The sequence below is a fragment of the Telopea speciosissima genome, chromosome 4 (assembly GCF_018873765.1).
Source record: "Telopea speciosissima isolate NSW1024214 ecotype Mountain lineage chromosome 4, Tspe_v1, whole genome shotgun sequence".
In the NCBI taxonomy this organism is placed as follows: Eukaryota; Viridiplantae; Streptophyta; class Magnoliopsida; order Proteales; family Proteaceae; genus Telopea; species Telopea speciosissima.
Window position 1 is genome coordinate 42,878,752 of NC_057919.1, and position 72,089 is coordinate 42,950,840.

The 72,089-nt window shown below is 40.7% G+C and overlaps 1 protein-coding gene and 1 non-coding gene across 2 annotated transcripts; both read left to right on the top strand.

The window, feature by feature from the left end:
* Nucleotides 1-19,588: 19,588 nt before the first annotated feature.
* LOC122659316 (serine/threonine-protein kinase ZRK1-like) lies at nucleotides 19,589-20,957 on the top strand. Its single transcript, XM_043854444.1, has 5 exons — nucleotides 19,589-19,744; nucleotides 19,823-19,871; nucleotides 20,073-20,186; nucleotides 20,307-20,669; nucleotides 20,842-20,957. Exons 1-5 carry the CDS (start codon nucleotides 19,589-19,591, stop codon nucleotides 20,955-20,957), a joined length of 798 nt encoding a protein of 265 aa, XP_043710379.1.
* A 27,336-nt stretch (nucleotides 20,958-48,293) lies between these two features.
* LOC122660642 lies at nucleotides 48,294-48,400 on the top strand. The gene has a single exon (XR_006332749.1). It is a non-coding gene; the product is annotated as a small nucleolar RNA R71 (small nucleolar RNA).
* The last annotated feature ends 23,689 nt before the right edge of the window (nucleotides 48,401-72,089 follow it).

Consider the following 72,089-nt stretch of genomic DNA (forward strand, 5'->3'; position numbering starts at 1 on the left):
CTGGAGTTAAGAAGATCTAGGGTTTTAAGAGGATTCAAAGGGATCGATTGGGGGGAGGATTAGAGGGTTAGAAACAGAATTTGAAGATCAATCTTACAGCAGATTCCACTGGCAGCAAGCTTGAACAATGGAGAAGGATAGAACCACCTTCAAGTTGAGATCCTCCCGATTGTCTCGATGGCTCGATGCAAGGAGTCATAGGAGATCCACCTACCCTTTCCACCTTGATAGAACCACAAGGATGCAATACTCCAAGGAGCAGCAGCAGCAACAATGGCGGCAACACAAAATTCTATTTTTTGTATTAATCAACTCGGGGGGGGGGGACCTCCCACAATATTCTTTTATTTATAACTTGGCCATAGGCCAAATCCTAATACAATCTAATTACTTCCCTCACTTAAATCATGGAGGGGTAGGAATAAACAACTTAAAACTAATTAAAACACTTAAACTAAGAAGATTCCTTAGTAACCAATATGATATAAGACCCTATTAGCCAATAGGAACATTTCACTTAAATTGGACCAGTGGTTCAACCGGTTCAATTTAAAACACTAAAACTTGAAATATAAACTAAGTATTGGGCTAATCCTGTATGCAACCTATGTACCCCTAGTTTAGGCCCATTAAAGTGTCCTATTACATAGAAAACCCTTGGGATCAAAGGCTCAACCCAACCCTAGACTTATTTCTAAAGGATAAGCCCATTTCAATGATGAATCTGCATCAACTCTCCCCAGCTTGAAAAAAGTTCGTCCCTGAATTTTACAGTGATGAGGGGGATACATCATATGAGTAGCAACTTTAACCATTCCCAAACAAAATTCTGGTGATGCAGGAATATTAGAGATAAAGTCTTCAAGGCGTGGAGCTTTCTCTTCAAAGAACCATGGTGGCATAACAAACTCTATGTGTTCGATCTCTGAATCACCCTTGAATGCCCTATCCATAGAGTCTTCAGTGTTATTAACCATCTTAGACACCAGCTCCACCTCTTCATCTGCTACTGTATCAGCCTTATCTACATTGGTTTCTTTGACATAGACCACGACAGTAGGATCTTCTGGTGGTGCATCAGCCGTGGATGAAACTTCCAAGACAGTCGCAGCCACTTGCGTTTGAGTTGATATGTTCGGCGTTCCCTGTGGCTGTACCATCGATGTGGTCACCTTTGGTTGTAACCCTTTGAGTAAAACAATGGTATAGATGGTGTCGATCAAGTAAGATACACGTGTTGTTTTTAGGTTTAATCCAACCTTGTCACTTGTCCAACCAATCGCAACCTACTACAATAAAGCTCTTTGGAGATGGTACCGGCTGAGTCGGCTGACACCAAACACCATCATAGTATGAGGAACACTCAAATTCAACAAGGACTTGACCTGTAGGCATGATGCAAATCTCTCCTGTCTGAGACAACATATCCACCACGGATTGTGAAATAATGTTGTCACATCGCCTCTCATCAACTCATAATATGGCTGCGCTCATTGGGTAGACGAACTCAGGTCTTGAAAACGAAGGAAGTGGATCTTTCGAGGCTTGGTTGGAGCTTCCCTCCGCCATAGCTCTGATACCACTTAATGTATTTGTAGATAGGAGAAGGATCCTACCAGAGGCCAAGTAACAAAATCTAAAAGGGGCTGCTGGTTCAAATGGACAAGATTGGGGAATTAGGGCAGAATTAGGGTTAGGTTTAGGGTAATGAAGGTAAGCCATATATGGTTTTAATAGGTAGGACTAGGGGAAGCTATAAATATAGGTTTGAATGATGTTTAAAATAAAAAAAATTAAAATTCAGAAATTTAGGGTTAGGGTTTCGGGTTTTAGAAAATAGGGAAAATAGCTAAAACTAGGGTTTAAGATGGGAATCTAGACCAGGGCTTCTTGCCGAGTGCTATGGGCAATGGGAAGGAGGTTCGGCTGTAATATGGTGTAATTCTGATGGCTGGTTAGGCGATGGCTAGGTATATATTGAGCAGCTCAATGCTCCCGTCCACTTAGTTCGAGAGGTCGCGCAGGCCAAGATCGAACTCAGCTAGATGGACCCAATTATTGCGTATTTACGAGATGACGTCCTACCCGAAGACAAGGTCAAAGCCCGTAAGGTTCGAGGTCGAGCAGCACGGTACACGCTGATAGAGAACAAGTTGTACAAAAGGTCAATTTTGGGTCCGTTGCTGAAATGTCTGACACCCACACATGCTCTGAACGCCCTGGCCGAAGTGCATCAAGGCATATGTGGCAGTCATATGGGGGGAAGGCATCTGGCTTACAAAATACTGAGACCAGGGCTCTATTGGCCCAACATGCAAAAGGAGGCGATTCAGTACGTAAGAAGATGTGAGCCATGCCAAAAGTTCACGGATGTACCATGACAACCCACTACAGAACTAACTTCCATACTTAGTCCAATCCCCTTCGCCATGTGGGGGATGGATATATTAGGCAACTTCACCCCGGCATCAGGGGGAAGAAAATATCTCGTGGTCGCTGTAGATTACTTCACCAAATGGGTGGAGGCAGAGCCGTTAGCAAAGATTACACGGCAACAGATGGAGAAATTCTTCAAAGACAAGATCATCTACAGGTTTGGCCTACCTAAGATACTGGTAACCGATAATGGGAAACAATTTGACAACCAGCAGTTTGGAGCATTCTGTGCCCAGTACAGAGTGAAACACCGAACGACTTCAGTCGCGTATCCACAGGCAAATGGTCAAGCAGAAATCACCAACCATACCCTGCTCATAGGAGTAAAAAGAAGTCTAACAGGCAAAAGGAAGGTGGGTAGACAAGCTCCCCAGCACATTATGGTCATATCGAACCACCATTCGAACACCAACGGGGGAGAGCCGGTTTTGGGTTACCTATGGGACAAAGGCACTGGCCCCGGTTGAAGTTGTAGCGGGATCATTGAGAAGTCTAAACTTTAACGAAAGAACATACCAGGACGGGCTAAGAGCCAACCTGGAATTACTAGATGAAGTCAGGGAGGACGCGTTGATGAGGAACGTGGCTTACAAGTAGAGGAGCTACTACAATTCTAAGGTCAAAGCAAGGACGTTCAGAGCTGGTGACTTAGTATTGCAAAAAGTAAGCGCCTCCAAACCACAACAACAGGGCAAGTTGGACGCGAACTGGGAAGGACCATATGTGGTCTCCAAGCTAATAAGGCCAGGGACCTATTGCTTGAAGACCCCAGGGGGCAACAACATACCATGACCATGGAATTCAGAGAATCTGAAAATTTTTTACCAGTAAGTGGTCGTTGTAAACAACAATTGTCTTTGATTAATGAAATAGTGGTTCGTGCTCCAGATTCTATGCAAATTCTTTACAAAAGTCTGACTCTCTGAGTTAGCAAGAAAGACTACCCTCATAGGACAGCCCGAAAGTCTAGCTCGCTGAGTTAGTAAGAAAGACTGCCCTCATAGGACAGCATGAAAGTCTAGCTCACTGAGTTAGCAAGAAAGACTGCCCTCATTGGACAGCACAAAAGTCTAGCTCACTGAGTTACCAAGAAAGACTGATCTCATTGGTCAACATGAAAAGTCTAGCTCAAAGAGTTAGCATGAAAGACTGATCTCATGGGTCAGCAAGAAAGCCTAGCTCGTAGAGTTAACACAAAAGACTGATCTATTTGGTCCGCACGAAAGCCTAGCTTGCAAAATTAGCACGAAAGACTGACCTATTTTGTCAGCATGAAAGTCTAGCTCGCAGGGATAGCACCAAGGCCTAGGTCGTTATACGGGCACCAAAGAGCTAGCAATACAGAAGTCCTAACTCTCAAAGATAGCAGAAAAGTGCTTGCTAAACGATGGCTCACGCAAAGAAAGGAAAATGCAAGTAAAAAATAAAAGAATCCTTTATTGATATTTACAGAAGATACAAGTGCATCGTGATATACAGAGATCGCTATTGGCACAAATACAACAACCTGTAAGGAGAAAACGTGGCAAACTAATGCCCACCAGACACAGAAGTTCAAAGTAACCCGTTCAAGCGTACTCAAACAAAAGAAGGCTGATGAAGCACAAGCACCAGGGGCCGCCAAGTGTGAGACAAGAGTAGCATAACAACAGCATCGGATAGATCGATACTGAGCTCATCAAAAGCTTTTGTCGCTGGGCGACCCCGCGAATCAGGAGAAGAACGCCGGGTCAAATGGGATTCACCATGTAAATGCTCTGGGACCCAAGAAGCTCAGTCATCACCCCTCTATCTCCACCAGGAGTGAAGACCTTGAACTACAGGAGTGGACTACGGCCTTAGGTCCTCCGGCGCACTTGATGGTTCCACACCACAACCTGCCAGATATGTCAACAGTGAAAAGAAGCAGGGAGCAGTCTCCTCAACATTCTCTACCTCTTTGATGTAACCCCACCACTCCAACGAGATTGGTATGAAAGGAAACACAAAGAGGATGCCCCATGGCCAATCGATCGAAAGATAGGACATGTCGATCGAGGATTGAAGCTGTAAGGGCCAATGTCGATAGAAGATTGAAGCCAAAAACAAACACCAACGAAGGGATCAAGCTCCCAAAATTTGAAGCCGCTATATCTAAAAAGATGGCGAAGCCACGCAGGGGAAAAGAGAAGTAAACCCCAAAGGTGGAAAAGAAGCCGCAAGATAGGAGAAGAAGCCATGATTCTGTGGATGACGCCAAAGTCGAAGGACTCAGCCTCTATTTAAAGAGGAAGGACGATGGTTCAGAGACCCAAATCACTTAAGAGATGTATTAAGCTTTAAGCCACGTGGTTTAGTCCCATTGGCTCACGCTTCCTGTAGATGTTAGAAAAGATACTAGCACAGAGGAATCACGGTAGCCACATGTATGATGAGTCACGTCGTGGACCACGTGTCTAGATCCTGTTGGCCTCACATCTCTCCAAAAAGGTAAGGGTGGCGCAAATACAGGGGTAACGATTCGTTTGCCAGATCCACCGGGATACATGTCCAACCTTCACTGGCTTGAAGACTCTCCAAGAAACCCGAAGAGCGTCATTATCAAGAAAGCAGTTCAAAAGTTGGCTCTCATAAATGGAAAGAAAAATCAAAAGGTCAATTGAAAAGGAAAGTCAATAAAGGCTTACTTGGGAAACTTGCAGAGAATATTTGGGAAAGATTCAACGTCATAAAAACACTTACGTCATGAAAAAAGGTGAAGCGTCGCAAGGGAATCAATATCAAAGGGTTAGACAAGAGAACCTGGCCCAGAAAGGAGATAAAGGAGGTGCGACCTAAGGAAACAGCTAGCTCGCATAAGAAGGGCCAAGAAAAGAGAAAAATACGTGCTCCAACACTTAGAGAAGATACGTTTCATTGATGACAAGCTAAATATTTACATATCTCAAAAAAAAAAAAAAAAAAAAAAAAAAAGAGAGAAGAAAAGAGGGCAAAAAACATTGGGGTTGGCTAGTTTGGAAAGTCAGGAGCTGGAAGATTAGAAGCAGCGGCTGTACTCGTTGGAGATAGGTCGGTTGGAGGAGAGTTTGAAGTAGGGTCCACAGGGGCCAAGGTCATGTCCGCTGGAGGTGAAGCGGGATGAACGAGTTCGTCCATGGAAGGTGAGACGGCAATAGAAGGAGACATCGCAGCAGGAAGGTCGTCCAGGACAGTAGGATCCCCAACCGCCTCCGACACATTCGGGGTTGCCGAAACGGGAGGAATGTAATAGTCGAAGCCAGAGAAGTCATAGCCAGGGGTCGTCTCAAGAACGTGCTTCACGGTGTCATCCACTCCAGTCCTGTAGCCCTTCTGACTCACCTCCTTCATGCGATCTTTCAGCTCATCTAAACACTTAAAGGCTTCCAGGGCTACTCTAACGGCGTCTTCGATCACCCAGGGTTGCCGACCTTGAAATGCAACAAAATCTCCCTGAATGGTGGCAGTTTTCCTCCTCTCCAGCTCGGTCTCGTTGTTCGCCAGTCTCAGCTGTACCTCCAGCTCCTTGATACGCTTGGTAAATGACTTGACCGCATCCTCATGGCCCTTGGCCGCCTCAGTCATGGTAGAAATGGTGGTCCTAGTGACTGCCATCTGCTCTTCTGTGGCCACTCTCATCTTTTTCTCCTCCTCGTAAGAGGCGGACAGGCTTGTTACACGCCGCCGCAACTCGCTTGCTCCCCGAGTAACCTACAAAGAACAAGACGATATCAGAAGTGCCTTGAGCAAACTAAGGAAGGAATCATCTTGGCCCGAGTCTTACCCTGGCAAAATCCAGCATAAATGAATTGAGGAGTTCGTCATCAGGCCAAGCGCGAAAATCATCGACATCCCTGGGAGGCCCGTGATCCATCAACTCCCCGGCAATACGAGGAGAATAGAGGGAGGAATCACCCTCATAAACCTCCCACTAAAATTGGAGGCACTTCTTCCCCTTGGGAGGAGGCCGAACGCCCGTCTCAACCTTGCTAGATTTCCCCTTAGCAAGGTCCTGGGGAGCTATCCTTGAAGCTCTCGAGACCTGGACAGTCTCCTTCGGAGATCCAGCACTTCACGCAACTCTTTTCGAGGAAGGGTCAGAGCTTGCCACATCTTCGCCCGTCCTCTTCTTAAGCATCTTGGGCGGAAGAGTCTTACTGGACTTCTCTGCCCACTCCTTCCCCTTGGGGGAGGCGTCTCCGCGCAGCTCGTTGGCGTCAGGCTCGTAGTCCACTAAAAGAAAGGCAAATTCGAGTCAGGAACAGCTCGTGGCCGTTAAGGAAATAAGTTCTTTATGGTAGGGACTCACCCCGAGCTAAGCTCAGTCCATATTCAATCAGTAGACCCTCGTTTGCCAGACCGCGCACGTCGAAGGCTGTGCCCTTTACCGTAAGCTCGAGAGATCGCTGATCGTATGAGCTCAGCATGGGGACCTGGTTCACTGATCATAGTCGTACGGGTCTCCACTCTGCCCGGAAGGGATTGCCCTCGATACGTGCAAAGAAAAGGCGATCCTTCCACTTCTTCGCAGAATCGGGCATATGGGAAACAAACGCCTTAGGTCTATAGGACCCCGTTGTACTACGCAACGCCAGGTAGAACCACTCACCGCCGGTCGGCTTCAGGTGGTAGTAGTAAAGAAAAAGGGCCCAGGAAACCTCACAGCCAAGCTGGGCAAAGTACAGGTAGAAGCCAAGGAGGTGCTTCCAGGCATTCGCCATTAACCGGCCTGGAGAAATCTGAAAACGGTCTAACACTTCCAGAACAAAACGGTGGATAGGGAAGCGCAAGCCGCACTGAAAAGCGACCTCATACAGACATACAGTGTTCGGCCATGGGGTGTTCGCCCTCTCGGCTCTGGTAGGAACCCATGTCTCCACCGATGGGGGAAAGCTGTATTGGGTGTGAAGAGTAGCCAGAGAATCCGCGGTCATGGTACTCTCAAAGGCTACCACACTGGTAGGTCTCACCAGGGCCTCCTCCTCTTCATCAACACTAGAGGCACCAACGCCATAGGTAGTACGCTCTACTGGAATTTTGGCCGACACTGGCCCGCCGCTAGGCCTAGCAACGGAGCCCCGGGTCATACGCTGGGCCTGGGCTGCAAACCTCTTTGACCCAAAGAGTGCAGATCGCTCCTCTTGGGTCCCCTCAGAACTCACTTCAGGGGCAGAACCCCCACTCGATTCGGCAGCATTGCCAGAACCCCTGTCAAACTCCGATAAAGGAGAAGACATGGTTAAAGAATAACTTACTGATAAAGAGTGGTAGAGATCGAGAACGGAGGATGCAATAAGATCGGAGCACGTGACGAATGTTCGTGAAGAAGGAACTCCACCAGAAGAGCGTGAGGATCCTTGGACGCGATGATCGTCGAAATAAACGCAGCGGCGACAACAGGAAGCACCGAGAGTAAAAATCCCCAAAATGAATGAGAGACAGTAAAAGATTGCTGTAAAAAAGTGAAGTTCCGATTTATAAAGGAGAAGAAACGCTTCCCAATCTAATGGCTCAGGGACGCGACCCCTCGAATGGCTGAAGGTAGCCAACGTTTGGGATGGCTCGAGGTAATTAAAGCTCAATCCACGTGGCTGAAATGCAATTGGGGGCTTAGCGTGACGAGGATCAACCGATGGTAGGTCTAGCCCAGAGATCATAATGCCTACGGCCACGTGTCAGTACAAAGAAGGAACGTCAAGCATCGCCTCGAATCAAGACACCTCTAGGGTTTCAGACACGTGTCAAAAAGCCGCTGGAGTGACAAATCACACTCAGCCGCCTAATTGTCGAGACACGTACGCTAGGGTAATTGCCATAAAGCAAGATGAACCTGACCCCCCCGAACGTCCACGTTCAGGGGAGTGGGGGGCTAGTGTTGGGATATGGAAATGGTCTCTATAAGAACGAGCTATTATGGTGGTCAAGCTAGGTCAGGGCCTCGAGCTCGTCGAATCGTGAACATGCACCTCACCTCGCGCTGGGGGCACATAACTCGTCATCTTGGAATAACACTAAGAAAGAAGAGAATAACCCCTGCGGCTTATGTAAGGCACCATGAGTCTATCATGGACCAACAGGGTCTGAGACTTTTTCCCATGGCACGCTTAATTAGGCGCGTGGGAAGCTATGGATAAACGTTATCTCCAAATTACACTCTCCAACGGTCTCACTCCACTCCGGAATTCCAGCTTTCCAATTCAAGCATAACACAAACTCTCAACGACCTTAAATACGGGAGGTAGCACACGACTAATCTCATCTGAACACTCATTGAATTGACTATTGCTGAGAGATCTAACTTAGGCATCGGAGTGAGATCACCGGCGATGCTCGGTACCCTCTGCTAATCTCTGTCTTGCAGGAAGAACTCGCTCCAGCAGGATTTCTGACACAACAGAATGTATTAAGCTAAAATTTCATAACTGTACAAGTTACTTTTGTTCTTTGATGATTTGGGTGAACATTGCATTGACCTTGTTTGGCCAAGTTGGGTGGGCTAATGTTCAGTCTTAGTTTAAATTATAAAATTTTGCACATTAAACACGACCAGAGGTGTAAAACCCCATCAACGAGTACTTGGTGTTCCATAATTCTCTATTCACTAATATTGTCTTATAGTTAACTCATTTTGGGAGTGGATTGTCGATTCCCGTCATTTTATTTTTTTGTATGCATCTACTCCAGTTATTAAGCAAGAGGAATTGGGGCTCCGGCAAGGCTTGGCTGGAAACCTTTCTCAGTGCTTTGTTGCTTTGGCTTTTTCTGCCAGTCTCTGTGCACCCCAAACCTTCTAGACCTATCCAACTCATCGTCATGACTTAACTTTAGATTGTGGGAGCAACATATTTTCACCATGGAGTTAACTTGCAGGTGGCAGTGGCTTAAACAATGGAGCAATCTTTGATTATCAATGCAGATGGATTATTCAATGAACCAAGTAAGATTGGAGGAATAAATGGGTTTTAAGAACTTATTCAAATTCATACCCTTGGTAAGATGTTGTAGCAGGAGCATTAGTTCATTTGCAGCAGCAGAAGCCCATGCCTTGAAGGAATGATTGCAACTTAGGAGAAGCACTCTCTCTTGGAGTTGATTTGTAGTCTCTCCTCTTCTCTTTCTCCCTCCTCATCTATCCAATCTCATGTGCTCTTTTAGCTCTTTTAATTATTTATTCTCCAATCCTCTTTAATCAAGAGTTACATCGAGCATTTATAATATATGTGGCATACAAAATACAAAATACCATCATAAAAAAAAGGCAAAACATCATTAAAAGACTGATATGTGATTTGACATTAATTTGATATATCGATTACCCTAAATACCTTGCCCCTTATTGTATGGAGATCAAATTGAAGGTTTTGCTCAAAGTTCAAAACTGTGATGCTTGTTAGCTGACAGCTCCATGTAACCAGTGCATGGTTAGGCCTAGCATGACAATTTAATCAAACCAACCACCCCCCCCCCCCCAAAAAAAAGAAAAACAGCACACAAGTGATATTCGAATGGCCCTAATTGGTTCCACCTTTTTGGGTCAAGACTAGAACCGTCCCGATTAGTTTAACTGATCATTTCCAAACTGAAAACCACTAAGATGACTCCTAAAGCTGGCCAAAAAAAAAGTTATGTAATTATTGTTGGCCAGACAACGGTCTAGGGATCAAACCATGGTTCCCTAGGGAGACCAAGATATTTATCTTTAGGGTTTTGCACGCCCTGGGTTAGCCCATGGTGTCCCATGGGTGCCCCATTTTAATTTTAGGGTTTCCCATGGTCGCCCATGGGAACCCTGGTGCATCCCTATTAGGGTTTCTCCTTCCCTATTGCATTCCATAAAATTAATTATCACAATAGGGACGGAGAAATTCGTCTCTAGTCCATCACATGGCAAGAGGGATCCATCCCATACTCAAATGCGCAGCGGAAATTAATCAATTCGAGTTTCTTTCGCATCCCATAAATATTAATAATCAATGAACAAAAGGAATTAACAAAAAACTGCTAACCTGGTGAGCCTCAAGTGTTGCTCCTCCAATAGACAGTGGTTCTTCCTCCAATGAGCGCTCCAAGCAAACAGATCTGAACCTCCAATGGTGCTACCAAGGTTCTACACGTCAATCTTAGATGCCCTCAAACTCCTCAGCACAGATCTAGGGTTTCACAAACCCTAACTCTCAAACACAGGTGAGAGAAGCAAGAAGAAGAAGAGAGATCACAAGAGGGAGAGAGAGAAACCAAAAATGTAGGAGAGAGAGTGTCTGCTCCAAAAACATGGAGAGCTTCTCCCTTCTGCGTTTTATGGTCCCCTATTTATAATAATAGGGTTTAATTAAATCCTAGATAGATTTAATAGAGCCCTAGTGAGAGTCGACTCTCTCTCTCGCTGCGATTCTGTTTAAACTCAAAGTGCTACACAGGTGAAGAAGCAGAATCTAATAGGGAAAGTATTAATTAGATTCTTTATTTAATTATTAATGGATAATTACAATTAGCACCAAATCCATTAATTAAATAAAGAGCCAATTAAATTAACAAATTCCAAATAACTCCCTATTTGATAACAATTTATCATATACAACCCCCCCACTAAGCAACACCATCATTATGGAATCTAGGGCATGTACACATGTACTGCCAAACCCCAATCCATAGTACATGTCCATATAAGAGCATCTGTGCATCCGATCGGGTCTCGCAAAACTCGATAAAATACTTTATTTGAAATAACTATAAATAATGTATCATTTTATATAAAATAAATTTTGCAAAACCATTTCCAAAACGGTACTGGATCTAGATTCTGATCCGACCATGCACAGACAGTCTCTATCTTGGTGTTCCCCAATCGGGCAGTGGTGACCGTGTTGGATAACTCCTTCACTCACAAAGTGTTCATGCATTCCCAGAACACCGGCTTTGACTCGCTTGAGTCTCAGTCATTGATGAACCAAAGAATGCGATCACACTTTGCAGTGATAGGGTTCCCTCAGGTACAGGGTGTCGGTGACACATGTCTATCCCTTTCTACATCTGGCAGTAATACATGAGGGAATCGACAAAGTAGATTCTTCGCCAATGCACACATCAAACATGTGAGCACTCGCATTCGTACCCTGACATCACATGTCTAGGCATACCCAATGCGACGACCATATGATAAGGGTGCCCACCCCAAACCCTAGTCGTGACTACCATTTTAAGTATAACTTACAGACACATAATGCTCAAAAAGTTTATATCGCATGTGACAGTATTAAACTAAAATGTATAAATGTTTAATACAAAGGTGAACCGGGTTGAACCGGACCGAACTGGGTTTGATGGACGTATACTTGTCCAACAATCTCCCACTTGTACATCAAAGCCAATTCCCCATACATTTTAAACCCATGCACTCCATGTGTTTCTCAAACACTCCTGGTGACAAACCCTTTGTCATGCCATCAGACACATTTTCAGTTGTGTCCACTTTGGAGATACTCACGTCACCCTGCTGGATAATCTCTCTGATGAGGTGATACTTCCACTGCACGTGCTTGTTCCTCTGATGAGCCCTAGGCTCCTTAGCTTGTGCAATGGCCCCTCTGTTGTCACATAACAGGGGAATAGGGCCCTTGACAAGATCAGGGACTACCTCCAAATCTGATAGGAATTTCCTCAGCCAAACACCTTCTTTTGCTTCATCACAAGCTGCAAGGTATTCTACTTCGGTAGTAGAATCGGCTGTAGACTTTTGTTTCGCACTCCGCCACACAATGGCACCTCCACCCATTAGATATACCATCCCAGACGTGAATTTTCTGTCATCCTTGTCAGTTTGGAAATCCGAATCTGTGTATCTCAATACTGACAACTGATCAGATCCAAAAACCAAGAAATATTCCTTAGTCCTTCTTAGGTACTTGAGGATATTCTTGACAGCACTCCAATGCTCGCGTTCAGGGTTAGATTGATAACGACTTACCATGCCTACTGCATAGCAAATATCCTGCCTCGTACACAACATGGCGTACATAAGACTCCCTACTGCTGAGGCATAGGGAATCCTCTTCATCTCTTCAATGTTTGTCTGAGACTGAGGACATTGAGATCTGGAAAGACTGACTCCATGTCTGAAGGGAACACTTCCCCTCTTGGAGTTCTCCATACTAAATCTGGCCAAGACTTTGTCTATATAGGTAGCCTGTGACAAGCCTAGCATCCTTTTCTAGCGATCTCTTACGAGTTTGATCCCAAGGATATAGCTAGCTTCACCAAGGTCTTTCATCGAAAACGTTGTGGATAACCACTGTTTTACCGATGAAAGAAAACCTACATCATTACCAATCAGCAATATGTCATCTACGTATAAAATAAGAAAACATACTGCCCTCCCACTGATCTTCTTGTAAACGCATGGTTCATCTAAGTTTTGATCAAAACCAAACGATTTGATTGATTGATCAAACTTGATGTTCCAGCTCCTGGAAGCCTGCTTCAGCCCATAAATGGATCTCCAATTTGCACACCTTTCTTTCTTCCTCCAAGGAAGAGAACCCCTCTGGCTGTTCCATGTAGATTTCCTCTTGAAGGAACCCATTTAGAAATGCAGTCTACACATCCATCTACCAGATCTCATAATCAAAGTGTGCTGCGATAGCCAATAAAATCCTAATGGATTTTATCATCGCTACTGGTGAAAAGGTTTCCTTGTAGTCTATACCCTCTTTCTGGGTATAACTCTTTGCCACCAGTCTCGCTTTGAATCTCTCAACCTTTCCATCTGCCCCCTTCTTCCTCTTGAAGATCCATTTACATCCAATTGGCTTGACGCCAAGTGGTGGATAGACTAGAGTCCAGACCTTGTTGGAATGCATCGAATCGATTTCAGAGCACATTGCTTCCAGCTACCTAGTGGCATCAACATCCTTTAGAGCCTTAGAGTATGTCATTAGATCATCATCCGATTCAACCGATACCATGTGGAACTCTTCCACTGTTTCCTCTTCGGTTAGAAGAGTTAGCCTGGTGGGTGGTCTAATAGTCCTCCCACTGCGTCGAGGTTCCTCAGGTGTTGGTATTTCAGCGGGTATGTCAGTTGGTCTCACTTCTGGAAGTGACATTTTTGAGCCATCTGATAGCTCTTTTATGACTACTGGTTCGGACCTCTGGGTCATCATTTCTTCCTCCAAAAATGTGACATGTTTACTTACAATGACCTTTTGGTCAACTGGGTCATAGAAAATATAGCCTATCGTGCCTTTGGGGTAGCCTAAGAAATAGCATCTCGAAGTCCTGGATTCTAACTTGTCTGTCTATTACTTTCGCACATGTGCTATGCAACCCCATACCCTAAGGTGTTGAATACTAGGCTTTCGCCCTTTTCACAACTCAAAGGGTGTCTTGGCTACAGACTTATATGGAACCCTATTTAAGATATTTATCACCGTCTCCAAAGCGTACCCCCAGAAAGAAAGAGGCAGCTCACTATAAGTGAGCATCGTCTTGACCATATCCAATAGGGTCCGATTGTGTCGTTCAGATACACTATTTTTTTGTGGTGTACCTGGATTAGTTAGCTGACTAACTATCCCTTGGGATATGAGATGTTCTTTAAACTCATCCGATAGATACTCCCCTCCACGATCTGATCGTAAGGACTTGATGCGTTTATCGAGCTATCTTTCAACCTCGGCTTGGAATTCTTTGAATTTATCAAAGGCTTTTGATTTCCTACACATCAAGTATATGTAACCATATCTAGAGTAATCATCGGTGAACGTGATAAAGTACTCATACCCATATCTTGCTTGTATGTTTATGGGTCCACACACGTCAGTGTGTATCAACTCCAACAGATCTGTGGCTCTAGCACCTTTATTGCTAAATGGTTTCTTGGTCATTTTGCCCTGAAGGCATGACTCACAGGTGGGGAATGATTCCACCCTCAGACTCTCTAAGGGCCCATCCCTCACCAATCTATTGATTCGGTCCACATTAATGTGACCCAATCTTAGATGTCACAGATATGTTAAGTTCACTGGAGCTGCTTTCCATTTCAAATCAACATTTGTTCTAATAGGGCAATCTAGAAAATACAAACCACTTTGCATATATCCGGATGCCACAAAGGAATTATTAAAACGAATAATCAATTTAGAATTAAAGGAAAATCTATATCCGTCCAAAATAAGTTTTGAAACTGAAATTATCTTCCTCTTGAAAGAGGGTACATAATAGCAATCCTTTAAAACTAAACTAGCAGAACTAAAATTTAAAATAAAAGTTCCCATAGCCAACGCCATGGTCTCAGCTCCAGTGCCCATCTGAAGACGCACTTCATTTCTTTCCAGGTTCCTTGTCTCCTTGAACCGTTGTAAATCATTGCAAATGTGAACAGTGGATCCACTATCCACCAACCAAGAATTGGTCGGTTCAAAAGATAAATTAGACTCATAAAGAACGTGAACATCACATGTACCTTCTTTAGCAGCCTCTGTTTCATCCGACTTCTTGTCTTTCAAAGTTGCCAGGTAAGCACGACAGTTTCTTTTCCAGTGACCCTCCTTCTTGCAATAGAAGCACTTGCCTTTGCCTTTATTGTCAGACTTCCCACCCTTGGCTTTCAGGGTCTTACCCTTACTTCCCTTTTTCTTCTTCTTCCCATTTGAAGAAGGCTTTGCCTCAGTTGCATTGACCTCAGCCTTGTCCTTTTTCAAGGACGCTTCAGCCTCTACCAGTGCATTAGCAAGCTCGATGAGCTCCATCTCCTTCTCGGACATCTTGTAGGACATCCTAAAAGGTGTGTAGGCAGAAGTGAGTGATGCTAAGATCACATTAGTCTTGTATCGTAGGCTGAAATCAGTCCCCATGGAATCCAATTTTTCAAACAGATTGATCATTTTCATTACATGATCCATCACTGGAGTCCCCTGGGACATCTTGGAGTTATGGATTTGACTCACCGCATCAGAATGTGCGTGTGTCAACTGCCTGTTGAACAATTCAGCAAGCTTATCCATTTTACCCCCAGCAGTGCATATATCCTTGACTGAGTCTACAACTGACTTTTTCAACAACCCTAGGATATAGAGTGATGCCTTAGAATCCCTCATGAGGAACTCTTGCATCTCTTCATTTGCCTCAAAATCGTTCGGGTCTGGTTGAGGAGGAACTTGTTCATCTAGAACTGTGTACAGTCCTTCAGCAGTCAGGAGTAACTTAATGCTCTGATACAAATCGACATAGTTTGTACCATTAAGTTTGTACTCTCTAATGAGTGTTAACAGGTTGCAATTAACGGCAACCATCGTATATTAATCTACACATGCACAAGTAAATAACCACATGCTAATTAATGACCATTGAAAATAATAAATTGAGCACACACACATCAATGGTCTTTCATGATTTGGGTTTTCCTCATAACCCAAAAGATGAATTGGATACCTACAACCCTTGCATGCATAACTTACCCTGTCGGGAGTCATTATACACACCATGGTAGTGTGGACTAAGCTGTCCGCCTCATGGGTTTCCAATATTTTTGGCCACCTGGGTGGCATGTCCAGATCCTGTCGACTGACATACACTCAAGTCATGTACTTACCTATTGCATTAGTTAGAATCATGAAATCATGAAAGATGGCCCACTGTCATAGTGCCCTCTCACTATCCATACCCTAACGTATTTAGATAGAGGTAAATATAGATAAATGTGTGACAGAGGTCCTGGCAATGTCCTGTCAGCTTATGCGGGGTCATGTCACACACTTTTTACATTTATCTTCAATAGGAGGCCATGGACATGTCTACCGATTAAGACTAGTCCATATCATACATGTATTGTGAATAAAGAGGGATTAATTAATTCTCACATACATGGATAGATTTAAACAACATAATTAATCAACATTAATTAAAAGTGATTATGGGATGGCGGCATTTTTATCAGAAGCAATTAAAGAACCCTCCTAATAAAAATAAAACTAATAACTTTGGGTGCATTTTTCATGCCATGGATGCCACGCCTCGATCATCTCCTCCGCTCGATTACGTCTTCAAAGTAGGTGACTTGCATCTCCATAAGCTTTGAGCACCACATGTGGATCACCATCAACATGCCCTGGGAGTCCTAACTCCTCTAAACTTACAATGGAAACCTAGGAAAAATTCTATACACTTTCCTTTCCATAATAATAAAGAAACCCCGCATGGAGAAACCAACCCACCATTTGGGCTGCCCATGGGGTGGAGTACATTTGTTTATAAAAAAAGAAAGGGGGAGAGAGAGAAAGAAAGAGAAGCATCACATCCACCCATCACCCCATGTATCACATACATAAACAATCCATCCATTTATTAGAATGCCATTCCCATAATCACATCATAATATAATTTCATGCATGGGCATTAAAGCAAGTGAACCAAAAATTAAAACATGGATTCCTTCAATTATTGAACCACCACATCGCATGTGATAACATGTATCCAAGCCCATAAAATTAAAATCGCATTTTAATTGCAAGTGGGTAAAGAGGGAACCTCTTCACCCATCATCATCCTCCAAAAACAAAACAAAATAATAAAATTCTGTTTTGAAAAATAATTTCCTTTTTTTTTTTTTTTTAATTAAACTGGAGGGAAAACAAGGGGGGTGCATACAGCCCACTTGCGCAGGCTGCAGGCACTCCCTACGCAGCCCATAGGCACAGGGCCCACGGACAGCAACCTTGGCCTGCAGGCCGCAGGCCTGCTGCCCATAGGCTAAAGCCCACGAACAGCAGCCTGCAGGCCCGCAGCCCGCAAGCTTGCTACCCACAGGCAGTAGCCCGCAAGGGGATGCGCACAAGGGTAGGTTCATGGGGAAGGGCGTGCACGGAGGCTTGGCAGCGTGCGCTCCCCCCCCCCCACATATAGAACATGATTAAAAAATTTTAAAATAAAAATTAGTAATCACAACCTAATTGGATACATGCTTCAATAATTGGAATAAACAAAATAAACTAAATCCATCATCACATGGGTAGGTTGTTACACTAACAACATTGTAACTACCCATGTGCACATGGGAAGGTTGTTACAACAACCATATCCTAACCACCCTTGTGCCAACTTGCATCCCACTCATGATAATCATATTAACCATTAATTATCTAATATTCATGGGTGAGAAAGGTGGCTCTGATACCACACTGTTGGCCAAACAACGGTCCAGGGATGAAACCATGGTTCCTTAGGGAGACCAAGATATTTATCTTTAGGGTTTTGCACACCGTGGGTTAGCCCATGGTGTCCCATGGGTGCCCCATTTTAATTTTAGGGTTTCCCATGGTCGCCCATGGGAACCCTGGTGCATCCCTATTAGGGTTTCTCCTTCCCTATTGCATTCCATAAAATTAATTATCACAATAGGGACGGAGAAATTCGTCTCTAGTCCATCACATGGCAAGAGGGATCCATCCCATACTCGAATGCGCAGCGAAAATTAATCGATTCGAGTTTCTTTCGCATCCTATAAATATTAATAATCAATGAACAGAAGGAATTAACAAAGAACTGCTAACCTGGTGAGCCTCAAGTGTTGCTCCTCCTATAGACAGTGGTTCTTCCTCCAATGAGTGCTCCAAGCAAACAGATCTGAACCTCCAATGGTGCTACCAAGGTTCTACACGCCAATCCCAGATGCCCTCAAACTCCTCAAGCAGATCTAGGGTTTCACAAACCCTAACTCTCAAACACAGTGAGAGAAGCAAGAAGAAGAAGAGAGATCACAAGAGGGAGAGAGAGAAACCAAAAACGTAGGAGAGAGAGTGTCTGCTCCAAAAACGTGGAGAGCTTCTCCCTTCTGCGTTTTATGGTTCCCTATTTATAATAATAGGGTTTAATTAAATCCTAGATAGATTTAATAGAGCCCTAGTGAGAGTCTGACTCTCTCTCTCTCTGTCTGGCAGTTCTGTTTAAACTCAAAGTGCTACACAGGTGAAGAAGCAGAATCTAATAGGGAAAGTATTAATTAGATTCTTTATTTAATTATTAATAGATAATTACAATTAGCACCAAATCCATTAATTAAATAAAGATCCAATTAAATTAGCAAATTCCAAATAACTCCCTATATGATAACAATTTATCATATACAACCCCCCCCACTAAGCAACACCATCATTATGGAATCTAGGGCATGTACACATGTACTGCCAAACCCCAATCCATAGTACATGTCCATATAAGAGCGTCTGTGCATCCGATTGGGTCCCGCAAAACTCGATAAAATACTTTATTTGAAATAACTATAAATAATGTATCATTTTATATAAAATAAATTTTGCAAAACCATTTCCAAAACGGTACTGGATCCAGATTCTGATCCGACCATGCACAGACAGTCTCCATCCTGGTGTTCCCCAATCGGGCAGTGGTGACCGTGTTGGATAACTCCTTCACTCACAAAGTGTTCACGCATTCCCAGAACACCGGCTTTGACTCGCTTGAGTCTCAGTCATTGATGAACCAAAGAATGCGATCACACTTTGCAGTGACAGGGTTCCCTCAGTGAGAGGGTGTCGGTGACACATGTCTATCCCTTCCTACATCTGGCAGTAATACATGAGGGAATCGACAAAGTAGATTCTTCACCAATGCACACATCAAACATGTGAGCACTAGCATTCGTACCCTGACATCACATGTCTAGGCATACCTAATGCGACGACCATGTGATAAGGGTGCACAGCCCAAACCCTAGTCGTGACTACCATTTTAAGTATAACTTACGGACACATAATGCTCAAAAAGTTTATATCGCATGTGACAGTATTAAACTAAAATGTATAAATGTTCAATACAAAGGTGAACTGGGTTGAACCGAACCGAACTAGGTTGGATGGGCACACATTTGTCCAACAATTATAATACAGAACACATAGAATTAAGTAAAATATTCATTAGATGACCATTGAGACTATCTGTAATTTTGTACTAGCAGAATACCTAATTGGGGTATGCAATTTTTTATATTCAAGTGATAACTGAGAGTCCAAATTGTCACTAGATTTTTTCACGATCCTATCAAGCCATTTGACTTTTGAGATGTAGGGCTCTGAGGATTGTATTTTATATTCGTAGGCTGCCATTTTATTTATGGAAAAAGTCTGTGGTTGGAAGCAAACAGCACATGGAGTTGAAACTTTTTGTAGCTTTGCTTGTCAATTTTGTATTATTCGTGTCTTCGGGAGCTCTAGAAGTTGGAAGAAAAGCAGAAGAGGTGAAAAAACATGAATCTCCAATCCCTTCATTCCATGATCAAAGGTTCCTCTACCATACCCATAAGGTGAGTGGATATGTTTCTGTTTTGATGATCGGTTCTTTCTTTTTCTATTCTTTGTTCTATTCAATTTTAACATCATAGGTTAGTGTCTGTGCTTCAGTTTTTGATCAATATGCTGCCGTGCTTGAGAGTACATAATAAGGGAAAAGGATCTGAAAAGGAGTGACACTGGAAATGAAGAATTCTTCTTAAAGAATGGGGCATTATTGTTAGAACAGCTAGATCTTCAGAAAGCCACCAATAATTATGACCAAAACCGAATAATTGGTCAAGATGGATCCTATAAGTTGTACAAAGGAACCCGTGAAGACCAAATGATTTCGGTTAAAAGGTTTTGAAGGTCAAGGAAAGAGGTATTGGTTGGGAGAGAGTATAAGAGAAGTGGTGATAGCATCACAATTGAACCATAGCAATGTCTTGAAGCTCTTGGGCTGCTGCTTTAAGTGCCGAAGAGAAAGAGTTCCTGTCTGGAAAGCGCGGAATATACCTTTTGGACTTCGGGCCAGTTGAAAGCGAAAAGTGCTTTGTTGCGTTGTTCTAAGTTCACTCGCTCTTGAAACCAAAGTTCCTATCCTTGTTTATGAATTTGCATATAATAGAGTTCTCTTTGATCAGATTCATGGTAAGGAAGATGACTCTTCAACAAGAACGTATACACTATTATCATGGGAGACAAGGTTGAAGATTACAACTGAGATTGCTAATGCAGTAACTTGTGTTCAAATGGCTACTTCTGAGGTCATTGTACATCGCGACGTAAGACCCAGTAATGTTTTCTTGGACCATAAATGGGTTTCCAAGTTATCAGATTTCACATCTTCAATATCAATTCCATCAAGTGAAACACATGTGGAAGTTGATGGTGTAAGAGGGACTCCTGGATTTATCGATCCCGAGAGCATTTGCTTGAATCATTTAATAAAGAAGAGTGATATATATATATAGCTTTGGAATGCTTCTACTTGAGCTCTTAACTGGACATAGGGCTTACAGTATGCACCGTGAGAACAGCGGTTTAAAGGCTTTCTTACATGATCACGCGAGACCCTTTGTGGAGGATAATAGAGTGATTGAAATTGTAACACCTAGTATTTTGCAAGGAGGGATGATCAATCAACAGCAGTTGCAAGCTTCCATGGAACTTGCCCGGAGATGCACAAGAGAAAAAGCAGAGGAGAGGCCTGCAATGATTAAGGTGGCAAAAGAACTAAAATAGATTCACAGAACCTTATCAGATTACCGTCAGTTATAGAGAAAACAGATTTGTGTTTAGAGAGTTTAGACAATCTAGAATTTCTCAGTAGAAGCTTAAATGGTTGCAATAAAAATTCAACAAATTCACCATGCACTTCACATGTGAAAACTTTTGCAAATGTGAAGTGCATGATATATAAGCAAATTTTGTGATTGATTTCGTGTTGGTTTGAAGTTGTAGTATGGCTATGTTGTCATTCCAAGCTTATTTTGTGCTTGATTGAAATATGAATAACAGTTGCTCTAATTAAGGGACTCTGTACTCTTTTTTATATAAGAGAGAGACCAATTAGTCTTATGGATCATGACTTGATCTTAGATGGTGGGAACAACATATTTTTACCATGAGGTTAACTTGTAGGTGCAGTGGCTTATGGATTGCATGTCCTGTTAAAAGCTAACTGTTAAGGAGAGGTTACCCAAGTACGTATAAGTCTTCACATCGGGCTACTCACATCCAATGTAGGATTATTATTTCTGCCTTCTACATGAAACCCCAATATGTTCTAGGCTCATACTCAAACTACACATTCATAAATGATTTAGGCTTCAAAGATGTCAAGCATGATAGAAATAGAAACTATCAATCTTTCAAGTGATCTAGTTCAAGGTTTAAAAACTCAAAATGGAGTACAAGATTGGTCTCCGTCGACTGTGATTCGAATTGTCCTGGAATCAGCCAAAATTGGTCAAACTTGGCTTGCCTCAATAAGGAAAAATCGGGGTTAACCAGAACAATGCAGATCGATTTTGAGTCGAATTGACTGATTCCAATCCGATTTTTAAAATCCTGATTTGGTTGGATCTTTTCCACAAGCTGCTTCAAGTTTTGGTTACTCCTGTACTTTATTTATCTTTAGGTTATTGAGTTGTTTATATTTCATATGGTGCAAACTTCACTCTTCTCATGGGAAGGGGTGTAGCTTGTTTCTATGTATCCTCTGTATTGGTAGATGTAGTGATGTACCTCTCTCCATTCTTATGGACACTTTGTACATGTTTGGGAACGTTTTATTGGTCTTTTACTTATATGAAATCCGGAAGCAAATTTTCAGATTAACAAAGCGCGTGACCAATGAGATTCTATGCAATAGAATCTTTCCCACCTCCTACACATTAAGCTAAGAACCTATGGGTGGCAGACTTAGAGGTGTGTAGTTGGGCCAAGCTCGGCTATAATTTATAGAGACAGGGCCCAACCCAAGGTGTGAAGTTCCCAGTCCGAAGTTTGGGCCCAAGCGACCTCATGCTTCGGAATGCAGGATCGAGGCCCACCCAGTTGAGCTCAGCTCAACCCGGCCCGGAGTAAAAGCCTCCTGAGCCAATGACTGATACCATATGTATATGAGATCCCATCACAAAATCAAAGATATACTTAATCGATGGTAGATGTGAAATGTACATACCCCTACTTAAGACATCAAAACTATGCTACATACATACATTTTTTTTTCGTGGGGTGGGCCTAGACCAAATCTGAATCCCGGCCCAGATTGACCTTGGGCCTATTTTTTGGCTCGAACCTAAACTATGGGCTGAAAACCCCAGCCAAAGCCCAAAAATTTTAGGCTCGGCTATGGGTGAGTTTAGGTTTCATGGGCCCAAATTGCAGCCCTAATAACTGATAGGCCTATTTTGTAGGCTATAGGAAAGATTCCATTGCAAGATATATCATTAGTCCACCATCTGCCAACTCTTTGTACATGCTGGCTCTTGGGTCTCGTCAATACCGATCGTTTGGTTTTTATTTAAAAAAGGTTTTTATTAGGCCAAATATTCTCTATGCAGCAGCGCAGGCTGCCCCCAGACACATGGGGGTGGATGAAATGACCACCTCGCCCCCCTCAATGGGCAGCCCATGTGTCTGGGTGCATCCTGCGTTGTTGCACAGAGAACGTGTCCCTTTTTTTTTTTTTTTTAATATTCACCATTTTATCTTTGGTCCATATCGATTATGTTTTCATGTATCTCCCGATTCTCCCCTGAGGTATCACCTAATTACAAAACTATCCCTCAGTTTTGGGAAATTCTGCGTGCCCTCCTGAGGTTTTTAAAAGTTAACACATGCCCCATTACGTTAAATTGGAAATAACATCGTCAGAATTAGAAGGTAAATTGATCAAATTACCCTTGGGTTTGAGAAGAAAAAAGGTCATGCCAAATTCATTTGCAGGTTTCAATTCTCACAGTAGGGATGGATTTACACCATGAGGCTCTAAGGGTTTGTTCGCTCAAGGAAGAGCTACCTTCAATACAAATCTCAGGGAGAAAGGGCAACACTTCAATGGATTTAGATTCAGGATATTTGAACGTCTTTTCTCCCCTGTGTCCCTAATGCCTACTGAGTATACACTATTGGCTACTCTTTTCTAAGGAGTCAAAGTGAATAGAGAGAAAGTGAAGCAGCGAAGTCTAAAAAGGTTTAGTTGCAGTAGTGATAAACCTTTTCTGGAGACTCCTTTTCTCTGCTCTACAAGACAAACCAATACGTCTCTTTTTAGTCTTGACCTTTCGTTTTCGATACTCTGCCAAGCCAGAATATCTGTGTTCCGATTTAATCTAGTTTTTTGTTCCTTAACTCACTTAGTTTTTGAGAAACATAATCTGGTATGAATCTCACAAAAATTTCCCAAATCCAATCCCAAACAAAAATTTCTCAAATTCCTATATTTTCATGGATCTATGTTCCGATTTAATCTAGTTTTTTTTTCCTTATCTCACTTAGTTTTTGAGAAACATAATCTGGTATGAATCTCACAAAAATTTCCCAATCCAATCCCAAACAAAAATTTCTCAAATTCCTATATTTTCATGGATCAAGTAGGTTCTAGAATTGGCTGGGAATGCAACGAGAGATAACAAGAAGTCCAGAATCATACCCAGGCACGTGCAGTTGGTAGCGAGGAATGATGATGAATTGGGGAGATTGTTCGATGGGGTCACCATTGCTAGCGGTGGTCTCCTCCCTAAAATTCACGCTGTTTTGTTACCTAAGAAGATGGAGAAGAGCGACAATGCATCCCAATCCAAATCTCCCAAGAAGGCTGCTGCTTGAATGGATTTAGAAAGCTTGCCACTAACATCGTAGATATTAGGTTGTGTAATCTTCCAGAAATGTCTTTCTCTTGTTAAATGGACTGGAAATTTTGACATATCTTTTGCCCATTTCCTGATTTTGAAAGGTTTTATCCAATTCAGTTACTTCTTGCGTATTTTGTCTAATTGAATCAATGATTATCGGACCGATCAAAAGCTTGCAAATGCATTCCTTCTTCGATCTTGCAACTCATCTCCCCTTTCTTCAAATCCTAAACGATCTAGGGAAGATGAGTTGGGTGTTTTCTTTTAGCATGTAATGTGCAAGAGAAGGGAAGTAAGGTGCTTGAGGGTTTTAATTAGATTAGGTTTCAGAAATGGAAGGAGAAAGGGAAGTGATGTGCAGATTTGGGGAAGATGAGTTGCAGGTTTTGAGAAACGATTTGGGGAAGATGAGTTTCAGATTTTTTTTTTCCAACATTTGGGGAAGATGAGGGCAATTTTGTCAGTTCATCTCATATTTTTAACGTTGTTAGTCATAAACTAACGGAATGGGGGCATGTGTTAACTTTTGTGAACCTCAGGGGGGGTACACAAAATTTTCCAAAACTAGGGGGTGTGGTTATATTTATGTATACCTTAGGGGTGGTACGTCAAAATTTCCCTTTTTTTTGGTGGAGGGGGGAAGGTGGGGAGGGGAGGATCCTAGATTAGATGAGGAACATGGGGTCTCAAACCTGAAACCACTCGGGGCTAGCTCTACTGCACACAAGGGAACTACAATGCAGTGTGCCAAATAGGGCTCAAAATGGGCATCCATTTACCCGCCCCACACTAACCTACATCAGACTTTACCAAAAGAAAAAGGAACCTACATTAGAAGGCAAGGATATTATACACTACACCCTATAAGTAAATTGGGGGAAACCCTTACCTAGGTAGTAAATTGGCATATAGATGAATAGTTAGTTGTCTTTTTATTTTTTAGCAAGAGAAAAAAATTTGTATTACTTAAAAAATATGTACCAATGGGACTCTACGAGCCCGAGTACAAAAGAACTTGATCGACAAGATGAAAACCATCTGGTAAAGTGAAAACAGAAAGAAAAAGTTGTTAAGCAATAGAGACATGAAGTGAAGTCAAACAGTAACTAAACTTTCTTCATAGTGTTGGTGTTGCTGATGGCCCCGTTGTAAGAGACCTGATGGAAAGAGGAAAAAACGATCGCTCGGTGATACTTGTAGGAAGTCAACAATGGTTGGAACCAATGGAAACAAGTCCAATGATGTGGTGGCCGCGAGCAAGTTTCTTAAGAGAGACTAAGTAGGGGGTGAGAGATTTACAGTCAGGTCAAGGGGAAAAGGACGAACCTGGGGGGTAAGAGAAAAGAAATTTGTATTACTTAAAAAGTATGTATCACTGGGACTCTAAAGAGCCCCAGTACAAAAGAAGTCGAAACCAACAACATGAAAACCATCGAGTAAGGGGTAAACAACAAAAAGTTGTTAAGCAATAGAGACATGAAGTGAAGTAAAATAGTAACTGAAATGTCTTTATAGTGCTGGCATTGTCGATGGCCCTGTTGCAAGAGACCAGGTGGAAAGAGGGAAAAACGAGTGCTTAGTGATACTTGTGGGAAGCTGACGATGATTGGAGCCGTTGGAAACAAATCCAATATTCTGGTGGCCACGGGCAGGTTTCTTAAGAGAGACGAAGTAAGAGGTGATAGGTTTACAGTTAGGTTGAGGGGAAAAGGATAGAGTGGACAGACCTTCAGATATATTGATGGTAGTGAAGGCAGTAGCAGAAGCGGTACGGTACTAGGTACATAATAAAAATTATAGAGACATGATCTCAATGAACACATATGATAATGAATCAATCACTGGGATGAGTAGGTTACCTAGAACGCACAGATGACATGTTCCTCCAAAGGAATACAACACAAGAGTATGATCACCAAAGCTTTGCTCCAACTCCAATGGTAGAAATCCTACCTTCAAGAATAAGAAGACTTTATTTTCTCTCTCAAGAGCTCTCTCTCAACTGTTGAGAATAATTATGTTGTCACATTAGGGTTTGAACCAAGCCACTCTTTAAATAGAAAAGCCTTAATCAGGAGATTACAAATCAATGGTCAAGATCATATCAAGTGGTATGATCCTAAAGGGTAGCCCTTTAAGTTGTCCATAATTACACTAAAGAAAATCTCTACACTTTAAAGTTCTTTTTAATTGTACAAAAGGACATCTCTACAAAAGGCATAACCTGAAAACCCCCTGTGGTAGAAACATTCATTAGGAAGTGTTTGGTTCAGTTATCCTGAAGAATTAAATTCTTCTGAATCATGATTCTAATTTGGAATCATGATTCTTACTTTAAAGTACGTTTGATTAATTTTGAACATGATTTTACAAAATCAATGTAATTCTACATTTTTACCGTCAAATTGACTTGTTGAAGAATTCACCTCAGGAGATGAATTCCTAAAAGAAACACACATTTGAGGTACCACGTATATAAAGGGGATTGTTGGGTGATTCTTACCCTAATTCCAAAATACGATTCTTGGAGAGGGGAAGCGGCACTGGGAAAGCTCACCACCGATCTCGCTCATGGCTGTGAAATCCACCTGCAACCAAGATTGTTTATAAAAAAGGTACAATCTCTGCTCTCTCTCTCTCGTCCTTTCTGCTCTCTGCTCTCTACTCCAAATTCACGTTTATTTTTATGATTTGACTGCAATGCTTGGATCTTGCTATATGATGCATGATTTTGTTTTCAACCTATTATCCCTGTTGTATGAGTTAGGGTTATTCTTCTAGACTTGCACTGGGATCTTTTTTTTTTTTTAAGTTTTAAAATACTATTTTTGCTAGCTCTTCTCTGGGGTTGTGTTCTTATTTCAAACGCATCTGTTGTTGCATCAAGGAGGCAGCAAAGGAATCTCTGATTTATAGTTACAAGACCGCTGCAAGTGGGTTTTCCGCTAAGCTCACCCCGGAACAGGTCGCCGAGATCTCAAGTATGGAACACACACTCTCTCTCTCTACCCCTCTTTTTTTTTTTTTTTTTTTTTTTTGTGTTTAACAAAATTCATCGTTCTTTCTTAGGTTTTTTTTTTCTTTCCCCTGCAAACAATGAATCAAAATGAACTATGTATGAGTGAGGAAATTTGTTATCGTCTTCATAATGTACCAAATTATTAAAATAATTTTTGGTGCATAATATGATAGTTTTTCTTTTTTAAAAGTGGATTAGGTAGTCTGAACTCTGAAGTGGCAATATTTGTTGATGCTATGTCATTAAGGAGAGTGTGCAATTTTCTTTGAGATAGGCTGACATACCCATGCTTTCTTCTAGGAGATTGTATCTAGCACTACCTGTCCCCCCCCCCCAACTTCCCCCAAAACCCAATTCCTAATCTCTTATCTTGGTAGAGCAAAGTTCTTGGTTTTAGCTCTCTAGGTTTGAAATCTCCCTTGACTGAACCTTTTTTCCTTCTCTCTCTCAGTTATTTTTTTTTTCTAAAGAAAAAGCTCTATTCATGGGTAATGGTAAAGGTGAAAATTTAGTTTGATTTAATTAATATTAAGGTTGTTGTCTCTCTTTATCTATTTCTTCCCAATGACTTCTCCCTGTCCTTAATCCTTGTGATTCCTGTTCTTCCCATCCTTGCGGCTCCATTACTAGTAGTTTGTTTTCTTTTATGTAAAAGAAAACACACCACCAGCTGATCCACTGAGAAATCTGCATTACGGGCTTTCTGAAATGCACAGAGGAGGATGCCACACAGGTGATGGTTCTTAAGTTGTTGCTTGATTGAGAAACCAATGTATGTTAGAAAGTTGGGAGAAGAATGTGATGCCTGCTTGATTTTTAAGATATGTGCCTTGTGGGTTGGTTTGATCTGGTGGGTTGTACCATATGAAAGTGACAAATACTGTTTGTTATGGACATGCATGCATAAACTCGAGGCATATCCCTTCGAGTTTACTTTTGTGTTACTTGAAGAGGCTGTGTCAGTATTGCAAATTGAAGAGTCGTACATATAAAAGTGGCACACATAGAGTTGAAGATTATGATTATTATGAAAGTGAGAACTTGAACTCACTCCCTTTAAGGTTATACATGGACAGATTCTTCACCTTTGGAATATTGAAACCTTAGAGGGGGATCGATAGTACTGTGGCAGCTTTATTTGGTTAGTTAAAGCTGAAAAGTAAAAACACACTTCTATGTAGGTAATATACATGGGTAAGGATTAGGATGAGGTGGGTGAAGTGAGATGCTGGATTCTTGTTGGATAAGAGTGAAAAGCATCATATATGAAATGAAAATAAGGATGGACCTAGTCCAGTGGTATTTGGGTAGACTATGGTAATTGGGAAGACTCTTGGTGCAGTGGACCTGAAGGTAACTGGATTAGTTCTATCCTTGTGTGTGTGTTTCATGTTGCCTTTTGGATAGACTGTAGTACATGTCGATTCTTGAAGTCAAATTTAGCATATAGTGCATACCATTCAATAAGAAACGTTGTGAAGGTGATGAGGTTCGAACTTCACATACAAGCCTTGAAAATGGTAGTCTAGCTAGCTGATAGATCTTATCTTCACTGGAAAAGAATATTTGAAGGCCAGTATACTTCTGATTTCTTAGGCTGATACTGGTTGATTCTTTTTACTACAAGATAGATTGTTGAAGTCGTCATATTCTTATATTAGCCTCCATGAATGATGGGCTTTAATTATGATAGATCATAGGGGTGATTCTCATAAATTTTTTCTGGTATTAATTCAATGTGCAACAGATGATTCTCTTCTCTTGATTAAACCATTTTTTTAACAATCCAAGGCAAAGAATGTGAAGGATTGAGAATAATTGTTACTTTTTTTTTTACTTGCTTTTCTTGGTTAAACCGTTTCTTACAATCAAAGTCGTTGAAAGACATGGAAAAAATTGTGTGTTATTTTAGCCACATTTGACTTGCTTCACGGCCTTCTGATCACAATTTTAACCATTAAAGACTAGATTTTTTTCAACAAGAAATAATGGATAATTAATGGATAATTATTAAGATCGGTTCACCCAATTCAGAAGATATGGATGACGACTCACCTAAGAGAAAGAATAACATGCTAAAGAAGATTGGAGTCTTGTGGAAGAAGGACCAGAAATAGAGAAATAATGTAACTGTTGTTAGTTAATTGTTATGATTCTATTTAGCTGTATCTTTTACTTCTGCTCTGGTTTTACAATTTTTGACTCTAGGTAATGTAACTGTTATTAGATAATTGTTAGAACTTATGTTTCTCTTTTCCAACTCACTGCCTTAGTAAGCAATTGGCTTTACAACACTTGTGGAACAATGGCATTATAAGAGAGTAGTTGATTATATATACATGATATGAATAGGGGGAAGAGGTAATCTGTTAAATTTTCATGGCTTTGAGATGGGCTGTGCACCTGAAACATGAGCTGATCAAACTATGTTTTGGATCTTTTTGTCTATACATTGGAAAATTGAATTGATCTGAAACTTAATACACTATATATGTCTATGATGCCACTGATGATCAATTCAAAAAAGGAAAAAGGGAACCTGTCCAGGAGCATGGCCCCTGCATAAACACATGGGGGTGCAAAATGACCAACATGCTCTCTTGAAAAGCAAGACATGAGATAGGATTTTTCCAGTGGTCAAGGTTTGGATTTCTCTAATAGCAGTGAAGTTGGTTATTTGCATAAGACTGAAACGGTAATTCTTTTCTAGTTGGGACTACAAATGCATAGTGAAAATGTTCTCACACACAAGATTTCTGTAACTGTTGCATGACCCTGATAAGAGACCACCATTTAAGTTTTCCTTTGTGCTGGTAATTGAGTTTTAGCTTAGAATTTATATTAGTTATTCTCTTCCCAACATCATGATTGTCAAGGTTTTGTGGCAAGGTCTCATGGTTATTTGTAAATTCCAAGTTCCACTTGATGGGTATTTAGCTCAAATTGGTAGAGCACTTGGAACATGAGCATGTTCCAAGGATGTGGTTCAAATCCACCAAGACCCTTTTTATTCAACTTTTCATAGCATAGTTAGTTATGCCAATAATCTACACAATTTCAAGTGGTGTTTTCCATTATCTTTTTTTCTCACACATCAATTTAATTCTTTAGGAAAAGAATATTTGAAAGCCAGTGTACTTCTGATTTCTAGAGACAAAAAAGGATATATGGTATCTATAGTGGCACCAGATGTTTTAATTGGAACCCAAACCAAATACCCAACAGACATAATTCATATGGTAGGGAATTATGTGAGCAAAATTGTTCTAAGTTCACGAACCTTGGTTCAATTTGAATTTTGCACAAAGGATGTTGGTTCCATTAAAATACTTGGCCATGAGTAATTGACACCACCAGGAGATGGAGATGTGTCTCTTTTTTTATTTACTAATCAGGAGGGGGTGCCCAACTATATGGCATTAAGATGCATTTTAGACAGGCCAAGTTTTAATCACAAAAATACTTTTACTAAGAATTAATAGTTTGGCCAATATCCTTTTCACATGATCAACTATTCAACTAGACATTTTTTTAAGTAGATTAGGATGAATCCAACTGACAGACTCAGGGTAACCAAACAGTTATGTACATAGATTCAGGATAAATCCAACTCACAGACTTAGGGTAACCAAACTGTTTTTCAAGAAGAATCAAAACACAGAAACAGGGTAACCAAATAGTTATTCAGGAAGATTCATGTTACAGAATCAGGGTAACCAAACAGTTGAATTTCAAAGTTACAAATCCACAGAAATTGATTTTAGAGAATTTGATCCAGAATCAGAATCTAATTCTTCAGAATAACTGAACAAAATACTTCCTTACACTTTCTCTCCACACTACCAACATCCACAATGCACCCTCACAAGTATGGAAACAAAACGTGTCACGCCCTCATCTCAACAAGGAATAAAATACATTAAAGGGGTGACTAGGACGACACGTGTCATCCCAATAAGCTACTAGGATCACAAATGCAGTGTCCCGATACACAGTCATTAACTAACATTGATACACAATAATATCAGAGTGCGGAAGATAGGGAATATAATATTCCAAAGATCAAGAAATACAAGCGGAATCGTTTACCATAAAAGTTGCATCATGTTTAAACTACTGAGTGATAGATATAGTTAATAATTTCCATCTTGAGCTGGCCATGAGGTAACTACACAAAACTTTAAGTAAGACAGACAATATTATTACAAGGCTCAAGGCCCTAAAAGACAAAATATAAAGGGACCAAGTCCCAGCCATTAGTATGCCCCGAAGACACAGTCATCACAAGGACATCCATCGCAGTGCTCCTCAGTCACCGCCTCTAGATCCTCAATACCAATGTCATCGTAATCTTTGGATTGTACCTCGAGACCAGCGAGATAACCATCACCTGCATCAACATCTAAAAAGGTACGCGCAAGGGGGGTTAGCTCCACTGAGCTAGTGAGAGAGAAAAGGGGAATCCACAAACAACAACCACATAGTTTCCATTGGTTCATGATGCATGCACATGTTAGACTCATTTTTTCACCTAGTACATAACTAAGTCGATGGTGTATGCTACTTGTGACAGCTCGGGAGTCACTGTGGGTCACTTATTTTATTGCTACAATGAAACCTCAATTGTCACTAGGGGACCTACGCCGGTCAAAGCCACTAAAACCACCTAGTGGCAGACCCCGATAACCATTACTACCATGATTGGCCTTTCTCACGCTCCACAGAATTCGGAGCTCTGGTTACCCAACACCTAAACCCCTGTTGGTAAGGATCGCAGCATAAGGGAACAAAGATCCTAGCCACAGATATACTACATGCAAGTCCTATCGTCCCGAGAGGTATTCCGGGTGCATCATCGTCCCATTCCATCTATCACCCGGGTACCAGCACGGCACGGCATATACAGACCAATATGACAGGCAATAGAAGGTAATATAAACATAACTGGGGTTCCTGCACCGGTGCTTCCTGGCACCGTCACCCGATATAAGAAAGAATACATTTCACAATCACATTCACATCAATCAATCAAGATTTATATAATACAAGTATGCAATATGCTTGATAATGATACAGTAACATAATAATAAATAATAGTATATTCAAACCCAACCAGTCACCCAAAACCCACTCAACTTGGCTAAGATCTATTTGCTCGAAGGACTGCCGGTCCTCAAAAGCACTCCGATGCGCATTGGCGGACAAGTTGTTAAAGCCTAGGGTTAATTAAATCAAACGCAAACATTAATATATATGTAAATGACTATGGAGTCTAGGGGTACCCTTGGTTTAAGTTTTAAACCAAGGCCAGACTCAAATCTGGAAAGACAGCAACAGTGGTCGATTGGTACTGGTCCATCCAATGGACCAGTGGCAATGGACCATTAGGGCTACAGCAACAAAGATCAAGGAAGGGTTCATGGTCTCACACCAAAGGGGTCCCTAGGTATTGTTCTAAGAAATTCCCTATGTTAAGGTCAGGTTTTTCAATCAAGGTTGGTACTGGTTGATTGGACTGGTCTATTCAATGAACCAGTGACAATCAACCCAAAGCTTCAAATACAAGAATAGGGCTGGAATGGCATGGTTCACAACGTGGATCACACAAATGACTCTTAGCAAGATGTTCCCAGACCTTGGGGTAGGTCAGAGGCAACACAGGTCCAAGATCCCTATAGTGGTCGATTGGTACTGGTACATCCAATGGACCAGTGGCAATGGACCAGTAGGATCACAGCTGTAAAAATTGAAACGGTTTTAGGGGAAAGGTCATGGGTTCAACATAAAAGGCTTGGCACAAGGTTTTACAAGCCAAGCTTGCATTTGGGCAAGGTTTCTGGTAGTGGTCGATTGTTACTGGTTCATCCAATAGACCAGTGGCAATCGATCAGTACCTGTACAGCCCGAGGAAAAAAATGTTTTTAGAGGATTGGGCTTGTTTCTACTAACCCAAAGCTGGGATTTATAATCAAGGAACACAGGTAAATCATATGTGAGCTAGATTTCATGGTGGGATGAGAAGATTGAACATGCATGGGTAGGAATGAGTTCTATCTTACATGTTTAATTAGACATTTTCATGGCTACAACTAACATACGTGATAGGTTTAAGTTCTGGAAATTAAAGAGAGCAAACAAAGAGAGGTTTTGGGGTTGCATGCATGGGGGTTTGGGGTTCTAACTATTGGATTCACATGTAGGGAGCATGAGCTATTACTGCTATTCACAATATCATTTTAACATCTGAATAATGATGTGTTTCATGTTCTGGAACCTTAAAGAAAAGGATTTACAGCAATAGATTGGGTTGTATCTTCATGGGTTTGGGTTCCTAAGCTCATACATATGAAGGATTTAATATGGGGGCCAATAGATTGGTAAATCTATGGTTCAAACTTCAGAAAAGATACAAAATAGAAATAGCAAGGGTTCAAGAGAGGGGAAAATCATGGGGTTAGGGTATTACCTTGATGATTTCAAGCACAATGGAGGGATCCAAGCTCTCTTCCTTCCTATCCTCTTCTTCTTCTCCTTCTTTCTCTTCTCTTTTCTCTCCTCTCCCTCCAACGAAATGAATAGGGTTGTAATTCTGGAGTTAAGATGGTTTATATATGGGTAGAAGACCTAGGGTCTATTTGGCTAGGTTAGTTTTAAGGAAAAACACATTTTATAGCCTATTCTTAAGCACTTAAGCCTATAAGTGGGCCCCACATGGTCACATTGCAGGGGCAATATTCCCATGGGTTAAATTAGGTGTGAGGAGATGATTCGGGGTGCGAGACACTGGGTCCCACACACCGGGTGTGAAATTTACACAAGACAACAGCACTGGTCTATCGAAGTGGTTGATCCGGCTCGAGCAGTAGTGCAATAGTAGTAAAATTTGGGTTTGAAGTGGAATTCCAGATCACCTGGAAACAGAATTGGACAATGGTATCTTCTAATAAAATTAAGCTCTATAAATCTAGTTTCTAACAAAATTAGAAACAAAGCAAATGATGTTCGGAAGAAGAAGTTATGCTATATTAATTAAACAAGGGTCAATCTGCCAAAGTAGCAGAATTTGACCGGCGAGCTTACGTCCTTATCTCAACCCTTCTGTCAAAGCTCCACAGGCTGGCCCAAACCTTTAGAACTATGAGAGGGTAATAACAAGTAGTAAATAGGGTCAATAGCTTACCCCTCGCCCGTCACAGTGTGTCCTCCGTGACCCCAAAGAGTTTCCTCATAGCGATGGTAACTTCATCGAGAGACGAAGTGTTGATATGGCACGACACGAGGTGTTCCCTCCGGTACTCTTCGCTCTTAGGGCTTATACTGGGAGGATAGTCGGTGAAGTCGCCATCGATGAATTTCCCCCACTCCCGGTTGAGAAACCTCTCCTCGACGGGCAAACCTGTGTCAAAGTCAATAATCTTGTAGCTGGGTTTGACCATCATCGAGAACAGCTCACCAGCATACATGGCAGCACCATCTACACGTCACGAGGTTAGAGACAAGCCATTAGAATCTCGGGTGCGGATATAACAAAACATCCCGCCAAAATTGTAAGTGCGCGGCATAATTAACCGTGAGTATTAGGACCAATGATCAACCAAATTATTTGAAACTTCTTTCAAATAATAATATCCAATATTACCGAGGCCCCAAATTTCGATCGATTATTATCCAATAACTCACATACTTGGATATTCACCCTATTGGGGTGTGAAATCTGTTAGTCAAGAAATAATACTGCAAGTGTACGGATCAATCGTAGCTACGGGTCAAACACAAGGAGATAAGCCACTCTATCTTACTTATTTAAAGTAACGCGAAAGTGAACCAAATTAAGATGATTAAACTAAATTAACGGTCCTACACATGCATCTAACGATTCCAATGGCCTAACCATTCATCATCTAACCTATCAAAAACTAATGCGGATTACGAGATTGATAAATTAAAATTAGCACATCCACACACATACAAAGAACTGTTAGAGTTGATAGTAAATATGTATTAGGGGTAGTTCAGGAACTAGACTTCTAACTAGTTCCCTTATTATGTATTTTTAACCTTTTATGTCTTTTTACCTTTTGCCTCCCTAGGAAGGTAATTGTAATACTTTTAGTAATTCTATTTTAGCAATATAGGTGTGTTGGAGAAGTCTCTCTAAAACACACAAGTTTCAACTGTAACTCTCTCTTCTTCCCTCTCTTGTCTCCTTCTTCTCTAACATCTTCCTTCGTTCTCCATTGTTTCCCTAATCTGAAACTCAACTTGGTATCAGAGCAGGTTGGTTTGAGAGTCGTATTTGGTTGCTCTTCTCTATTCTTTTCTTCTCTTTGGAATCCTAGGATTCAAAGGGTTTCAAAGAGAAGTTACCAATGTAAAGAATATGTGGTATAGAAGTATGAAATAGGTTGGAAATAACCTACTCAGCTGTTTGAAGGTGTTCTTTGAGCTTGGTTGAAGCTATTATGAAGTGTTGAAGCCATTCCATCACCTGTAACTATTACCGCCAGCTTCAAGTTTGAGCCCCTAGTTCTCTCTCTCTCGGCCTTGGTTTCAGCCTTGGAATGGCTCCATAGAATCACCCAAAGGTGCTCTTTTCATCCCATCTAGCCTTGGTTTCAATCTTCCACTACTACTTGAGTAGTACTCTTTTTCGTGAAATCTCTGTTTCTGCCCAGGTAATATCGGGACTGCAATTTCTCTGCTCCTCTTATTTCTGGACTGCTATGTATTTGTTGCCTTTTTGAGAAATGTTTAACATCACTGTGTGAGGGCCTTGAGATTGTTTAGAGTATGTTATTTCTTGGTGAATGCTAGGGTGAAGCCCCTTTTTCTTGTTTTTTCCTTTACTTGAGCCTCTACAGGCTGCCTTTACTTGCTGGTTCTGTTTTATTAGACCTGTTTGGAAGTTTTATTTTATTTAGGTGGAGTGTGTACTCCCCACTTGATCAATGGGTGATTCTGAGATTTCGGGACCTGGTATAGCTGAATCACAGCCTGTCCCTTCTCCTCAATTTGCCTATGAAAGCACACAGTTTCAACTTTCCTTTGTGAAACTTGATGAGACAAATTACTTGGACTAGTCACATTCTGTGAAGCTTTCCCTTAGGAGCAAAGGGAAGCTTGGGTACATCACAGGTGCTATCAAGCCTCCAGAGCCGAATGCACCTACTTATGAGAAATGGGAGACTGAGAACTCTACAGTCATGACATGGTTGATCTTCTCCATGAAGCCTGAGATTGGGAGAAGATTTATAAGAAAGAAAACTGCCAAGGCCATCTGGGATAGTGTCTCTCAGGCCTATGACAGAGTCGGTGACTTTGCCAAAGTGTATCAGCTGCACCAAAAGATTCATTCCATGAGGTAAGGGGACAGAACTATCTCTGAGTACTATAATGCCTTCCTTAGTCTTTTGGAAGAATATGACCACTACCGGGACCTCCATTTGATTAACCCGGCGGATGAAACGAAGGTGTATCAAACTTTTGAAAGGGAGCAGGTGTTCACTTTACTTGGTGGTCTGAACCCAGACTATGAACCCATCCGGCTCCAACTCTTAGGCCGATCTCCTCTTCCATCTCTTAGTGAGGTCTGTAGTTACCTACAGAGTGAGGAGACTCGGCGTGTCACTATGGACTCCACATCAGCATCATCTCATGACAAGTCAACTCTCAATTCCAGTTCTTTTCGAGACACCCGTGGGGGTAGTAGAGGCCAAGGGCCCAATCGTGAGGCAGCCAGTGTAGTAGAGACAAATGGTGCCAGTGGAGTTGGGAGAGATAGGTTTAAATGTGATCACTGTGGGAGAATTGGGTACACCAAGGATAGGTGTTGATCACTTCATGGTCGTCCCCCTAGCACACGTAGTCGTGGTGGTCGTAGAGGGGGAGCTCGAGCTCACTCTGTGACGACTGAGGCAGATGCTCCACAGAATGATCCTATCTTGGTTGACACAGTCTGCCGAATTATATCCCAGTTGAGCACATCTCCTACATCTACCGTGGCCAGCTCATCTTTGTCCTCAGCCATGCAGGTCTCCGCTACAGCCTCTACTGCAGCCCAGTCTTTGGTCATTGACTCTGGTGCCACTGACCACATGACTGGTATGTCCTCTAATTATGATTCCTATACCATTTGCTCTGGTAAGGATAAAGTCAGGATAGCTGATGGATCCCTTTCCTCGATATCTGGTAAAAGTAGTATCCCTGTTACCTCCTCTATTTCTCTTACCTCAGTTCTTCATGTTCCTAACCTTGCTGTTAACCTTTTATCTGTAAGTCACTTGACTAAATCCCTCAACTGTTGTGTCACCTTTTTTCCTTCTCACTGTCTCTTTCAGGATTTGGTGACGAAGAGGATTACTGGTAGCGGACGTGAGGAGAAAGGCCTTTACCTTTTTTATCCTGGTGTACCCACCACTCAGTCCTATGTGTGTGGACATGATGACAGTAGTTCAGTGGAGTCTGTTATGTTATGGCATCGACGTCTAGGCCATCCATCTTTTGTTGTAATGAGGAAACATTTACCTCACTTATTTTCTTCTGTTGCATCTTCCCATGTTTTTGAATGTGAACCATGTATGTTGGCCAATCATTGTCGCTCCTCTTATCCATATCATGGTAATAGAACTGCTGCTCCTTTCCATATTATACATACTGATGTTTGGGGACCTTCTCCCACTACTTCTTATTTGGCTTTCGTTACTTTGTCTATTTTGTTGATGATTTTTCTCGTGCCACTTGGACTGTTCTTCTGAAAAATAAGAGTGATGTTTGTGAGGCATTTCAGAATTTTTGTCAAATGATCCTTACTCAGTTTGATACCCGTATCAAAGTTGTCCGGTCTGATAAAGGGGGAGAATATATGTTTAGTGGTCTCCAAGCTTTCTTTACTAAGAATGGCATTCTCCATCAGTTAGCGTGTGTTGACACACCCCAACAAAATGGGGTTGCTAAGAGGAAAAATTGCCATTTATTGGAGGTCACCCGTAGTCTCTTGTTTGGTATGCATGTTCCCAAGACTTTTTGGTTGGCATGCGTCAATCGCATGCCAACCAAACTTCTTGGTTTCAAATCTCCCTTAGACATCTTATCTCCACAGGTTTCTGCTTTCTCTCTTCCTCCTAAAATCTTTGGCTGTGTTTGTCATGTGCATGTTAACAAATCACATTGCACAAAACTTGATCCCAAAGCCCTCAAGTGTCTTTTTCTTGGATACTCTTCTACTTCTAAAGGTTACCGGTGCTACCATCCTTCTTCTCGCCGGTGCTTCACCTCCAAAGATGTCACCTTCCTTGAATCTGTTCCTTTTTTGCCCCATCTCAAGATCCTCTTAGGGGGAGAATTGTGGGAATGAGCAGCGTTGATTCTCTCCATTACCCACTACCTATCTCTCCCTTTATGCTTGACATTGGGAAGTCGTGAATCGGATGATGTGCATACTGATTCGGTGGTTGATGAAGCGCCAGTGGTCCTAGTAAGGAGAAAGATTACCACATTACATACAGAAAAGGTGAAGGCTTGCATAATGAAAGAATGAAGACCTGCCAAGAGTCCTCTTTAGATCCAGATCCACAACCTAAGATCCACTCTTCTCACTCAGGTGATCTCCCGTCTCCTTCTTTATGTGATTTAGACCTCCCTATTACTGTTCGCAAAGGGAAAAGAGCTTGTACTAATTCTATAGCCCAGTTTGTTTCCTATGATGCTCTTTCTTCTACAGGTCTTGCCTTTATTAGTGCCCTCTCTGCTGCTTCTACTCCCAAAAATGTTATTGATGCTATGTCTGACCCAAAGTGGAGACAAGCTATGTCTGAGGAAATGATGGCACTTGAGAAGAATGGTACTTGGCAACTGGTGGATCTTCCTAAGGGACGTGTCCTTGTTGGATGCAGATGGGTCTACACAATCAAGTACAAATCTGATAGTGTTAAGAGATACAAAGCAAGGTTGGTGGCTAAGGGATACAGTCAAGTCTATGGAATTGACTATCAGGAGACATTTGCTCCGGTTGCCAAACACAACTCAATTAGAGTTCTTTTGTTATTGGCTGCCAATAAAGAATGGCCATTATACCAGTTGGATGTGAAGAATGCCTTTCTCCATGGGGATTTGGAAGAGGAAGGGTACATGCAAACTCCTCCAGGCTTCAAAATGCCATCAGCTAAAGGGAAGGTGTGTCTCCTCAAGAAGGCATTATATGGTCTCAAACAGTCACCAAAGGCATGGTTTGAGCGCTTTCGGCAGGCCATTCTGAAGAATGGATATTCCCAGAGCCAAGCTGATCATACTCTCTTTACTAAGAGGGGCCATGGTACCATTACAGCCCTTATTGTTTATGTTGATGATATTGTGGTCACAGGAGATGATATAGTTGAGATAGATAACCTGAAGAGTTACTTGGCACGACAGTTTGAAATTAAAGAGTTGGGTCCCTTGAAGTATTTCTTAGGCATTGAAGTATCAAGGACCAAGAAAGGAATTAATATATGTCAACGGAAGTTTGTTCTTGACTTGTTGACCGAGATAGGAATGTTGGGCTGCAAACCAGCCAATTCTCCTATTGAGCAAAATCATAAACTAGGAGAAGATTGTGGTCCTTCTCTAGTTGATGCGGGAAAATACCAAAGGCTAGTGGGGAAGCTTATCTATCTTTCCATGACACGCCCAGATATCTCTTATGCAGTGGGAGTAGTGAGCCAATTCATGCACGCTCCCAAGGGTGGCCACTTGGATGCCGTGTATCGTATTCTTAGATATTTGAAGTCTTCTCCAGGGAAAGGATTGTTGTATGCCAGACACAACCACTTGAAAGTGGAAGGTTTCACAGATGCTGATTGGGCTAGCTCCATTACAGATAGGAGATCCACTTCCGGTTATTGCACCTTTGTAGGGGTAATTTGGTTACATGGAGAAGCAAAAAACAGCATATTGTAGCTAGATCCAACGCAGAGGCAGAATTTAGAGCTATGGCCCATGGAGTATGTGAACTTATATGGTTGATAAGACTTGTTCAGGAACTGGGATTTGACACTGAAGGTCCTATAAGACTCTACTGTGATAACAAGGTAGCCATCAGTATTGCCCACAATCCTGTTCAACATGACCGAACCAAGCACATAGAGGTTGATAGACACTTCATCAAGGAGAAGATAGACTCTGGCTGCATTTGTACTCCCTTTGTGAAGACTGGTGATCAGTTGGCAGATATCCTCACCAAAGCTCTTGGCTCTCCTCAATTTAATGTCCTTCTAAGCAAGCTGGGAATGCATGATATATATTCTCCAGCTTGAGGGGGAGTGTTAGAGTTGATAGTAAATATGTATTAGGGGTAGTTCAGGAACTAGACTTCTAACTAGTTCCCTTATTATGTATTTTTAACCTTTTATGTCTTTTTACCTTTTACCTCCCTAGGGAGGTGATTGTAAAACTTTTAGTAATTCTATTTGAGTAATATAGGTGTGTTGGAGAAGTCTCTCTAAAACACACAACTTTCAACCGTAACTCTCTCTTCTTCCCTCTCTTGTCTCCTTCTTCTCTAGCATCTTCCTTCCTTCTCCATTGTTTCCCTAATCTGAAACTCAACTAGAACATAAATCCAAGAGCAAAGAAATAAAACCCGAAAATTGCTTGAACTGGACTGAACTTGATTAGGCTTCCTCTACCACACTTGAATTCGCATCTACCAAATTTGAAAAATAAAAGTCTAATCATAAGACATGAAGATGAAAGTAAATAAAATAAAACAAAATTGCAATGAGAGTACTTGAAAGAATGAGAATGAGAATGAGAGTGAAAGAAATAAAGAGGATGAGAATAAAAGAAAGAAAGAAAATTAAGATTGACTATTCCTTCTACCAAACTTATAATTGAATGTGTTGAATGAACATTGAATGGATGTTGATGATGAAGCCTACTTTGCTTGAATGAACTTGCATACCTTCCTCTTCCAAATCTCTAAATCCTCTCACAAGAACTAGAAACCTAGAACTAGAAGGCTTAAAACAAAAACTACACCTAAATATTGAAGAGCTTACAACCAAAATTGAAGAATAATCCTTGAATTAAATTTACATAAAAGAAATTACAATCATTAAAATAAAATTCAGAAAAGTAAACTAGAAAACTAGAAGCCAAAAATATGAAGAAGACTAAAATTCTCAATAGCAATTAACACTCACAACAGCCCAACCCCCTTATGTATTTATAAGGGAAGGAGAAGGAAGAGAGGGGAGGAGGGAATAACCTCCATGGTTTTGAGTGGGTCCCACCTCCAAAATTCGTTGGAGGTGTTGCTCACTCAATCTAAGATTTTTTTTTTATCTCTTCTTCCCTTTTACATCAAAGCTTGAATCCCAAGAAAAAATAGAAAATAGAAAGTAAAAAATATACAAATCCTAGTTTAATACACCTTCTATTTTCTCAATTGAAAGCTTTTCAATTTGACTCTTGTGTTTCATTTTTCTTGCAGGTGTCTTCTCCAAGTAAGGTGAACAAGGCTCTCAATCTTTGATTTTTCAACTTTCCAAGGATGAGAGAATATTTCCCACAATATATCCATCACTTGTTAAATCCCCATAGTGCCCTTAAAAATTTGGTAGAGAGAGAGAGAGAGAGAGTGAGGGTGAGGTGGTGCTTGAGAGAAAATAGGAAACTCCATCTTGTGCTTCATGATTCTTAATTGCCCATGTAATGGAAGAATCTTGATAAAATAGGGAAGCATCAGTGCTTCTTCTCCTTGAAATCGTGGAAGGTGGGACCCATGTGTAGTTGGCAGCCATTCTCTCTCTTCAAGCAATAAAAAACGCAGAAGGGGTCTTGTGCTTGATGAAATCTCAACCCTTGATCAAAATCACCTTCTTTGATGTCAAAAATACCCTTGAAAAAACGTAGACTGGCTTGGGCTTGCATTCCAGCTCATCTTTGGCCCATTATTCTTTCTTGGCCCAAAAAGAATAATTGCTTGCATGATGGCCTAAATGAATGTGTACTTGACATGCAAGTGGTCCATCTTGCTCAAAATTTAGTCCTCTTCACAGTCCTGAAAAGAAATATGATGACTTTATTGTAGATTAGGAGATACAGCTCCCGATAGCCCAGAATAGCATAAAATGACCTAAAACCTAAAAAACACAGAAAAGTACCCGAGTAACTCTGTTCAATGTGGTAAAATGCATGCTTTATGCCCTAAGATTTCATACATAAATGTGCTCATCAGAGTCCTCCATACTTGAACTTTGCTTGTCCTCAAGCAAACAAAACAAAAACTATCCTAAAATGCAAAAAATCTTAACTCACTTTCGTAGGAATCACGGTTGCACTTAGCATGTGCAACAAGCCTTTAAACCCTTAGGTTACCCCTAGTGGACGAGTTTTGTCTCGTGGTCGTTTACAGTGAATGTACACCCAAAATTCAATAAGTCCAAAAATGATGCAAATTCTAATTATGGCATAAGTAGGATAGTGCACACAATATCTAAAAATGCTCAACTAAAGATCGAGGAGCCAAAGATTCCCCCACACTTGAATTTTATTACCCCACATCAATTCAAGCAACAAGCATGTATCAAGATTAAGGTCCTCATATCTTCTGAACACTACTCACCTTCAGGTAAACTACTCATAGCATTGATGGAACCAAAGACTCAGGCTTTGAGCATTTTTTACCATACTTTTCCTTTCAGGCATTTAAGGCAATAACTTTCCTTCAATCTCAAATAGTGAACTCTATTTCTACTCCACTACTGTTCCCTGAATGACATGGTGGAGCATACACCAGACACTCAAGTACTTAGTAGCTTCGTTTTTTGCATATATCTATAAAGACATTGAGACATTGATGCTAGAGTTTTTTTAGAAGTTTCCTTCCAAGGAATTTCGAACAATTTACCCCGCTTCTTGAGGCACCAGTGCCCTGTCTACTTCCAAGGAATTCCACTTTCCTTTCTTGTTTCTTCTTTTTTTTTTTTTCTATTCACTTTTATGCCTTGCCACAAACAAATTAGTCTCAGCTTCTAGCCAAAAGATCAAAGGGTCCATAAAACACACAGAGGAATCTAGCCATCAAATAAAATGGTGCTCATATTTTTCAACTCAGTCCCCATCACCGGATACGTATTAATTACAGTCCTCGAAAAGGGATTTTTTTTATTATTTCGCATGCTAGGGCACCTAGGTCTCTCTTTCTCTCGCTTCGTAATCAAAGAAACGTATGCACAAAACTACCACCATAATCAAAATTCACCAATTAAGTTCACACCCACCCACACTTAATTCATATAGTATCCTCAATGCATGCAGAAAATAAAGAATAAGGATAAGGGAGGGCAGACATACCAGGAGATCAATCATCAAGGAACAACTGGAATGGGCATCTCAATATATGGCTTCAAACGTTGGCCATTCACTTTAAAAGTAGCGTCTGTACTTAGATTGGAAATGTCAACAGCCCCATAAGGAAAAATAGTTTTACCAATATAAGGACCATCCCATCTAGAGCGCAACTTACCTGGAAAGATATGCAAACGAGATATGTACAACACTTTCTGACCTACCTCAAAAGATTTTTTCAAAATGTGCCTGTTGTGGAAGGCCTTGGTTTTCGCCTTGTAAATTCGGGCATTCTCATATGCATCATTTCTCAGCTCTTCCAACTCAGATAGTTGGAGTTTCCTATGGGCACCAGCAGTAGGTAGATCAAAGTTAAGCTTTTTAATAGCCCAAAAGGCTTTGTGCTCTAGCTCAACAGGTAAGTCACATGCCTTTCCATACACCAGACGGTACGAAGATTAAGGTCGGTCTTAAAGGTGGCCCTATGGGCCCATAAGGCATATACCAAACGATTAGACCAATCCTTGCGATTCAGGTTTATGATTTTCTCAAGGATTTTTTTTATTTGCCGATTTGAAACCTCAACCTGGCCACTGGTCTGAGGATGGTAGAGCGTGGCCAACTTGTGGATGACACCATACTTTGTCATTAGGGCCTCAAAGGGACGGTTGCAAAAATGCTTGCCCCAATCACTAATGATAGCGCGAGGAGTACCAAAATGGGAGAAAATGTTCTCCTTTAGAAATTTGATAACCATCTTGTGGTCATTGGTCCTGCAAGCAATTGCTTCAATCCACTTGGACACATAGTCCACAGTAAGTAAAATGTACAGATTACCAAAAAAATTAGAGAAAGGCCCCATGAAATCTATACCCCATACATCAAACATCTTAACCACCAGAATTGGATTGAGGGTTATCATATTTCTCCTGGAGAGACGTTCTAAGGATTGACATGAAGAACACATCTTACGGTAATTAAAAGCGTCCTTAAAAAGACTAAGCCAGTAGAATCTGCACTGTAAAACCTTGGCCACTGTCTTATTGGGCCCAAAATGGACTCCACATGCTTGATCATGGCAAAAAGATAAGATAGAGTGTTGCTCATGATCAGGAACACACCTCCGGATGACTTGATCCGGACAGGTCTTAAAAAGATAAAGATCGTCCCAAAAAATATATATTTAACTTAAGAAAAGAAACAATTCTTATCTTGGGTGGACCAATGTGCAGGTGTCACACCCGTAACTAGAAAATTAAAAATGTTAGTGAACCAAGGTTCACTAGACATTGCCATCAGATACTCATCAGGAAAGTTTTCTTTGACTGGAGAATCATCAGTCAAGGAATTTGGCAACCGGGATATATGGTCTGCAACCAAATTTTGACTACCCTTCTTATCTCTAATTTCTAGATCAAATCTTGCAACAAGAGGACCACCTAATGAGGCAAGCCTTGGCATCTTTCTTCTTCACAAGATATTTGATAGTTGCATGGTCAGTGTACACAATGTCATGTGACCCTATCAAGTAGGGTCGGAACTTCTCTAATGCAAATACAACAGCTAGAAATTCTTTTTCAGTAGTGGTATAATTAAGTTGTGCATCATCTAGAGTCCTACTTGCATAATAAATGGGCAGTTTATTGATTCTCTGCCCTAGGACAACCCCTATAGCAAAATCAGAGGCGTCACACATAAGCTCGAATGGCACTGTCCATCTTAGAGCTTGAATAATGGGTATTGAGGTCAATTCTCTTTTTAATTGCTCAAAGCTCTTATGACACTCAAGGGAGAAATCAAAGGGGCGGTCCTTTGCCAACAAGGTAGTTAGAGGCCTAGCTATCTGGCTAAAGTCCTTGATGAATCTTCTATAGAAGCCAGCATGACTTAGAAAAGATCTAATATCTTTCACACTTTTGGGTGGTGGTAAATTAACAATAAGGTCCACCTTAGATCTATCAACCTTAATCCCATCTTTGGAAATAATGTGACCAAGAACTATGCCCTGATTCACCATGAAGTGACACTTCTCCCAATTCAAGACTAAGTTCTTTTCTATACATCTCTTAAGGACCAAGGAAAGATGGTGCATGCAATTAGAAAAAGTAGAGCCGTGAATAAAAAAATCATCCATAAACACCTCTAGGAAGTGCTCTACCATATCAGAAAAGATACTCATCATGCACCTTTGGAATGTAGTAGGGGCGTGAAAAGCCCAAAAGGCATACGCCGGTAAGCAAAAGTTCCATAAGGGCATGTAAATCTGGTCTTATATTGGTCCTCTAGAGCAATAGGGATTTGGTTATAGCCAGCATATCCATCAAGAAAACAATAATATTCATGACCAGCTAATCTCTCTAACATCTTATCATGAAAGGCAAGGGGAAGTGGTCCTTCCATGTTGCCGCATTTAGCTTCCTATACTTAATGCAAACTCTCTATCCCGTTTGGATACGGGTCGAAATCAGTTCATTATTTGCATTTTCAACTACAGTGACTCCTCCTTTCTTAGGCATAACCTACACATGATTCAACCATTGGCTATCCGAAATGGGATAAATTATGCCATGATCCAAGCACTTTAGGATCTCCTTCTTAATTGCCTCTTTCATCACAGGATTAGCCCTCCTTTGGGGTTCCCTAGAAGGATTGGAACTTTCTATCAGATGGATATGATATTGAACATTGGAGGGACTAGTACCTTTGATATCTGACATGGACCAACCTATGACTTCCCTATGTTCTCTTAGAAGGTTGATCAACTCTTCTTCTTGACTAGAAGTCAGATCAGAAGCAATAATGATAGGAAGAGTTTGATCTTGTCCTAGGAAAGCATATTTTAGGTTGGAGGGCAACGCTTTCAACTCTAATGTGGGGGGCTCAATAATTAGGAATAGAGGCAGATAGGGGTCCAAGGGGCTCCACTGGTGGTTGGATGCTCTAGACTTCAGATAAGATGGTATCATCAACACCTTCTAATTCCTCCATATACTCTTGAAATCTCGAATCAAAATCAATTTCAAAGAAAGTTTCAATGTCACCGGGGAATCCTTGAAGCATATGCACCTCTTCATCTATATCGGGCTGCTTACCCAACCTAAACACATTAAAGTCCACTGATGTGTTGCCAAAACATAATTTCATGAGATCATTTCTACAATTGATTAAAGCATTACTGGTAGCAAGGAATGGTCTACCCAAGATGATAGAAACTTGGTCCTTGAAGTTTGTAACAGGTTGGGTATCTAGGACAATAAAATCCACAGGGAATACAAATTCCCCAACCTTAAGTAGGACATCCTCAACCATCCCCTTAGGAGTTTTTACAGATCTATTTGTAAGCTGAAGGGTGATTCTAATGGGTTTCAGCTCTCCCAATCCCATTGTTAGTAGACATAAAAAGGCAGTAGGTTCATACATGCACTAAGGTCCAATAAGGCTTGATCAATAGTGGTGTTGCCTATAGTGCAAGATATGATGGGATTCCTTAGGTCCTTATGCTTGGCTGCTACTGGTTGTGCGATGAGAGAACTAATGTGAGAAGTCAAGAATACCTTTTTGGGCACATTGGTGGTTCGCTTTTGGATACATAAGTCTTTGAGGACTTTTGCATAAGTGGGGACTTGGGCTATGACATTCAACAAAGGGATGTTCACTTGAACCTGTTTAAAAACATCAAGTGTTTTCTCCACAGAAGGAGATTTCTTACTAACCAACCTATTTGGGAATGGGGCAGGTGGAGTATACACTCTTTGCGGGATGGTTCCTTTAATTTTCTTAAAAGAATCATTTTTGGTTTCCTCAACCAAAGCATCTTGAATTTCTTCAGGTTCATCAGACAAACTTGGAACAAAAGGCACTACAACGGCCTCATCAGTAGGGGGAGAGTCAACATGAATGCCAGATGATAAAGACTGAGGGGTACTAACCTGTTGATACTCACGGCCACTTTGTAAAGCATATATGACATTAATCTGGCTGGAGGGCCCTAGATGTTGTTGACCTTGTGCAACATTGAGCTAAGGAGCTTGGGTTCCTTGCTGAATTAGAGCTTGATGTCTAGGATTCGGCTCAGGTTGGCTAGGCAATTTCCTTTTTCCCTCTCATGCAAGATTGTAACAAGCTGGGTGAGTTGTTTTTCCATAGTATTATGGTTTGACATGAGAAGGGTCATGTTTTTCTCCAGCTCACTTATTTTTGCTGCCTCTCCAATATTGGTAAACCCAGGGGGTTGCTGATAAGGTGTAAAGAGAGATGGCCTAGTAGAATTCATTTGAGGTCCTAAATGAGGACGTGGGAGAAGGGAATGAGGAGACAGACTTGGGTTTTATGGCGCAAAATTAGGCCTTTGGGGACCATGCTGGCCTTGATAGTGAAAGTTAGATGGGCCTGCCTGGTACCCTTGATTCCAGGAGATTAGGGTGATTTCTCCATCCTGGATTGTAAATGTTGCTATATGGATTATTCTGGTAAAGAGCACTTACATTTTCAATGTTGGAATTACCTGCAAAGGTGTTAGGGCATTCCTCCATAAGATGACCAGGTATATGGCACCAACTGCACATGGAGACATGGTTGACTTGGTTAACTGGGACAGGCTCCTTAGGAACTATGGATTCCAATCTTTTGATGAGGCTATTTAATTTGGGTTCTTTGGCTGATACACCCTCAATCAGGTAACCCATAGTGGTCCTTTCAGCTTTTTAGGTGGACTCCCATTCCTTAGTCTTATCAGCCAAGTTGGTAAAAAATGTCCAAGCCTCATTCTCATCAGTAAAAGATGTAAATCCGTTAGGACACATAGACTCTAATAGTTGTTTGGTCTGAAAGTCAATACCCTCATAAATGATTTGGCAAATTTACCACAAGTCAATACCATGGTGAGGGCATTCTAACAGGAGATCCTTGAACCTTTCCATGAATCTAGAGAAGGACTCATGTGGTTTCTGCCTAAATTGAAGAATGTCACTCTTGAGTTTATTGGTTTTGTGAAGAGGGAAAAACTTTCTCAAAAAGACAATTGTAAACTGATCCCATGTAGTAATGGAATTATAGAGCCACTTCTTGGCATGGTCTTTCAGAGCAAAGGTTATGAACCGTAGTTTCACTGCATCATCAGACAAATTTTGGACTTTAATCAGAACACAAACCTTCTCAAATTCCCTAAGGAAGAGATAGGCATCTTCATTGGCCATCCCATGGAAGTGGGGCAACATACTAATGAAGTTGGTCTTGAGTTCATAATTATTTCCTGTAGCAACTAGTAGACTGATGCAGGAAGGCTGTGCAACCCTGGTAGGGTACAACCTATCCTTAAGAGTCCTAGGCTGAGGTTGGTCAACCATGATCAAAGTTGGTAGAGGTAAAGGTGGTATTCTAACAAGTCGGTTAGTCGAGTCACGGGTCCACACTTTAGCCACCTAAACCAATTTAGAAGTCTCCTTTTTTTATTTTTTTTATAAAGAAAAACAAAAAGACTAAAAAAAACACTAAAAACATGAAGGAACTAAAGATAGTTGGTGCACCTGCCCCTCAAAGGTCAAAACAATGATTCGTACGTTGGCAGCAAGGGAATCCGTATAGTCTTCACTAGCGGGTGGATTCTGGTGTAGAGTGGAGGACTATTATGCGTTTTTGTTTCCAAACAAAAGCACTAATGATGTTGCTTTCCTGTTATCAAAGTTGGTCACCTCCAAAAATAGGTCACATGCCAATCCAAACCACCCAAACGAATCAAGGGGCAGCGTCATAGGTGATGAAATCCCATGAGGTACACCAAGATTGGCTGGGTTTGGGCATACGAAATTTTTTTGATTGGGCGCACATTCTTTGAAACAGAAGAGAAACAAGATGAGGTTTTTCTTTCTCTTTTTTCTAAAAAGAAAAGAAAAAGAAAATAAAGCACTTCGATTTACTTAAAAATAAGAAAAACAAAGTGGACAATTATTTCCCCGGTAATGGCGCCAAAAACTTGTTTGTCAAGAAACAATATCACAAGCGTACGGATCAATCGTAGATATGGTTCGAAGATAAGGAGATAAGCCACTCTATCTTACTTAAAGTAACGCGAAAGTGAACCATATTAAAGATGATTAAACTAAATTAATGGTCCAACACATGCATCTAATGATTCCAACGACCTAACCATTCATCATCTAACCTATAAAAACTAACACGAATTACGAGCTTGACGGATTAAAACTACCACATCCACACACATACAAAGAACATAAATCCAAGAGCAAAGAAATAAAACCCAAAAATTGCTTAAACCGGACTGAACTTGATTAGGCTTCCTCTAACACAGTTGAATTCGCATCTACCAAATTTGAACATAAAAGTCTAATCATAAGACATGAAGATGAAAGTAAATAAAATAAAACATAATTGCATTGAGAGTACTTGAAAGAATGAAAATGAGAATGAGAGTGAAAGAAATAAAGAGGATGAGAATAAATGAAAGAAAGAAAATTAAGATTGACTACTCCCTTCTACCAAACTTGTAATTGAATGTGTTGAATGAGCATTGAATGGATGTTGATGATGAAACCTACTTTGCTTGAATGAACTTGCATACCTTCCTCTTCCAAATCTCTAAATCTTCTCACAAGAACTAGAAACCTAGAACTAGAAGGCTTAAAACAAAAACTACATCTAAATATTGAAGAGCTTACAACCAAAAGTGAAGAACAATCCTTGCATTAAACTTGCATAAAAGAAATTAGAATCATTGAAATAAAATTCAGAAAAGTAAACTAGAAAACTAGAAGCCAAAAATATGAAGAAGACTAAAATTCTCAATAGCAATTAACACTCACAACAGCCCAACCCCATTATGTATTTATAAGGGAAGGAGAAGGAACAGAGGGGAGGAGAGAATAACCTCCACGGTTTTGAGTGGGTCCCACCTCCAAAATTCGTTGGAGGTGTTGCTCACTCAATCTAAGAATTTTTCATCTCTTCTTCCCTTTTACATCAAAGCTTGAATCCCAAGAAAAAACAAAAATAGAAAGTAAAAAATATACAAATCCTAGTTTAATACACCTTCCATTTTCTCAATTGAAAGCTTTCCAATTTGACTCTTGTGTTTCCTTTTGCAGGTGTCTTCTCCAAGTAATGTGAACAGGGCTCCCTCAATCTTTGACTTTTCAACTTTCTAAGGATGAGAGAATATATCCCACAAAATATCCATCACTTATTAAATCCCCATAGTGCCCTTGAAAACTTGGTGAGAGAGAGAGAGAGAGTGAGGGTGAGGTGGTGCTTAAGAGAAAATAGGAAACTCCATCTTGTGCTTCATGATTCTTAATTGCCCATGTGATGGAAGAATCTTGATAAAATAGGGAAGACAATCAACACTTCTTCTCCTTGAAATCGTGGAAGGTGGGGCCCATGTGTAGTTGGCAGCCATTCTCTCTCTTCAAGCAATAAAAAACGCAGAAGGGGTCTTGTGCTTGATGAAATCTCAACCCTTGATCAAAATCACCTTCTTTGATGCAAAAAATACCCTAAGAAAAACGTAGACTGGCCTGGGCTTGCATTCCAGCTCATCTCTAGCCCATTATTCTTTCCTGGCCCAAAAAGAATAATTGCTTGCATGATGACCTAAACGAATGTGTACTTGATGTGCAAGTGGTCCATCTTGCTCAAAATTTTATCCTCTTCACAGCCATGGAAAGAAATATGGTGACTTTACGTGTAGATTAGGAGATACAGCTCCCGATAGCCCAGAATAGCATAAAATGACCTAAAACATGAAAAACACAGAAAAGTACCCGAGTAACTCTGTTCAATGTGGTAAAATACATGCTTTATGTCCTAAGATTTCACACATAAATGTGCTCATCAAAACCTTATTGAGGAATACCCTCATTCATGCATATAAATCATACAACGAGCATCCGGTGTTTAGTCAATCTTGTCGGTAGACATCAACCATTAGATTACCACAATTGTATGAAATATAAACGTAACAATAAATGCCTCTCAGGTATGAGAAAAAGTAACTACCGGAAATTCCTCTTGCGAATACAATGACGGTAAACCAAATCGGGAGTTCTAATGGATCAATGTTCAACATAATTAAGTGTCCACATTTATATTTCCATACTAATCTCCATTAGAAAAATATACAATGTGGCAACCTTAAAACAGGATGCCCAAATCTGTCCATAGTTGTGGGCACTAACGGTAAAAGTGGTCAATTGCACATTATCAAAATAATCACACCAAGCACATGAATATGAAAATGTATTAATTAATTTAATCATATTAAATTGGGTTTGATGGACACATACATCAAATGCAATTAATCCAACAATCTCCCACTTGTACATCAAATCCAATTACTAGCTAGCTTTACACCTATGTTCTCTACATGCTTGTTGAAGCTACTAGTGTAAGTCCCTTTGTCATAGGATCAGATAGGTTATTTGCAGTGTCAACCTTGGTAATAGATATGTCACTGTCCTGTATGATCTCCCGAATGAGATGATATTTATGTTCCATGTACTTGTTCTTTTGATGTGCTCTAGGTTCCTTAGCTTGAGCAATGGCTCCTTTGTTATCACATAACAGAAAAATAGAGTGACTAATAAGGTCTGGTACAACCTCCAAATCGGTCAAGAGTTTTCTAAATCACACACCCTCCTTGGCTGCCACACATACTGCCAAATACTCAGTCTCAGTCTTGGAATTTGCAGCTGACTTCTGCTTTGCACTTTTCCATATGACCGCACCTCCTCCCATCATAAACAACATCCCTGATGTAGACTTCCTATCATCTTTATCTGACTGAAAATCCGAATCAGTATATCCAAATACTGACAAGTCACTTGCACCATAAACAATGCAATAATCCTTTATTCTTCTCAAGTACTTCATGATGCACTTGACAGCAGTCCAGTGTTCTAGTCCAGGATTGGATTAGAAAGTGCTAACCATCCCAACTGCATGACAAATGTCTGGTCTGGTACAGAGCATTGCATACATTAAATTTTCCACTGCCATGCCTAAAAGGAATATTTCCTTTCTTAGAATCCTTCATTCTAAATCTGTCCAGCACTTTGTCAATGTAGTTAGCTTGATCCCCAGTATGTAACTAGCATTTCTAAGTCTTTCATTGAGAAGTTTGTGGAAAACCATTTCTTTACAGAAGTCAGCAATCCTACATCATTCCCAATAAGTAGTATGTCATCCGCATACAGGACTAGGAAATAGACAAACCTACCACTGAACTTCTTGTAGACATAAGGTTCATCAAGGTTCTACTCAAAACCAACACCTTTTATGGTTTGATCAAACCTGATGTTCCAGCTTTTCGATGTTTGTTTCAGTCCATGGATGGACTTCAAAAACTTGCACACTTTGTTCTCTTCTCCCGGAGAAGTGAACCCTTCTGGCTGGGACAAATAGATGTCCTCTTCTAGATAGGGCTGCAAGTTTGGTCCTGTCGGCCCGAACCCGCCTTGGCTCACCCGAGACCGAACAGGGTCTGGGCTAAAGATTTTTGGCCCTGATCTTGGCCCTAATCTTGACCCTGATTTTGGCCCTGATTTTAGCCCTAATTTTGATACTAATCTTGGCCCTACTTTTTACCCTGATCCTGATTATATATAATGATAATATGATATTATATTATATATGAAATTATTAATGTAACAACTAACAACTAAAGGGTATGTTATTTATCAAAACATAACATGACACCAAGTCACCAACTACTGTTCTGATTCTTTTTCTATTATTTTGATTTCTTTTAAATAAAATAGGGTTCATAAATTTGACCTCTTAGGTTGCCTTTGGTATAGTTTAAATTTATGTTTATTTGACATAAATATAAATAGATGTGTTTGGTATGATTTCTGACCCCTATTTCAAATTAAAATAAATCAATATAGGCATAAATTCATATACAACTCTTGAGCTGTTTATGATTTATCACCCATAAACTGTTAATATATGTTTATGTGGGTACCATTAATGAACATGTGTAGAATTGTTTCTTAAGTAGGGGTAAATTTGTAAAATTAATGAAAATTAGAACAAAACCTTTTTTTTTTTCTCTCTCTCCAACCCCACCCGCCCCCACCCTCTTTCAACATATATTAGGGGTGCCAAAACCTAGCCCAAAACGACGAAACCGAGCTGAACCGACTGAAAGCAAGGTGAACATACCGAACCGATATGAGCTTATTGGATCATGTTTTAGATTGGGGTTTTGTGAAAACGAAACCAAACCGGACCATATTGAAGCCAATAAGACATCAAACCAAACTTAAAAAACTGTATTGAAACAGATATAACCTGATAAGAAACCAATACCAGCTTAAAATTCATTAAAACTATAATTTTTCTTCACGCTTTGAAATATATATACAAGGCAACCCGAAACCAAACCGATACGAACCTAAAATCAAACCAAAATCGATGCACCCTTGTTGGATCATATTTTGGAATTACTTATTCTCACACTGAAATCGAACCAAAACTGGTCCAAACCGACCTATTAGCACCCCTAACATATATCATATTATATATATTATCATATAGTATCTTGTAATATGATATATGTATATATATATATATATATACATAGTATATTCTTCACTTAAGTATACCAAACCTATTTCTCATTATATTATCTATTATGTCTAGTAGTGACCAAATGATTATTGTTTATAGCCCATAACCTACTATCATAATTGATTATTCATAAATAGGTCATAAATATAAATATAAACTATGCCAAAGAGATCCTTAGTACATTATATATATGTTATATAATCAGGGTTGAGAAGGATTAATGTGTAAATTCATTAAAAAAATAAAAGACTAAGAGGTATCGGAGGTCTAAGGGGGACAAAAGAAAACATTTGACCTCTAAGTACAGATGCAAAGCAACATCACAATGCAAAGAAATACCAAATTAATTAATTCTTAGATGGAGATAATTATTCCAACATGATGTAGAATATTTCGTGTAAAAAAAAAAAAAAAAAACAAATAAAAGAGAAGCAAATTACCATGAAGAAAATTCTTTATTTATTAAAATATAGAAGTTATGATAGATGTGAACAAATGCCTAGTGCACTTGGTAGCTTGTGGTTCGTAAAATCAAATTACTACTATGAGGTCTTAGGTTCAAGTCTCATGTTTCATATCTTCGCTTACCTTGCTATTTTAATTTGCTTATTGCAGGGCCAGGGTCAGGGCCAATCAAGGCGGGCTTGGTTTGGGCTTGGCCTGTTAGAGTCAAGGTCAGGGTCGGGGTTTGTAGGCCCTGAGTCAGGGTCAAGGCGGGCCTAGGCCCAGTTAAGGGGACTCAGGGTTGGACACGGGTTTTAAAAAGCCCAGCCCAACCCAACCTTATTGCAGCCCTACTTCCAGATATCCATTCTAAAAAGTTGTCTGAACATCCATCTACCAGATTTCATAATCATAGTGTGCTGCTATGTGTGAATAGTAAAATCCGAATGGATTTCAACACCACTACCAGTGAAAAGGTCTCATCATAATCAAGACCTTCACATTGGGTGTCACACCCCAAACCACCCCCTAGGAGGATTAGGTAGGTGACCCGAATTGCATGGTAGCAATCTACCAAACCCTGAGGATCTAAAAGCTGTTAATATCATTTACAAACACACACACCCATAATGATGGATAAGAATTTAAATACAGAGTGCATCGGAAACTAATATTTACACCATGAATTTATCTTGAATCGGGATCTTTTGGCTCAACTTTATCCCAGTTTTGCTGAGGGAGCAACCCCATTTTTCACCTTAAATTGGTCAAAATATGCAGAATTTCTTACTCACCCAATGTTTTCCCCCGTAGGGCATCACGTTCCTCAATGGCCAACTAGGAGCACGGAAGCGATGAAAGCATGCTCACTCTCGCCAGCTAACACAATGGATCAATGCAGGGATTAACTATGAAGTTGTGATACTCGCAATACTGATACTGTTTACACAACACCACCAATCGGGCAGTCACTACACCTCCAACAAATAGCTTCACAAAAATCCAAAAAGGGGCAGACAACAGAAACACTACACAAGCTATACAAAAAGAGAAAGTTAGTAGACTACTATCTACATCAAAAGAATTCCCTAGGTTAGATGAGGTAAGCTACCCGCCCTTCATAGGCCATCTTCAACTGTCACCGAGATCACCCATACCAGAGGGATAGCCTCCGCTCGGGTCCACACCCACACTGTCATAATCAAAATCACGTTCCTCAATGGCCAACTAGGAGCACGGAAGCGATGAAAGCATGCTCACTCTCGTCGGCTAACACAATGGATCAATGCAGGGATTAACTATGAAGTTGTGATAGTCGCAATACTGATACTGTTTACACAACACCACCAATCGGGCAGTCACTATACCTCCAACCAATAGCTTCACAAAAACCCAAAAAGGGGCAGACAACAGAAACACTACACAAGCTATACAAAAAGAGAAAGTTAGTAGACTACTATCTACATCAAAAGAATTCCCTAGGTTAGATGAGGTAAGCTACCCGCCCTTCATAGGCCATCTTCAACTATCACCGAGATCACCCATACCAGAGGGATAGCCTCTGCCCGGGTCCACACCCACACTGTCATAATCAAAATCACCCTCCTACTCGAGATGAGCCTCCTAGCCAACATCACTTCCACCTGTAAAATTATCTAAAAAGAAATATACAAGAGTGTGAGCTCCACTAAGCCTGTGAATGAAAATATAACCATGCATGGTCATGCAAGCACAATCAAATGAATCCTACATGAGATGAGGTTCTTTATTATTATTAAGCCACCTAGCATCACAACTAAGGCAGGTAAAAGTGCTACTACAATCCCCAATACATGTATACCTGGTGCGGGCTTCTAACCCCTTCCCGCGATACAACCATTGAGTTGTCAGAGAAGACTGGTCAACTCTAGCATGCACTCCATGGTCAACCCGACCAGCCCCTAAGATTAGCCTATGATACCATCTTTCTTGAAGATGGGCACCCAGCCGAAAAATACCTTTTGGTATAAGTTCTCTCACAGACATCCAACACCTTAATCCTTGTTGGCGAGCGTTCGTAGCACGGGTGATGATACCCTAACCAAATGCATTCTATATGACATAGTATGAGTCAGGTGGTGTCAACGATATCCCATTCTAAGGGCTACCACAAGCCTCATTTCCAAGCCGGCTACGACATCTAATCTAGCATTTTCACATGTATAACATTAGCATTCAATTCCAGTAGCCATCAGATATGAATCAGAAACCAAATAGGAATATAAGCAATTTAAATAAATAAAGTAGTAAATATTGCTGCTGTTGTTGTCATGACTCATCAGTCATGTTACACATACACCCATGGTGTAATTCCACTCACCTTATGCAAATTACGCTCGTTCTTCAGTCGGCTCGGTCCCAGTCGGTGTCTAACACTGCACCTCGTGTTTAGGGCTATAACCTATGTTAATCGGACCATTAAAACATATCAAACACTGTCTCAAAAGGATCTTAGAGTTCCAGGATTGGTTTAGGTTTGCTCAATCATTGTTCAACAATTATGGGAACAGTAGCATGGTTCTTTTCCAGGTTTGCTTCAGTGTAGGTTTCTGACCCCCTTTTTGGGTCCACAGATACACTCAAGACATGGTTACCAGCAAAGTTGGTTGGGGTAAGGTTTTAGAGTGACCTTCATGCCCCCCCCACACTGTCCTAGGCCTGCGGGTGATGGTCCAATAGGCTAGATCAGTTAGACCAAGTACAACAGCACTGGACGATTCATTGGACGTTTGGACCAAACGTGTAGTGCATCCTCCAATCCCTGTTGGACACGGGTTTCCTTGCTCAAAGCTTGGTTTTAGCTGCTGGATTAATCCCATCTTCAATTTGGGATGCTTTCAGAGGGTAGTATAGCTTATAATTAAGCTAAAGCAATGTTTATGGTAGTTCCTAAATAGGGTTTGCCTAGTGATTGATGGGTTTGGGTTCAAACATCAAACAACTCAGTATGCAAGGCTGAGAACAGACATGCAGCTACTCAAGCCTCAAAAATACACACAACAGCAGGCATGCACATGCATTGTAGCCAAAATCCTAAGCCCTAGTATGCAAAACACCTCATGCATGCAAAGATCCATGCCCCTAGCTCATCATCTATGGTTTGCTTGCATGATCAAGCATGAAATCTAGCTAGATGCATGGCTGCAATTTAAGATGCATACATTAGTAAGCTGAAACAGTATAGATTCATATAAATTTCCTAAAACTAGACATGCATGCATGATCTAAGGAGTCCTAGAGCTCTAGGTAGTGATTCCATAGAGATTCCTACAGAGACAAGCTATATAGCTTTGGTTTTTGGGGTTCAAAATCAAAGAACAGAGATGGGGTCATAATTATGTAAGCATTTCAGGCTGGGTGAGCTTACCTTAAGCTGTGGAAGAATTCGGCCAAGGCTTGCTCAAGCACAAGCCCTCCTTATCTTCCCTTCTCCTTCCTTCTTTCTCTCTTTCTTTCTTTCTCTTTTCTTCTCTGTTGTTTAGGAACAGTAACAGCCTAATTTTTGAGCTAGGTCCCTATTTATAGTTTTTATAGAACTAAGGTCTATTTGGCTAGGCAGTCCTATAGGAAAAATACATTATTAAAGGGATTTTTGCCTAGTTTAGCTACATAAGTGGGGCCCATATGGATTCCAAGATGGGGATTGGTTTCTAAAATTCCAAGGTACATATTGGAGGTGTTTGAAGGCAGTAGATCTAGTTTCCACAAGCTTGGAATGAGAAAATACAGGTTTTGGCATCACTGGAGCTTGCACTGGAGCTTTGGGCCAACCGTCCAATGCATCATCTAGTGAATGCTGCACTACTGAATTTTGCTTGTTTCCCCCTGGGGTTTGATTTTCCACATTGTACCTTCCCCACACCCTATTACTCATACAAGGAGGATATATTTAAGGGCATGGCCCCCTTAGTACTCAGGAGAGAGAAATACCTGTGCTCTATGTTGTACAGCAGGTGATGGGCTGAGCAGCTGCAAGGTGTTGCAACCCACCTTCTTACAGGTATGGTGGATGCCATCTATGGGGGTTCCCTATTGATTGTAACCACTAGGGTGATACACCATAGATCATTAGTGTGGGCGGCTACTGATCCCAGTTCTTTAAGCAAAATCTAAGTCAGATTGGGGCAGGTTTGACATTCTCCCCACCTAACAAAAATTTTGTCCTCAAAATTGACATACCTTGTGGTCTAAAAAGCTGAGGATATTTAGCACGCATTTCCTCCTCATGCTCCCACGATGCTTCCTCTGGTGGGCGGTTCCCCCATCGAATCTTAACGAATGCCACCGTGCAGTTACGGAGGTCGTGCTCCTTTCTGTCTAGTATCTCCGTCGACTGTTCCTCATAGGTCATATCAGCATCTAGCTGCTCTGGTTCGGCTAAGAGTACATGTGTCGGGTTGCTAATATATTTCCTTAGCATTGACACATAGAATACATTATGGACGCCTTCTAAATATGGCGATAGGGCCAGTTGATACGCTATTGGTCCAATCCTCTTCAGAATTTTGTACGGGCCGATGTATCTCGGGCTCAGTTTTCCCTTCTTGCTGAATCGTAGCAGCCCCTTTGTTGGAGAAACTCGAAGAAATACCTTCTCGCCAACTCTAAAATCAATGTACTTCCTCCGGTTGTCGGCGTAGCTCTTTTGTCTGGACTGAGCCGCTCTGATATTTTCTCTAATCACATCCACTTTCTCACAAGTTGCTTATATCATCTCAGGACCTAGATACTTTCGTTCCCCGACTTCATCCCAGTATAACAGTGTATGGCATTTTCGGCCATACAGGACTTCATATGGTGCCATGCCAATGGTGGAGTGGTAACTATTATTGTAGGCAAACTCCACTAAGGGAATGTGGGCGTTAGTATCCGTCATTTCTAATATGCACGCTCTGAGCATATCTTCCAGAGTCTGAATGGTCCTTTCAGATTGTCCATCCATCTGGGGGTGGAAAGCTATGCTAAGCTTTAGCTGGGAACCCAAGGCCCACTGTAAACTCTTCCAGAATCTTGATGTGAATCGGGGGACCCGATCAGATACGATACTGATGGGCACGCCATGCAGGCGGACCTCATTTTCAATGTAGAATTGGGCGAGCTTTTCCATGGAGTAAGTTGTCTTGATGGGAACAAAGTGGGCTATCTTGGTTAGTCCATCGACTATCACCCAGATTGCATTCATTCCCCTTCTTGTGTTGGGCAAATTGGTCACAAAATCCATTGTGATCCTTTCCCACTTCTACTCTGGAATTGGAAGTGGTTGTAGTAGTCCATAAGGTCTGTGTCTCTCTGCCTTTATCTGCTGACAGGTGAGGCATTCAGACACGTACAGGGCTACGGTCTGTTTCATCCCAATCCACCAATAATATCTCTTCAGGTCCTTACACATTTTTGTGTTGCCCGAGTGTATTGAGTGGGGTGAGTTGTACGCTGCCTTGAGAATCCAGTCTTGTACATCATAGTCATCTAGCACGCACAGCCTATCCCTGAATCTAAATGCCCCATCATTGGCTATCGACAATCAATTGAAAATTTATTTCTTTTCTTTCAGTCATTCTTTTCCCTTCTTCTGGTCTATTAATAACAAAACAGATTCTTCCGATGTATAAAATAAAAATTCCAATAGCTTTTGCTACTATGACCTTCCCAATCGAGGTCTTTAAGAATTCCTCGCTTTATCTCCCAGATGACCTTTGCTAGTTTGGGGTCTCTGGGCTGCTTCTCAATTATTTCTTCTCGGATCGACAACTTTATGTCCATAGCTGCCAGCTGAATAGCCATTCCCTTGATTGTGAGTTCCAAGTCGAATTTTTGAGCTTCTTCTATTAACTGTTCACTAACAACTAAGGAAGCGAAGGATGCGATTTGGGATTTTCTACTAAGTGCATCCGCCACTACGTTGGCCTTACTAGGGTGGAATTGAATATTGCAGTCATATTCCTTTACCAATTCTAACCACCGCCTCTTGCTCATGTTTAATTCCTTTTGGATGAAGAAATACTTCAGGCTCTTGTGGTCGCTGAAGATTTCGCTCTTGTCACCATAAAGATAATGTCACCAAATTTTTAAAGTGAAAACTATCATAGCCAACTCTAGGTTGTGAGTGGGGTAGTTCTTCTCATGTTCCTTCAACTAACTTGAGGCATAGGTGACCACCTTTCCTTTTTACATTAGTATGCTGCCCAATCCTGTTTGGGACACGTTCGCGTACACAACCATGCCACTGGTGCCATCTGGAATGGTTAGCACTGGTGCCATCACCAATCGATTCCTTAGTTCTAGGAAAATTTTCTCGCAGGCGTCGGTCCATTCGAACTTCGTACCCTTCTTCGTTAGCTTTGTCATTGGTGCCGAGATGCATGAGAAATTTTTAATGAATTAACAGTCATACCCAACTAATCCTAGGAAACTACAGATCTCAGTGGCATTCTTTGGAGTCTCCCACTCGAGAACCGCCTTTACCTTGTCTGGGTCTACTTTGATACCTTCCTTGGTGACGATATGCCAAGAATCCAATCTAGTGGAGCCAAAATTCACACTTGCTAAATTTGGTAAACATCTGATGTTCCCTTAATTGTTGCAACATGAATCTAAGGTGTTGAGCATTTTCCTCTTCATATTTGGAGTAGACCAGGATATCATCGACAAATATGATGACATACTTGTCTAGTATGTCATGGAATACCTTGTTCATCATGTCTAAGAATGTAGTTGGGGTGTTGGTTAATCCAAATGACAACACCAAGAATTCATAGTGTCCATATCGGGTTCTAAACGCTGTCTTATGAATGTTGCTTCCCTTGATCTTCAGCTGATGGTACCTAGAACTAAGATCAATTTTAGAGAAAACCCTTGCACCCTGTAATTGATCGAATAGGTCATCAATGCGTGGCAATGGGTATCGGTTCTTGATTGTGAGTTTGTTCAGCTCCCGATAGTCGATGCACATCCGCATGCTTCCATCCTTCTTCACGAACAACACAGGTGCTCCCCATGGGGACACGCTTGGTTGAATAAATCCTTTCTTTATTAGGTCTTACAACTGAATCTATAGCTCTTTTAGCTCCATAGGCTCCATTCTGTAAGGTGCCTTAGATACAGGTGCTGCACTAGGAACTAAGTCGACCGCGAACTCCGTTTCTCGATCAGGTGGTAGCTGAGTCAGATCTTCCCAAAAAACATCGGGAAACTCTCTAACAACATCGAGTCCCTCTAATGGCCTAATCTTTGCCTCGGTGTCCATTACCATGGCCAAATAGCCCTGACATCCTTCGTCCAACAACTTTCATACTTGGAGGGCAGATAAGGTTATCCTCTTGGGTTTCTTCGTTGGTTCACTTTGATAGGTGAAAACCGAGACGTCCTTCATCTTAAATAAAATCTTCTTCTTCGTACACATGACGTTTGACCCATAGGTGGACAACCAATCCATGCCTAGTATTACATCAAAATCCTTCATATCAAACTTGATCAGGTGGGCTGTCAGGTTCTTCCCACAGATTTCCACTAGACAGGGATCGTAGACTTCCCTTAGACTCACAATGCTTCCAGTCAGAGTGCTAACTACTAAATCATGCCCTATGTCCTTTGGTTGGATGGTCATCCTATCCGCAAAAGCCATAGATACGAAAGAGTGGGATGCGCCCGAGTCAAACAACACTCGTACGGGAGCGGATGATATAATCAAGGTACCTAGGGTTTGTATAAAGATAATGATGCAATCAAATTTCCTGCACCCAATTGGTTTGGTTCCTATAATTTAGTAGTGTTATAAGCACATACCTGTCATTACTTCTGGGTTCGCCTCCGCTTCTTCATTGGTTAGCACGAACACCTTCCCTCATGTTCGGTTGTCCCGGGGTTGAAAGGGTCAAGAGGAAGACTGGATCAGCGGGTAAGAGTTATATCTACGGCTTGGACAATCTCTAGCTAGGTGCCCAGCTTTGTTGCATACAAAGCATTTGTTGATAGTGCAGAGGAGGGAGAGGCCTGGCTCGCTTGGCTCATCATTGGTCGAGGTGGCAGGGCAGCAGTTGTTACTTGGCTAGGAGTGGGTTGAGCATACTGAGCAATCCGATTGTAAACAAGATGGGAAGGTTGAGGGGTTTGGCTCATTTCTTGTCGTCGATACTGTATCGGATTGAGGCTCGAGCTAGTCCCTCAAAAGGCCTTGTTTAGCCACCCAAAATTCTGATAGTTACTTAGCCTTTTGTCCAATCCAGGTAGCGCAGTGGTCTTCTCCTTTAGTCTATCCTCCAAGGTCTTTGCCTTATCGACCATCTATACGTAGTCTCGAATGTCTAGGACTGACATAATGATCCAATCTCTGGCTTGAGTCATTTCTCAAACTTCTTCGTCTTACTAGCTTCTCCCTTCATGTGCTCCGGTGCGAAATGGAACAAATCCTCAAATTGCTGCTTGTAATCCAACACGATCTTCGATCCTTATACGAGGGCAGAGAATTCAACTTCCTTCTTATCTTTGAAACTCTTGGGAAAATAATTCTTAAAGAAAACTTCCTTAAACTGATTCCAAGTAGGGTTAAGATGAACTACTTCCAAGTTAGGTCGCATCACCTTCCACCATGTTTTCGCCTCATTTTGCAACTGGTACCTAGCGCATATCAATTTCTGAGCATCAGTACACTCGAGTACGTCGAATGCTTTTTCTAAGGTGCTAATCCATTTCTTTGGTTACATCGCCTCAGAATTAAGCTTGGAGAACGTAGGTGGCTGGAGTTTCTTGAATCTCTCCATTACTTTAGCTGTGGAGCTATCCGCTGCATGTTAAGGTACAGGTAGTGGAAATTGCAAGGGCCGATTGGGTGGTGGTGGTACCGCTCACTGTTGTATTATGGTCACGAATTGAGCAGTCATCTGGACCAACAACTCTTGTTGTTGTTGCATAGTCTGCATCATGGTTGTCATGATGGTATTTACTTCACCAGCAGCTATACCCAGAGGGGGTATGGTTGCAGCAACTGGGGCAGCTACTAACACCGGATTTGGGATAACTCAGGGTACTCTTAGCAAAGTAACTGATACCTTGAAATTCTGAGCTTCAGCTCTATCCGATAGCTCAACTTCCGGAATGAATCGAGGGCCTCTTCCACGACGACCACCCCTGTTTGATCTTATGTTAACCATGTTTGATTGCTGAAAGGAATTTCGCAAATGAATAACTCTATACTTATCTTTACTAGTGAAAGTTCTAATTTGATATAAGATACACAGGATAGCATCTTCCTAGGTTGCAGTTTGATAACATTTCCATATAGCAAGGAGAGTTACATAACTTTAAAAAAAACATCACATAAGACAATAGGATCAATTTCTATAATAGGGAAGCATCTTTTGGTTTATACATGTGTTTAGCAAGCAAATTATTCCAACCTTTTTCCTGTAATATAACCCTATAAGTTCAGGTACATTAGGTCACTCCTAACCTCGTCGACTAGAGAAAGATAAATATAGCGGTCTTCTGCCCGGCTGGTGTCAAGATGTGCTAAGTATACTATTAGGTACTTCTCTGCTTGGGTTCTAATCATCTGGATTCGAGCTAACCTTTTTCTTAGTCATCTAATGTAGTGCATGTCACTGGGGTTTGTCGAGCCTGAACAACACAACCAACCCTGCCATGGAGAGATTTTGGACATTAGGTTCCTATGGTTCCCTATCTTGGATGGATGTACTTAAGGCTGCATGAACTTAGGTAATATAGTTAAGAATCTTAAATGAGGTAACATAAGGATATAAGCAAAACAACAGTATTTCACAAAATTTAATGCATCAGTTAGTCACAAGCATATTAGAAACTTAAAGGACGATGCTAATTATAATTCTCTTTCCAGCTCGTATCGGCACGCCTCTCCCGATACTTAAACATGTTCAGTCAGACTCACTTGGTTTTTTTTTATATTAAATTTTTTATATATATATATTTATCCCTACCTATCTATGTTCGGATTTCTACTCATAATATCCACACACAAGTTCTTACATCCATATTCATATATACCTTATTTATGCAAATGCATATATGCATGCAAGGGGTTTCGCTTTACAAAAATCTCTTTTTTTTTCTTGTATTGCATTAATATATACATATCTTACATTATTACATAGGTATTTTTTATTTATTTATTTATTTTTTGAATTTACCCCTAGTGTCATCATGACCAACTAGATGTTTTAAAATGTCCAAAATGCCCATTTATGCAATGTTGATTCAAGCCAGAACTCAGAAACTACATTACTGCTGCCAGTCATTCTCTGGACGTTTGACTGGACGATTGGGTCAAACATCCAGTGCAATCATCCAGAGAATCGGGGACTGATATAAACACAGTCTGAGACCCATTTCTTTCACTTCTTTCCTCAGTCTTGAAAGCTTTGGACCTTCCAAATTGTGCCCAAAGGGTTTTGCAGGTTACCCCCCACCATTCCAAGGCATCACATCATCATTCCCTCGTATCTACACGTTCCCTAAGTGATTTTGATAGATTTTCTTCTCTCTTTTCTCAGTTCCCCCCCCTCCCCTTTTTTTTATAAACCCTAACTTCTCTCTTTGCTGTATTACAACCATGTCTACTAGCAGAAGACATAGCACAACAAGGAAAGCAACAACCCCCAAGCTCCTACAGTCTGATCCATCATCGCCACCATCACCGACCATGCCATCACCCATATTCGGGGGTGATTCTTCTTTCGAAGAGCTTGAGTTTGACCAATTCTGGTTCGCACGTCATGAGTACGAGCAAGAATGGGAGAAGTTCCAAGATAAGAGTATTGTGAATGGAAGGGTGGTGCAAGTGGAGGACTTTCACCAGTTTAAGCTTTTTGAGAGATTCAATGCTTTGGGTTGGGCACCTATGCTATCTCCTACCCTTTCGTGCTACCCAAATCTGGTTCAGCATTTCTATTGCAACCTTGGTCCGGTTGTCGGAGTACAAGGTTTTGGGTTTCAGAGCAGGGTGAAAGGAGTGGACTGACATTCACCCCAGCTATCTTGGCTGAGATCCTACAAATACCTGATAGGGGTATTAGGTATTTTTACAAGCCCAGGGCGGATATCTCTGATCAGTTTTCTATGGAGACCAAGGCTCAAGTGTGCAAGGCCCTTACTGGGTCGAAGAGGGTTCTGAAATCTGAGGGGAGCTTCAGGCCTTCCACCAGGATTTTGAGTAGGTGTATCTCCTACAACATATATCCTAAGGGAGGTTACAAAGTTAGTATTTCCATGCTTTATGCCTACATTACATATTGTCTGCTGAGGGCCGGAAAGGGAGGTCCCGAAATCAACCTACCCTATCTACTTATGCAAGTCATGCTTTACCATGCCCAGAACCCAACTGATGGGAATCTGCCTTGTGGGAGGTTCCTCATGTGAGATAACCTAAAGGGGGGTGAATAGGTTATCACTAGTGAATTTTAAACCTTTTTTGATTTGTCTCCTAATTAAGTGTTTGAAACAAAATAGTAAACAGAAATAATGCGAAAATAGGAAGACACAAGATTTATAGTGGTTCGGCTAAACCAAGCCTATATCCACTCCTCTCAACCTTGAGAGAATTCCACTAGTAACTTCCTTTCAGTACAGTAGGTAGGAAGAACACCTTTACAATCTTTTTCACAGGATAAGAGGATCCTAACTCTTTTTCACAGGATAAGAGGATTCTAACTCATTTTCACAGGATAAGAGGATCCTACACACTAATCTAAGTACAGTCTAGATTAATGTAAAAATGCTTTCTTAACTCAAAAGCATAAACAATTGAAAGATAAAAGGTAAGGATTACCTACGCAAAGAATGTGTAAAGTATTCCTTGCAAGTGAAGAATGACATGTATATGAATGGTCTATGAAATGCCTTCAGCATAATAAAGCTTGAAATATGAATTTGGAGAAGGTCTTTGATGTGTTGAAGTTCTCTTAAATGATGCTTGTAAGAGATGGCCAGACTTCAACAAAGAGAGCTTGAGATTGATGCTTGAATATAGCTCTCACTTGATTTTAAAACTCGCACAAACAAATCTTCAATGGCTAGTACTTGGGGGGTTTCAAGTGTTGTATTTAGAGCTAAGAAGATGCTCTATTTATACAAAAAATCTGGGTTAAGTTTGAGTCACAACGGATTAAAAACGGCTAGTTTTTAGTCAAATCGATCGACCACTTTGTGTGCCAATCGACCTCTTTTAGAGAGCCGTTGGAATCAAAAAGTACCAACCGATCGATCATCGGTCGATCGGTTATGGAACCGGTTGCTGTTGGGTGACCGATTCCCCAACAGGTACGTCCCACTTCAGCTACTGTGACCAACGGTCAATCTATGTAAGATCAATCGGTCCACCGGTTCTGAAACCGGTTCACAGACAGGGTATTTTTGGTGATTTTTCTCAATGGGTACTCACACATATTAAACCCTATTAATACTAAGGCCATTATGGTATATAATCTAGCCTCCTAAGGTCTCTAAAAGGCATGATGTATGCAATGCAATTTTCATTTAAAATTATCATGCAGTACATTGTGTGTAAGTGATGTGTGTCTACAGGATTGAGTCTTCAATCTTGAGCTTCATTTTGACATCTTCAAAGATGTTCTTCAATCTTCAAAAGATCTTGATTAGATCTTCTTATTGAAAAAGCTTCGTATGGCTTTACAGCATCCTTGATCATCCAAGTTCTTTGATTCTTTGGTTCTGGGCTTCTTGGCTTTTTGACTTCTTGGCTTAATGTCCATTTTCAAACGGATTTGTTTGTTATCATCAAAACCAATGATTGGGGAGAGAAGTGATTACCCAACAATCTCCCCCTTTTTGATGATGACAAACCTTATGATTTAACAAAAAGGCAATGGTATATATTTTTGAAAATTTCAAGACAAGAATACATCATCAAAAGCATTAAGTATGTAAAATAAGCAAGAATCAATAAATTGCCATCTATTTTTAAATCATCCACTTTTCTCCCCCTTTTGTCAACAGAAAAAAGGTAAGGGATGAAAAGAGCAACAATTAGCTCCCCTGCAGAAAATGTTAGTGGCTAAGTATGAGCATACGTAAGTAAGCTCCCCCTACAAATATGCATTAAGGAAATAATAAAGCATGTTTACCAATATTTAAACCATAAGCATATAGAGTCAACCCAAAAGTAGGAGTGCAGGAATAAAAGTAGTGCATAGTTTAAGCTATTACAACCCAAAAGTTTCAAAGTTAACTTGTTTAAGTTTTAAAGACTGAAAATAAAAGTTGGCTAAGCATCAGGAGCATCAGCAGCATTAGGAGCAGTAGGGATGTTGAAGTGTTGGGTGATGCGAGAAAGTTGAAGAATCATGGAGTTCATCTTGTCGTCCAGGGAGTCAAGGCGTCCAGTAGTGGCCTTCATGTAGTCCAGCATCATCTGGCGATCAGAAGTGGAGGAGGATCCTTCTGGAGGGTTGTAGTCCTCATCATCACTCTCATCATAGTCTTCTTCTTCAGTGCCAAATGCATTTGATTTCCTTCTGCGATTTTTAGTAACAGGAGCAACAGGAGGAACAATGGACAAGTTCATCTTCTTGATGGTTGTAGCATCAATGTCACATGGCTTATCTTCAGGAATTTCATTGGAGCAATCAATTTGAAAATGGTAGAATATTGTAGTAAGAGTCCTACCATATGGAAGACTGTCTTGGGAAACTCTCTTAGAAGCAGTTTCCATTACCCTCATCATGAGATATGGAAGGCTAATTTGGTTTCCAGTAACCAAACACCAGGCAAGGTATGCCTCAAAGGGTTTCACTGCATCCCCATGGCCTCCTTTGGGTAGAAGATTGTAGGAGTTGATGAGACACATCATCCTAGGAATATCTTGAAGTTGAACAGCCTTGACCTTTTGGGAGTTTCCATCATAATTTTGCATGATTTTGCCATAGACTTTTGCCTCATTCATAAAATCATCATAATTCTGTTTGGTCTTGAGATACTTGAACTCACCATAAGCCCTAATATTCAAAATATCTTCCAAATCTTCCATATTGAAAGAGATGGGAATGCCATTGACTAGAGATTTGATTCTCAAGTCTCCATCTTGGCCTCCAACTTCCAACTTACAATAAAAATACTTCACCAAAGTAGGATAACAGAAATTATTATGGTAAAGTGCAGAATCCCATCCAAGAAAAGTGTAGTATTCTGAGATATTACTAGTTTGGAGTTCTCCAGTCCTCACATGGCGTTCTTGGATCACTTTCCTTTCCAAATACTTGGGCCAAAAGAGAGAGGCTTCAAGAGATGAGAAGAGAGACTCATTGTAAGCCCTAGTCTTCCCTTTGTTTGCTGTAGTCTTTCTCTTCTTGCTTGGAGCACCATCCTTTGGAGCCATTGATGAAGAAAAAGAGGTTTTTGAAGGAAGAGGATGAGATTGAAGTGAAATGGGGCAAAAAATCAAGGGGTTTTATAGAGGTTTTGCCCTAGAAGGTTCGTCCAAGGGTTTGGGAGTGAAAAGGCACAAAAAAGAAATGAAGAGATGTGAAGAAAAGACCTCCCAGTTTCCCTTAAAAAAGTGATTTTTAGCGATCCGGTCGACTGGATGGAAGCGGTCGATCGGTTGGGGCAGAAATCCAGAAATTTTGAATTTTTGAAGCAGAATCTGATTTTTCAGTCCAATATGAGTATTTTCAAATAGAAATATGTTCTATTTCAAAAAGGATTGCAGATGCCCAACTCACGTCGGAGCATGCAGAAACGCTCTTCAGATAGGGGTTTTGTGAAAATGTCCGCGACTTGCCTAGTAGTGTCGATATGTTCAAGGACAATTTCACCCTTTTGAGCAGTGTCACGAAGGAAATGGTGACGAATGTTGATGTGCTTGGCTCGAGAATGAAGAATTGGATTTTTGCTGAGATTTATAGCACTTGTGCTATCACACATGATTTTTGAGGTTTCAAAAGAAATACCATAATCAGCGAGAGTTTGGCACATCCAGAGAATTTGAGCACAACATCTACCTGCTGCAATATATTTAGCTTCAGTAGTAGAGAGTGCGATGCAGTTCTGTTTCTTACTGAACCAAGAAACAAGACATGATCCAAGGAAGTGGCAAGTTCCACTTATGCTCTTACGATCAAGATGACAACCAGCAAAATTAGCGTCAGAAAAGCTAAGTAATTCAAAATTGTTGTTCATAGGATACCATAATCCTACATTAACAGTGTTTTTTAAATATTTGAATATTCTTTTGGTTGCACTAGCATAAGATTGCATAGGGCTAGCTTGAAATCTAGCACAGGCACAAACACTAAACATAATGTCAGGTCTACTTGCAGTTAAGTAGAGCAAACTGCCAATCATACCTAGATATCGAGTGGGATCAAAAGGAGTTCCATTCTCATCTTTTGATAAACTTAGAGAAGTACTCATAGGAGGGCAAGAAGCTTTCTGAGCATTTATATCCAAATTTCTTCAATAATTCTTAAATATATTTAGACCGATTAATGAAAATTTCATTTTCAGTTTGTTTAATCTGAAGTCCTAAAAAGAAATTCAATTCACCCATTAAACTCATTTCAAATTCATTTTTCATACAATTACTAAATTCAATGCATAGAGATTCATCAGTAGCACAAAAAATTATGTCATCGACATATATTTGAACAATGATTAAATGTGATCCTTTGTGCTTAACAAACAAAGTTGTGTCTACTTTACCAATAATACAATCATGCTCAATAAGAAATTTCCTTAATCTATCATACCAGGCTCTAGGTGCTTGTTTAAGTCCATATAAAGCCTTCTTGAGTTTATAAACATGATTAGACAAAGTAGAGTTTTCAAATCCAAGAGGTTGTGAAACAAAAACTTTTTCAGTTATAAAACCATTTAAGAATGCACCTTTTACATCCATTTGATAAAGTTTGAAGTTCTTATGACAAGAAAATGCTAACAACATTCTTATAGCTTCTAATCTAGCTACAGGAGCATAAGTCTCATCAAAATCAATTCCTTCTTGCTGATTATAGCCTTGAGCGACTAGTCTTGCCTTGTTTCTCACAACAATTTCATTTTCATCAAGTTTATTTCTGAAAACCCATCTTGTTCCAATGATGGATTTAATTTTAGGTTTTGAAGTAAGTTCTCAAACATCATTTCTTTCGAACTGATGTAATTCCTCTAGCATAGCCAGAATCCAATCATTATCTAGCAGTGCTTCCTTTATGTTCTTAGGTTCAATCATAGACAAGAAAGCAGCAAAATCATAAGTATTTTAGATTTTAGATCTAGTTTGAATACCTTTTTCAATATTCCCAATTATTTGGTCCAAGGGATGATGCTTTACAGGTCTTATGTCTTTAGGAAGTCCAGTTGACTCTTCTAAAGGGGTATCTTTGATGGAATCATCTAGAGAGATGGTCTCAACTCTCTTTTTAATCTCAGATAATGTATCCTCATCATCATCAACCAATGATTTATATCTGTCTTTGGAAAGTGAAACATCAAATTTGACATTCATGGATTCTTCCACAATTAAGGTCTTTTTATTAAATACTCTATAGGCTCTGCTGTTGCCAGAATATCCAAGAAAAATACCTTCATCAGATTTTTCTTCAAATTTCCCTTTGGGATCTTTGGTATTCAAGACAAAGCATTTACGTCCAAAAATTTGAAAGTAGTCAACCTTGGGTTTCTTTTCAAAATACAATTCATACGGAGTTTAAACAAAATCCTTCGGATTAAAACACGATTCAAAACATAGTAAGCAGTATTTACTGCTTCAGCCCAAAAATATTTTGGTAAAGAATATTCACTAAACATGGTCCGGGCAGTCTCTTGAAGAGATCTATTTTTTCTTTCAACAACCCCATTAGATTGAGGAGTTCTAGGAGCTGAGAAGTTGTGTGTGATACCTTCATCATCACAGAATTTTTCAAATCGGTTTGAGTTATCAAACTCACCACCATGATCACTTCTTATAGTAATGACCAAATATCCCTTTTGGTTTTGTATCTTCTTGCATAGTGTTACAAATTCATTGAAAGCATCATCTTTGTGTCTAAGAAACAAGGTCCAAGTATATCTAGAATAGTCATCAACAATCACAAATGTATATAATTTACCACTCAAGCTTGGAGTAGGTATAGGACCAAACAAGTCTAAATGAAGTAATTCAAGGGGTCTACTTGTAGATACAGTATTCTTAGATTTATGACAAACTCTTGCTTGTTTCCCTTCTTGACAAGCATCACAAAAATAGTTTTTGTTAAACTTGAGTTTAGGCAAGTTTCTAATAAGATCTTTGAATACGATGGATTCTATCAACTTAACATTTATATGACCAAGCTTTCTATGCCAAATATTTGATTCACATACAAGTATATATATTGTTATTTCTAATTGCTTTCAATATGATTTCATCATTAGCATCCATAACTAAACAATGTGAAACATTAAAGTTTACTTTAAATCCGGTACTACAAAGTTGACTTACACTAAGTAGATTGTAAGCAAGTTTGTTTACCAAACAAACATTTGAAATAGTAGTACCTCCAATATTTATGTTTCTGATGCCAACAATTTTTCCTTTGCCATTATCTCCAAAAGTTACCCATCCACCATCATATTTTC

Bases quoted from the DNA above. Each gene is read 5' to 3' on its own strand.
- LOC122659316 (XM_043854444.1), top strand. From the start codon at position 19,589: ATGGAGTTGAAACTTTTTGTAGCTTTGCTTGTCAATTTTGTATTATTC. The intron at 19,872-20,072 runs GTACATAATAAG...TTCGGTTAAAAG, and splicing joins ATATGCTGCCGTGCTTGAGA to GTTTTGAAGGTCAAGGAAAG. The intron at 20,187-20,306 runs GCCGAAGAGAAA...TTGAAACCAAAG, and splicing joins CTTGGGCTGCTGCTTTAAGT to TTCCTATCCTTGTTTATGAA.